Source organism: Solanum lycopersicum, chromosome 12, assembly GCF_036512215.1.
Source record: "Solanum lycopersicum chromosome 12, SLM_r2.1".
Taxonomy (NCBI): Eukaryota; Viridiplantae; Streptophyta; class Magnoliopsida; order Solanales; family Solanaceae; genus Solanum; species Solanum lycopersicum.
Window position 1 is genome coordinate 59,750,308 of NC_090811.1, and position 72,089 is coordinate 59,822,396.

Sequence of the window (72,089 nt, forward strand, 5' to 3'; positions counted from 1 at the left end):
CCTTGTACTTTGATAGAAGAATCATATATACCCCTAAATAATTTTTTTAAAAAAATTAGAAGTAACAAATATAAATTTAAAACTAATTTTTTAACTTGCGTTAAATGAAGGGTATATGTGAGCCATTTTGTAACGGCAAGGATATATGTGAGCTGTTTGTATAACGGTAAGGGCATATATGAGCTACTTTTATAACGAGGGGTATATCAGCTCTAAATGACAAAATTGAGAGGTATATCAGACCCTTTTCCCAACAATATAAGTCATACAGTTAATCCTCAAATTATTTTTGGTTCTCATTGTTTGCCCATTTCAACCATGAACACTTTATGGTTTCTAAATGCGTAGAAATCATGTCTTACAAGATTTTCTTTGAAGCGGCTTATACTTTATACGTACATAGGTGATTCATGAATATGTTATCCATACGTATATTATTTGATATATAATGGCGGATCAAGAATTCGATGATCATAGGTGCTAAATTCTTTTTACATTTACTAGCAAAAAGTAACAATTTCTAGAAGTTTACTACTATATTTTTATAATTTTATTAATAAATGAAATACAAAAACAAGAAAGTGGATAACAAAAAGAAATAAAAGCAAAATTTTGAAAAAGAAGTTTATGTTGGCCTTATTTCAACAAAAAGATAGCTATTGTCACAAGGGCTCAAACCCTCGATGATGGGCACCAACGCTCCAAGAATTCAACTTCAGAACCACAACGCCCATGCAACATTTTGTTTAATGGGTGCTCAAGCAAATTTCATATAAATCTCTCAGTATTTTCTATATACATATATAAAGTAAATTCCGCCGGGATCGATGTGTGCTCGAGTACAGAAAACTCTACATGTGGGTTCGCCCCAGCCTGGTATCAAACTTACAAATCATTAAAAGGTGTTAATGTCTTAACCTTGTTACGGAACATTATCGTCTTATCACGAGAATGAACCATAAAATTTATTTTGATAATGTTGAACCGTCATCAATGACTTTATTTGATATTCTTAAACCTAGATATTGAGATCTCCAAACTTCTAGGCATGATGATTTTTCTGAGGTTTTCTTATTTCCTTCGATGATCTTTGAACTACCTCTCTAGTTAAGCTTTTTGTAAATGGATTCAACACATTATTTCTTGACTATACATAATAAATTCTGATAGTTCTACTGAGAGTAGTTTACTAACGATACCATATCACGAAAAATGGACCATAAAATTTATTTTGACAATGTTGAACTATCATCAATGACTTTGTTTGGTCTAATTGAAATTAGATCTTGAGATCTCTAGTATTCTAGGTAGAGTTACGCCACGATGATTTTTCCCGAATCTTAGTCTTATTCCCTTCGATGATGTTTGAACTACCTCTCTAGTTAAGCCTTTTGTAAGAGAATTCAACACATAATCTCTTGACTTTTACATAGTAAATTGTGATAATTTCACTAGTTGTCTAACGATATCATGCCTTGGTCAAATGTGAAGAGATATTTTGTTATGCATAATGCTCCCTGCCCATCCTATTGTTGTGTGACTATTATAATGTACGCATATAGGAGTCATTGATTTAGGCTAGAATGGAATGTCCTCCAAGAAATTTCTGTAACGACCTGATCTATCATTGTTCAGAGGCACCTCGTGCGGAATCTCAAAAATTCGGTGTCAAATTTATAATTTAAGGCACACAACAAAAGTTCTAAAATTTGAATTGAGCCGGGCAAATGTCAGCTTGCCATGATGGGAGGCGACGCTGCTATACTGCATGTATAACCGCTAAGTTTACTGTCCAAATCAGACCCTAGATAAAATAATGTCTTTTATTTTTATACAACTTTGGGAATCTGAAAATTAGGCGAGGATTGTCCAAAAACTCTCTTAATCCACCCGTAGCTTGGGAACAATGAAAGAGAGGGGTTTCAGTGAAAGGAAGATTAAAATCCAGTGATTTTTTTTCTACATTCATTGGGATTCACCTCAACTGAGCCGGAATCATGTATTCAACATTCTTCAAGTGCTTCGCGTCTAGGTATGCTAGATTTTCTTAACTTAAATAGCTACACTTACTTTCTATTTCATAATATTTTTGTAAACTGACAGGAGATTCCATCCATAGGCTTACAGGCACAGAGTCTAGATGGTTTAATTATTGCTTGAGTTATGGTTTAGGCCAACAATGGACTGACTATTTATGGTTGACTGTATGAAATAGATGGGTCTTGTCTTCGGGAAGGAAATCGTGGTGATTTCTATTATGCTTAGGAGTTTAAGAATCCTTAGAGTAAGTGGTGATTGTTTGTTTTCCAAGTTATGTGATTTGTGCATGTTAATTATTTTATAATGCTACTTGCGCAATGCATGTGAAGAAAACTAAAATGCTAATGTGAAATGATGTCATGTTAATAATCTCATGTAATAAGCATGTTTATTTATTCATGGTTGTTGTTCATTGTTATTGTGCATGTCATTTGTGGTTGTTGGTTTGCTCAAGTATAATATAGATGTGGATACTAAAGGTTGGCTCAAATACCACCAATGGTTTAAAATACTAATGGTCGGCTTGAGTACCACGTAGGTACACTAATAGTTTGTTTGTTAGTTCTATGAGAGAACCAGATTTACTTTTTGTACTGTGATTGGTAAATGTTGATTCCATGAGTGGGCCAGATTTATTTAGTATGTTGTATTTATCACATATAGATACCTGAGTGGCTGGGTTGTGTGTTTAAACGTTGGAATAGTTCGGGCGTAGGTCGAGAGATTATGGTAAACATTGTACACTATGCCTTAGATGATCTTTGGGTGTTACTCGAAGGGCGAGTTGGACTCAGGAATGGACTTGTATATGATCATATGTGACATATTTTATGTGTTTGCTTAGGTTCGATTGACGGTCGAGAGTCTTTTTATTGGTTGATCTATTTAGATTGAGTGTGTTTGTTAAGTGTTTTAGGGTATATCTGACCAAGTTAGCCTTGGGAAGCCTTCCAGTGGCGAGAGGGCCAAGTGTTTAATGGAAGAGTTGGTAGTAGAATGAGTTAGTAAGTTGGGATCAAGGTGTAATTGATAAGGAATAAACAAGGAAAGAAACAAAGAAATAAAGGAGATGTGGATTAATACTCAAGCTACTGAAATTATGAGCAACAAGTGAATAAAATACTCACCTCCCAATTGACTTCAACAACCTAAATTCAATCCAAGGAAGAATAATCAAATGAAACAAAAAATCACAAAGGGGCAACACTTTGATTAATCAAACTCAAGAAGTTAACTAAAAATCCCAAGACTTATCCCGAATTACTCACTAATTACTCAATGAGAAGATACTATAATTTGAGAGTCAATATTCAATATAGTCAAGTCTGGCCAATGATGAAAGATTAGTATTTATACAAACGAAATAAAGAAGACACTTCTTTGACAATTTTATTCTTAATGAGATAGGGGTCTTGTTTGGTTGCCTTCTCCTGTGAATTCTTGAATTCAAGAAATGACAATTTGCACACATGATCTCCTTCCTTCTTCCTTCTCATTTTGATGTACATTACACACATTGTATGCCCTTATTTGGTGACCTTCAAGCTCCTTTAATGCTTCCCTTTTCATGAACATTGCTTGTAAGCCTTGGAGATCATTTGCTTGACTCTGTGTGAATGGTCTTGAGGGGTACATGCCACTTATGTTAGTGTCATCCATGCTGCCCATATAATCAGTAATAGCTTACAGAAAAAGACTTGCGTGGTGTAATATTCATTGCATGTTTTCTTGTGAATGCTTACCTTATATTAGATGGTGGATTTGGATCGATCGATGATGTATATATGTACGTGTTGTTTGTACTGATACTACTCTAGCTATGCCACTAGGCATAGTCTGATTAGAGGATCATTGATGTTTCTTAGGTAAAGACGATGATGATCTCCAACAACTTCTACTCCTTCTTTCCTCTTGGTGGGAGTCATGTCTCAGTTTTATTTATATTATATCCTCTAAGTATCTCTTGTACAATGAATATCTGCTCATAATGGGGTCCAATATTTTGGGCTATAGATCATATATAGGCGTATATATGTAGGTGACAATTGCATGTGTTATTTTGTGTATGTATGTATGTCTATTGCTTTGTAGTATCATTTCTGCAAAGCATGGTAGAGAGGCATCAGAAATGATATCATGTAAGTAATCACATGTAATGAACTTGTGATTGTGACTTGTGGTCTTGCTATTTTGCTATTTGATTGTTTGTGATTGTTTATTGGATCGAATATTATGTTGGTACATGATATATAATTGGATCGGATAATCATACCTTGTATGATTTTGACTCGAATACCACACCTTTGGTATGACGGTAACAATTTTGAATTGGGTTAAGTGACAATTTTGATCGAATAATTATGATTCCATGAGAGGATTTGATATTTGCTTGTGATCATGTGGCATATATATTTTGTTCATCATTTGACTCTAGTGTTGTTGTTCCATGATATTGTGACTTTGAGTCTATGTATTTGTGATTGTTGTTACATTTGATTATAGTGTTGTGGGTTGTGTATATAAATTCAAGGTCGGGATGTAGAGCCGGGATAATGTGTTACTTGTGATAGTTGAGATGTATTAAGTGTTTATTGAATCTTTATGGATTATTTAGCATAACTATTTTAATCATTGGGTTAAATTTGTGGGGAATCGATGTTTTAGTTATTTCTAAATTATGTTTCTATTTATCATGATTGTAATTAATTTATCAAAAGAGTAGTTGTTAAATTAGACCGATGACGGAAGAGACTAATACATAGTTTAAGTTTTATGACTTGTTATAGTTATTTGGTGTTTAAAACATATCTGATAAGGAAAATTGAGTTAAGATGATGGAGTTGACCTATGGCACCAATTTCAGGTGCTATTATGAAAGGGACAAGATAATAAGTTGGTTAATCGAATTAAGAGTATATTTGTATTCATTGGTATTAATGTGATAGCAAAATTATACTATGATGTGATTTGAGGTGGGCATCATAAGCTTTGGGAAGCCTTAAGGTGACTTAATATAGGGGCATGAGAATTAAGGTGCATAATCATGGTAATTATCTGAACATGATAAGAGTATGTAAATAAAGAAGTAGGGTGGTGTAACTTCATATTGCATATTTTTTTCTGAATGTTTACTTTATATTATGGGGTAGATTTAGATTGATTGATGATATCTATCGGTATATGTTATTTTTATTGATATTATTTTTAATATGTCACTTGACATAGTCTGATTGCAGAAATTTAATGATGTTTCACAAGTGAAGATGAAGATGATCTACGATAACTTCTGCTCCTTTTTTTTTTATGGTGGAAACTGTGTGTTAGAATGTTTCCTTGTAAAATAATTCGGAGGTTTTAAAACAATTAAAGATATTCCTATTTATAATATAGGGTGGTAAACGATGTATTTATTTTCCAATGTTTTAGCTGGTTTGAGTGGGAAAGGTTCTCCTATCTAGGTGTTAGAGTAGGTGCTCTTATGGTCAGATGGGTTGGTTCGCGATATCTTATGATTTAGAATTTGTTTGAATATTTGTATAGCTATAAATAATTTTCTTATCGATAAAGAGCACATTTTAAAATAAATTATTTCAAATTATGAAGAGATGGTATATAAATTAATTTTAAATTATAAAAATATAATATTCCTTTTGAAAATTGAAGAACTAAAATGAAAAATGTATCATTTAAATCGAGACATAATTATTGTTATAATTCAAAGCTTGCATTGATAGGAAGAAAGAATCAAATGGTCAGCGGCTCGCACGAAACAGTGGCTACTTTAATAATTTTAAAATGCTCATTTAACAACACAACTTCAACCAATGACATCCAGATTATACTGTTCACGCTAAGATCAATTTTTGGAATTCTATTCATTCAAATTCACTTTCGTGAAGTCGTACGAGTTCTTTAACGCCTTATCTATCAAATTCATAATTAAATCACCTGATTGTTACCAAATTTTCCTACACCTTAATGACTTCGATTTCATCCAAATCTGAACTAGGTTGAAATATTTCAAGTTACTACCGAAAAAATTTCAGCCCAATTTTTTTTTCATTGACTCTTTTATAACGACCGAACCCGATTGTTACATCCGATTGTACTTAACAATTTAAGTTTTACATAATTTACGTATGCTTATCGTTTTAGACATTACAATTTAAGTGTTTTATCAAATTAGTTCTATACATCTTACAATCTATTTCAACGATTATATTATTACCAGTTGTATTTGGTTCTTTTTCTTATTATTTTTTTGTTATAAATGTTATGTTATTAAGTATATTTTGACTTATACGTGAAGAAAAAATAAAATCAAAATATATAATTTGTGTAATGTACTGTGTAAAATACACAAAATGATTAGCTTTGTTATTCATTTTGTTTTCTAAATTCTACTTTTAAAATCTATACACGTTATAATTCCCGGCATATAAAGGTTACTATTTTCACTTTGAATATATGATATTGATCAATTTATATGTAACGGAAAATGAAAAGTATTTTTCCTTCATTAAATAACATAATTTATTTGTCAGAAATTGGTTTAGTGTGAATAATAAGATGGATTTAATTTTGAAATTTGATCTATTTTGTGAACACCTAATTTTTTACGTGTTTATTTTACTCCTATAATATTTTAGTAAGGAATTTTATTTTTATTTGTATTTTGTGTGTTTGTTTTTATTATTTTATTGGCTCAAATGACCCAATTATATTTATTATTTTATTGGCTCAAATGAATCTCAATCTTGACCATTTCTATTGATCGGGTCAAAATCAATTGAGCCATCAGAATTGATCTAAATCAGCCCAATTTAAACAAAATTGGGTCATTTTGGCTAATAAAATAATAAAACAAACACCCAAAATACAAATAAAAATAAAATTCCTTACTAAAATATTATAGGAGTAAAATAAACACGTCAAAAATTAGGTGTTCACAGCATGCCCCTCTTTGCTTGGAAACATGAAGAGTTTTCAAGCAAAGAAAGTGAAGAAAATGGCTAATTTTTGACTGTTTCAAACTCCGATGAAGCCATTTTGGAAAATATGACTGAACCTTGCTTCAGAGGTTGCCTACATATCCTTAATTAAAAGGAAATTAGATCAGTGTAGTTCTAGAAACTTTGATAGTCGAAACTATCAGAAACGATGGCCAAAAGATTGCTTCATATTGCTTGTCATCATCTACTGCCTATAGTTACAAAGAAAAAAAGTTAGAGAACTATGTCTCTCTACATTATAAATGTTACAAGATCCCTAATTGATGTATCTACTTAGGATCTTGTCAAGATCTTTCACTTGCTCTCTGCATTATCTTTGAGATCGATCTTCATGCTGTCTTGGCGGCGGGTGAAGAATATGTTTCCTTTAGAAAAGAAGAAACATATGAGAATCTTGAACTAGGAAGTATAACCCTAGAATGAATAGGTTAAGTAAGGCGTGTTGCCTTGAGAGTTCCAAATAAGACGCATTGTCCTAAGATTGGATGTATCCCCAAAATGTGAATAGGGTGTGTATAACCTATGAATGTTGGTGCGTATTGCTCCCGATATGCATATGGTGCATATTGCCCATGAATAGAGAATTGATCTGTATTGCATGTGAATAAGGACTGGTGCACACTACACATAAATTCAGATTGATGTGTATTGTACAAAATTCAGACTGGTGCGTATTGCACATGAACACAGGATGGTGCGTATTGCCCATGAATAAATGATGTGCTCTTGTTGCACAAAATTGAGATTGGTGCGTATTGCACGAAATTCAGACAGGTGCATATTGCACATGAACAAACGATAGTGTGTATTTCCCATGAATAAAGGATGTGTGCGTTTTGCACGGAATTCATATTGATTCGTATTGCACATGAATTCCAATTGGTGTGTATTGCCCATGAATAAATGATGTGTGCTTGTTGCACGGAATTCAGATTGGTGCGTATTGCACGAAATTCAGATAGGTCTGTATTGCACATGAATAAAGGATAGTGTGTATTGCCATAAATAAAGGACGTGTGTGTATTGCACAGAATTCAGATTGGAGCGTAATTCCTGAAACTCTCGCATTGATAGGCTAAAATGTGAGTAGAATGAAATGAAACACAAAACATTTGAAGACTTTTGAGATCTTCCTTTTTGTGATGTTTCCTTTTGACTTGTAGCCCTGCATTTCTTTTTTCTTTCTGTGTTGAGCAAATGAAAGAGAAAATTGTTAGTTTAAAAGTAGTGGTTGCTTTGTGGCCTTGGTTCTCCAATGACTTGACCATACTCACGACTATTTTCTCCAACTCTACTACAACTCCTTGGTTAAGTAACCTTTGAAGCTCCCTCTTTGTTAACCAGGGGCCTTGATCTTTTGTTACTACCAAATATCATGGTGCGAGTGATGTCAAAGAATGATGACCTTTATGAATTTTTAGTGAAGATCTAAGGTGTTTTTAGTCCTTGCTCAATGACTTGTCAACTCAGATACTCAACTTTACTTTTGGAAACTCATAGTAAGTTTTGCACTCTTTACTTTATTTTGTCAAGAGATGATATCAAAAAGAGAAAAAAAATATATCAAATTTAAGAGTATGAAAGATTGGATCAAGAAGACTTTAAATTAATGAAGGATATTCCTTTACAAATGAGAGAGAAAACTTATCTGGAGGCATATGTCGACTTTGATTGAACCATGACATGTACTTGGACTTGCCCCCTGATCCGTTTGAGTTTTTTAGTTTTCAAAATCTGAGTCATCGTCAATTGATTTATGTGCCCTTTATGCAGAGGTGTCGAGAAATGATCATCTTTGCAGATTTCATTCATGGTGTTCTCTCCCTTTATCTTAAGGTGCCCGTAGGATTTTCACCTATAAGATTTTTTTTTTGTCTTATGATGCCTATGAAGGATTTCACCGGTAAGACTCTTTTTTTTTTTACTTAGTTATGGTACCCCCAAGTCGGTTGTCTGAATAAACAGAATTACAATTTGACATTATTCTATATATATATATATATATATATATATATATATATATATATATATATATATATATATATATATAAATATATAAAACTAAAACAATGCCCCAGTTTTCTGAAAATACTGGAAAATTGCTTCTTTTTTTTGCTATTTTGTTTATTTGGATAAGTTTTATGTTTGGATGCTAATTGTGTTATTTCAGCAATTCATTGTTTTGATATTATATTGTATATAAAGTATTTCTCTCACACACCCTTTGAGTCTCTGTAATTTTGTTATACACTTTGTGTGCGGTTACGCTCCATAGGAATTCTGTCTAGGATGAGTTAGTGTGAGGTTATGCTCCTGATTCTACGTTGTCACACATGTTAGGCGGGGTTGGACAACCAGTTAAGCTAGAATAGCTCTACTACCGATACGTTGACCCTCCCCGACTCGAGTTGTCCGCTCGAGTAAGCCAGTCTAGACACCTTCATAAATGTTAAACCTAGATAAAATGCCTCTGGTATGCTTTTTTTTTTTTTTGATCATGTACATTTGACCTAGCGAAATTTAAGATATGTATCCACGCTAGACCAAAATGTTCATTTTATATGCTATGTAAAAATAGTTGATTCAGAAGGTCTTGACATTGTTGACCATCTTCAAAATAACTTTGTGAGTTTAATTTTTTTTCTTTAAAAAAAGGTCAAATAAAAGGGATAGTCTTTCCAAGAAAAGTTTTTCTTTTATGAACTACGCACACCTGATTCTCACTAAAAACAGATACGTAGGCATCCCTTCTCGAGTTCGGTGTTTGTAAAAATTAGTGTTTTATTTTATTTTATTTTTTTTAAAAAAACTTTTTTTTGTACTTTTCTTTCATCACTCTATTAGAATTTGTCATAAAAACCTTTATTAGATTCTATTTAAAGGTAAAAATGGCACCATCGAACAAAGGACAAGGTTCAAAAAGGCCTAGAAGTGAAGGAATCCCAATGTTCATGATCGTAGATACTATACCAAAAGATTTATGGCAATGGTTGTCAGACCTGAGAAGTCATGAGAAAAAAAGAGTAAAGGAACACTTGGGGCATTTAATGCATCTTATGGAGATTGACCCTAGAAGGGATGTGGTCGAGACATTGATTCCTTTTTGGGATCCCAAAAATAATGTATTTTGTTTTTCCGACTGTGAGATGACACCAACTTTGAAAGTAATTGCCGGTTTCATGGAGAAGGGGTCTACTGTTCGAGGTGCTGATCTACGCAATAAAAGACCCATAATTCCGAAACCTGTTGATGCCAAAAAATTCCTAGAACTGCTCAAAATTAATCAAATAGAAAAAGAGAGTTTGAAAAATGAGTGGGTCTCATTGGACTTTCTATACCAGAGATACGGTCAAAGGGATGGATTCAAGAACAATCGAAACTAGTTAAGTAGTCAAGGGGATAAAGAGGCTTGGAAGACAAATAAATGTTTTGCTTTTATGATCGCATTTTTGGGCTCATTATTTTCCCCAAAAGGGACAAACATTTTGATATTCGTCTGGCTGGTTTTGTGAAGGCGTTGACCACAATGGAAAGTCCAACTATTATTCCTATGATCCTGGCAGATATATTTCATACATTGACTAAATATTTAAGTGGGTAAATGTACTTTGAAGGCTGTAATATTTTCCTCCAAATATGGTTTTTGGAATACCTTTATCACCATGATCGTGAGCCTAGGTTTACTCCAGATTGGTGCAACTATGTTTCCTCTCATAAGGAAAGGGAAGCCAAAATTGATTATCCAAAAGGAATCATAGCGTGTGAAAAAAAACTTACAACGTTCACATCTGATGAAATAGTGTGGAACTATTACTGGTTCCCAGCTAAGGATATCATTTGCATGACTAGTGGTATCTCATTTCTTGTATTGATTGGTCTTAGAGGTGTTCAACCATATGCCCCACTTCGGGTTATGCGCCAACTAGCCAGAGTTCAAGAAATCTCACCCAATGATGATATGAGAAGGTTTGCATATGACACTCCATCAGGTTTTGCTTTTAATAGCGAAAAGATTATGAAGATTTGGTATGGGAGTATTATTTCTAAGCTAAGTGAAATGGTTGTGGAGAAAAATAAAGGAAAGGTGGTTCCTGGGTACCTATCGTGGTTTCGTGATCCAATGACATTTGGTGACACTCCCGAAGGATTTAGCAGAAAAAGAAGAGATCAACATATTATAAGACATTTGAAAAAAGAGTCGTAGAATGCCAAATCAACCATTAGAGGGAAAGAAGTACAGGTCCAAATAGGAAAAAATCACAAGTTAGAGTTGCAAGATATGGAAGGAGAATTGAAGCATGCAGAGGTAAGATTAGCCCGTTTGGAGGAAGAAATGCATAGTAGAATCCATTTGGCACGACAGATAAAAAAGGAGCAGAGTTTTGAGATCTCTCGATTGAAGAGGGACTTAGTGGCATCCGAAGAGGTCGTGCACTATCAAAAGGGAGAACTTAGCCATAAGGAAAAATTTGAGAAAGAAAGATCGTGTTGGAAAGACAACTGATCATCGAGAGAGCAATACTTCGCCATCAACTTGAAGCAATAGAAGCGCGAGAGGCCCTCTTGAGAAATAATTTGGGTGATGATCAAGCTTTGTTAAACTACTGTCATCAAAACATGGGAACGACTAGACATCCAGTTCATCAATTAGCAGAGCAAACCTCCTATGTTATTAAAAATCAGCGTCGTATGAATGATCAAGAAGTGGCTGAGCAAGCACGAACCATTGTTCTCCATCTGCCAAAGGTGTTGCCGAATTTGTACGAGACCTTGGGAGGAAAAAAAGAAAAACCCCAAGAAAGTGATGAAGATTGAAGAGAAGTTTTATTTGTTTTTTTGTTGTTCGTTTCATTTTGTTTGTTGAAAGACTTGGTTTTCAGTTTAAGATTTGGTGTTTAAGGAAATTATGTTGATTCAGGTTGTGTTTAAACCTTTTGATTTTGTTGCTTTCTTGATGTTTTGGCGAATGAATTCCAAATTAATCTTTTGGAGTTGTTTAAATCTTTGAACTACATAATGATCTGATTCATGCAGTAACAGCCAACCTCTTAAGGGTCCGATCAGAATTTCTTTTTCAAAACTTTTTCTTTTTCCAAAAAAAAGGACAATAAGCAAAGCAAAGATGGGATGAAACAATGGCCTTCTGAACCCATGTTACTATGTTATTAATAAGTGTGTGATTGATTTATAAAATTGTCTAACCCCTAATAAGTTTGTTCATTTCACATTAACTCTAGTTAGCTCTCGGTAATTGGTTTGTGGTAAACTGGTAGAGCACCCGTTCTTTACCAGGTCTAAGGTAAGAGCGTCAATGACAATCAATACTGAAACTATGGTGAATCCAACGGATACTCCAATTGATTCAACAACAAGTGAGACAGTCACTGTTGAACATAATCGGATGTTGAGACATATTATGCCATAATTGTGGCAAGCCTGGTCCAATGGACAAGAACCACCAACGTCTATTCCTTGTTTTCCTGAGATCACTAGTATCCGATCTTCATCTTGTTAGGTTCCAATATCAGAACCTTTCTTCCCTCCAGCGTATGGTCCTTTGTATAATTGTGGGGCTGGGCCATAACAACACGTCCTCAAGGCATGCCATTCTTGAATACTCCCATTGTCACAAAAGCTGCACCGGTTTATACACTCCCACAACCGACTGTGACGCAAAGAGCAGCTCAAGAGGGAAAGTTCACCACTCATCCGGAGTAGTACTAAGTTCACCACTCATCCGGAGTACTATACTTTTGGAATAGTATTTGGGGGCCCTAACTCTGTTCAATTTGGCTCCCACATTGATGTTGAGAGGCCCACTCCAGGCTCAGAGCAAGAAGAAATGTTGAAAAAAATGAAAAGCATCGAGCAACACATGAAGAGCATGCAAGGGTTAGGAAGGCACAAAAGTGCCGCATCCAAAGACTTGTGTATGTTCCCAAATGTCTACCTTCCACCTGGGTTCAAAACCCCTAAGTTTGATAAGTATGATGGACACGGTGATCCCATAACCCACCTTAAGAGATATTGTAATCACCTTCGGCGTGCAGGGGGTAAAGAAGAATTGCTCATGACTTATTTTGGTGAGAGCCTGACTGGTGTTGCCTTAGAATGGTTTATCGTCCAAGAGATTTTCCACTGGCACATATGGGATGATATGACTCAAGATTTTGTTAGACAATTTCAGTACAATGTTGATATTATGCCAGATCGTAATACACTCTCCAATACAAGAAAAAAACAAGTGAAAACTTCAGAGAATATGCTATCAAATAAAGGGAACATGCAGCCCGAGTCAATCCCCCATTAAATGAGCAAGAATTGGTTGATATCTTCAAAGAGGCTCAAAATCCTGACTACTTCCACCACCTCACAGTCGCAATGGGAAGACCGTTTCACACAACAATCAAAATTGGGGAAATGGTCAAAAGTGGTCTCAAAGAAGGAAGGATCGTGATCGAGGCAACAATCAAAGCTACCACACAGGACATTCAAGGTGGTTCAACAAGTTTTGGAAATCGTAAAAGGAAAGAAGAAGTTATTTCACTGGCATCAAGGTCAAGTGGATCTCAGAGAAAGTCTAATTGTCCTTACACATCAGTTCAAAGACAACTTAGCTATCCTCAGCATTACTACCCTTATGCCTCTTAATATCCAGTATCTCCATCTCCGTAAACGGTCTTAAATTCTCAGTCATATGTGCATCCTCCCAATCGCCCACATTTTCGGGGCCCATCTCAAGGAAACTTTCTCCCACAACGGCCACCCTATAAGGTCCCTTACAACTCTCCTCTTATGCCGAATTATGCTCAAGATCAAGCACAAAAAAAGAAATTCACTCCAGTGGAAGAGTCGTACTCCAGCTTGTTTCAAAAGTTAAGAAATATAGGAGCGATTGAGTGTATCCCACCACATCGTCTGAATCCAAATGCTCCAGGTTTCCAAGCTAATGAAAGATATGAATACCATTCAGGAGCGCCAGGAAACAACACTGATAATTGTTGGACCTTGAAGGGAGCAATAGAGAAGCTGATCGAGCATGGAGTTGTTGTTGTGACAGATGATCAAAACACTCCCAATGTGACCAATAACCCACTTCCAGCTGAAAACAACTTAGTGGGTATGGTTTGTGATGATCAAGAGTACAAACTCTTCAGCAAAATAGGTAAGTTGTTTAGGAAGATTGGAGAAGAAGACAAGTCAATGAAGAGTTTAAAACCAGTTCCATCTCTGAGTGTGGAAGGTGTCAATCTTGACACCAAAGTCTTGTGCATCCCGGGGGTTTCAAAGGGGATTGAAGTTCGAGAAGATATGCCAAAGTTGTATGTATCAAAAGGCTTTTCATTAACACAACATGACCAAAGTGGCTTGACCAAGTTGAAAGAGCCTATTTTTGTTAAGCCCGTCCAACAGCTTCCAGTAATTGATTCAAAGGTTGTCCCTTGGAACTATAACAAAACCGCAGTGGTTTATCGAGGAAATGAGATTGTCGAAGAAGTTGATGAAGCGGGGGGTTTGACACGCTCAGGAAGATGTTATTCTCTAGAAGAATTAAGAAAAGGGAAGATGACTGAAAATATTCAAGTACCACTAAAGAAAGCAGTTACTGAAGAAGAAAATGTAGGATTTCTTAAAAAACTTAAGGTTCCAGATTACTCTGTCGTGGATCAATTGAAGAAGACGCCTGCACATATTTCACTGTTGTCTCTACTTTTGCACTCAGAAGAACATTGTCTTGTGTTGAATAAGGTTTTGAATGAAGCACATGTGCCAAAAGAGACCATAGTAAATCAGTTGGAGAAACTTTCACTAATGAGAGTTGCCCAAGGAGGGAGCTGGACACAACAAAGCTTTGCATCTTATAGTGACATGTGAAGGTTACTATGTAAAGAGGGTCATGATAGATGGAGGGTCAGGAGTAGACATATTTCCTCTTTCTACGCTTCAAAGCTTGAAAGTTAACACTGACAGAATTTGCCCCAGTAATGTATTTGTGCGAGCTTATGACGGCTCAAGGAGGGATACCATTGGTGAAATCAAGTTAAGCATGACAATTGGGACAGTAGACTTTATGATTGTGTTCCAAGTAATGGATATGGAAACATCTTATAATTTTCTACTAGGGAGGCCATGGATCCACATGGCTCGAGCTGTCCCATCAACTCCACAGCAAGTTGTCAAGTTTGAATACAACAATCAGGAAATCACTGTTCATGGGGAAGATGATTCACCTATTTACAGATATTCATCCGTCCCATACATTGAGGCGAAGGAAGGATGTGATTCTATTGTTTACTAGTCTTTGGAGATTGTATCAGTCGATCACTTTAAAGAAGGAGAATCTATCATCCAATCATGTATCTCTTCTTCTGCTTCAATGGTAGCAATGACGATGCTCAAATATGGTTATCAACCCGGTAAAGGTTTGGGAGTATATTTGCAAGGAATCGTGGATCCCATTACTCTCTTAGGAAACCAAGGCACCTCTAGCCTTGGATACAAACAAAGCAAGAGAAATGAAGATGAACCATAAAAGGATTGATTGGTCGTTTCCACAAATGATTCTCTATATTTATCATTCTTTTATCAAACCTCAGGGTCAAGAATTGAAAGATTTAATCACTATTGAAGACACTGAAGGAGTTATTGAGGATCTCAGTCAGTTGTTTTGTGAAGTAAATATGTTCCAAGTTGGTGAAGGTATAAGTCATACCAGTATGCAGCTCGTGGGCTCAGGTGTTGGGTTAAGCAATTGGGAAGCCACTCCTTTCCCTATAAGAAAGGAGTCGTGGTAGCTTGTTTTGCTACTCTTTTGTATTTTATTATTTCAGGGTTGTGGCCCGAATAGTTCAACATATTTTGTTATTGTCAACCCTATTGTCCTTGTTTGATGTCAATGAAATGAAATTTCAGTTTCATAGTAAATTATGTATTTTTTCCTCCCTTAATTCTTATTCTCTAGTTTTCAGTTCTATAAATGATGGCTTTGATAACATGACATGCATGCGAAATTCACTCCCTGATTTCAAAGAGTTATTTATTCTTGAATCACCAAGTCAAGGGGTGGAATATGATGAAGAAGAGGCTTTTAGGGAAATTAATAGGGAACTGGAACAGTTTGAGCACAAACCAAAGCCTAATCTTAGTGAAACTAAGACAATCAATTTGGGAAGTTCTGATAAAAATAAGTTTACATATCGATCAGGAAATTAGAGAGGCAATAATACAACTTTTCTTTGAATATAAAGATGTATTTGCTTGGTCTTATGATGACATGCCAGGTTTGAGTGTTGATTTAGTGGTTCATAAGTTGCCTGTTTATCCTGATTTTCCACCTGTCCAACAGAAAAGAAGAAATTTTTAATGGGATGTGAGTGAAAAAATCATGGAAGAAATAATGAAACAACTGAATGCAAAGGTGATACAAGTTATTCGTTACACTACTTGGTTGGAAAATGTTGTTCCTGTGCCGAAAAATGATGGAAAGACAAGAGGTTGTGTTAACTATCGGGATTTGAACAAGGCTAGTCCAAAAGACAACTTTCCTTGCCAAATATCCACATCCTAGTTGATAATTGTGCAAAACAGGAGATGAAATCTTTTGTGGACTGTTATGCGGGCTATCATTAAATCTTGATGGACGAAGAGGACACTGAGAAAATTGCTTTCGCCACTCCATGGGGAACTTATTCCATGATATGATGCATAAATAAATTGAAGTATACGTTGATGACGTAATCATCAAATCAAAAACACAAGTTGATCATGTGCAAGATCTGAGAAAATTCTTGGAAAGAGTGCAAAGATATTACCTCAAGATTAATCCAGCAAAATGTGCATTTGGAGTTCCATTTGGAAAACTTCTGGGTTTTATTGTCAGTAGAAGGGGAATCGAATTGGATCCCTCCAAAATAAAAGTCATTCGAGACTTTCCATCCCCAAAAAATAAGACCGAAGTCATGAGTCTACTTGAGAGGTTGAACTACATCAACAGGTTTATTGCTCAACTCGCAACCACATGTGAGCCCATTTTCAAACTTTTGAAGAAGGATGCTGCTGCCAGATGGACATAAAATTGTCAAAGAGCTTTTGAAAAAATCAAGGAGTATTTGTCCATCCCCCCCACCTCCGTGTTGGTACCGCCTGAACCTGACAGGCCTCTCTTTCTATATCTTTCAGTAACAGATAATTCCTTTGGGTGTATTCTCGGGCAACATAATGCTACAGGAAGGAAGGATTAGGCTTTTGGAAAGGACGTGTTGTGCCCTAACTTGGGTAGCTCAAAAGTTAAGGTTACTTATTGTCCTACACAACGTAACCTCATATCAAGGATGTATACTTTAAAGTACATCTTTCAGAAGCCAATGTCAACTGGCAGACTCGCGAAATGGCAAATTTTGCTCACTGAATTTGACATTATATATGTCATTCGCACTGCAATGAAAGCCCAAGCTTTGGCAGACCACTTGGCAGAGAACCCAGTCAATAGTGATTACGAACCATTGGTTACATATTTTCCAGATGAAGAGATTAACTCAATTGAGGAAGTAGGTTCAAATGGAAATCAAGCCTGGCAATTGTACTTTTATGGAGCAACCAACACAAAAGGCACAGGGATTGGGGCAATTTTAATATCCCCCACAGGGCAACATTACCCTGCAACAGCTCAACTTCGCTTCTTTTGTACAAATAACACGACTGAGTATGAATTAATTGTCAATATGGCAATAGATTTGGGTGTGCAAGAATTAATTGTGTTAGGATATTCTGATTTGCTTATCCGACAAGCTCAAGGCGAATGGAAAACTCGAGACCTCAAGATCCTTCCATGTAGACAATGTGTGGAAGATCTTAGCAAAAGGTTCATGTACATCGAGTTTAGATGCATCCCCAGGTTTCATAATGATTTGGCCGATGCCTTGGCTACTTGAGCCTCAATGCTTCCCTATCCTGGAAACACTTACATCACCCCATTAGAGATTCAAGTTCGGGACCAACATGGCTATTGTAATACAGTGGAAGAAGAACCTGATGGTGAGCCATGATAATCAGACATCAAGAATTTTTTGAATACATGGATATTGCCCGAACATGCCAACAGAATCCAAAAAGAACTATTAGACGTTTGGCTAATGGTTTCTTTTTAAGCGGGGATGTTTTGTATAAACGAACTCCAGATCTGAATTTATTGAGATGTTTGGATGTTGAAGAAGCCGAGAAAATTATGAATGAAGTGCACGCTGGGGTACGTGGACCACACATGAACGGATATGTCCTTGCAAAAAAGATAATCTGGGCGGGGTATTATTGGCTTACCATGGAAAGGGATTGCTTTCACTTTGTGAAAAAATGTCATCAATGTCAAATCCATGGAGATCTCATTCATTCACCTCATTCAGAGTTGCACCCTATGGCTGCTCCTTGGCCCTTTGTTGCATGGGGAATGGATGTAATTGGACCAATTGATCCAAAATACTCTAATGGACATCGATTCATTTTGGTTGCAATTGATTACTTCACCAAATGGGTGGAGGCGATAACTTTCAAAGCAGTCACTAAGAAAGCGGTCTTGGATTTTGTTCATTCAAACATTATTTGTCGATTTGGTATCCCAAGAGCTATCATCACAGCTAATGCTGCAAACATCAATAGTAATCTGATGAAGGAGATATGCGAGCAGTTCAAAATTGTGCACCACAATTCTACTCCATACCAACCAAAAGCCAAAGAAGTTGTGGAGGCAGCCAACAAGAATATCAAAAAGATTCTCAGAAGGATGGTTCAAGGCACTAAACAATGGCATGAGAAGCTGCCTTTTGCACTTTTAGGATATCGCACAACAGTGCGCAACTTGATTGGTGCAACTCCTTATTTACTGGTGTATGGAACTGAGGTTGTGATTCCAGCGGAAGTCAAAATTCCATCTCTTCGAATTATTATCGAGGCTGAAATTGAAGATACTGAATGGGTCAAAACCCGACTAGAGCAACTCGCATTAATAGATGAGAAACGATTGACATCTGTCTGTTTAGGTCAGCTTTATCAGCAAAGGATGGCTCGTGCATACAACAAAAAGGTGCACCCAAGACACTTTGAAGTAGGTCAAATGGTCTTAAAGCGCATTCTCCCGCAACAACAAGAAGCCAAGGGAAAGTTTACCCCAAATTTGCAAGGTCCATATCTTATCAAGGAAGTATTGTCAAAAGGAGCCCTGCACCTTACTGATGTGGAAGGAAAAATCGCGGGCATAGTTGTTAATGCAGATTCAGTCAAAAGATACTACATCTAATGCATTCTAAGGTTATGCGACAAGTTTGGGGTTGAAAGAACAAAGGCAACTCTTAAAAAAATCTCTCTTTGAAAAATTTTGAACTACGTTTGACCTGACTCCAAAAGGATACGTAGGAAAACCTTTACGGGTTCGGTCATATAAAAAAATCAGTTTTCCAGTATTTACAAAAAATTGGGGCATTGTTTATATATATATATATATAGAATAATGTCAGATTGTAATTCTGTTTATTTTGGCAACCGACTTTTTGATCAAATCTGAAAATGATATTAATCATCAAAGGCAACATCGGAAAAAAAAAAGAAAAAAAACTTATGAGTGAAAACCCTTGGGGGTACCATAAGTAAGTAAAAAAGAGAGAGAGAGTCTTATCGGTGAAAACCTTCATAGGCATCATAAGACGGAAAAAATAATAATAAAATCTTATAGGTGAAAATCCTACGGGCACCTTAAGATAAAGGGAGAGAACACCATGAATGAAATCTACAAAGATGATCATTTCTCGACACCTCTGCATAAAGGGCACATAAATCAATTGATGATGACTCAGATTTTGAGAACTAAAAAACTCAAATGGATCAGGGGGAAAGTCCAAGTGCATGTCATGGTTCAATCAAAGTCGACATATTCCTCCAGATAAGTTCTCTTTCTCATTTTTAAAGGAATATCCTTCATTAAGTTTAAAGTCTTTTTGATCCAATCTTTCATACTCTTAAGTTTGATATTTTTTTTCTCTTTTTGATATAATCTCTTGACAAAACAAAGTAAAGAGTGCAAAACTTAGGGCCCGTTTGTCCATAAATGTTGCAAGTAAAACTTTGGGAAAAACTTGGCAAATTTTGTTTGTCCATACACTTTTTTATTATTTGGCAAATTTTCCAAATTTCCAAATACTAGAAAAAACTAGTATTTGGGCCAAATTTCATTATTTGGAAAGTTTTAAAAATTTAATTTTTACCCTTAACTTTTTATTTTACAAAAATAATATATTTATTAATACCAACCAATTCAATTATCTCCCATCTGCAAACTACCTCAATTAAATTATCTCCCATTTGCCAACTACCTCAATTAAATTATCTCCCATCTGCATATACATACATGGTCTATATTTATCCAAAAAATTAGTTGAACAACCAAAAGCTTTGTGGCAGTACTCACTGGAGAAACAAATTGAAGGTAATTTGTAAAAATCTACATATTTTTTCTTATAGTGAATTTTGTTTAGATTGAACTTGCTTGAATTGATTTTTATGAATATCTTCTCTTGTCTAGGTTTAAGAGTTACGAACGATAAAAATATTTTCTCCTTGTGTTTTATTTTTTCATTCGACTGGCGCAACTAATTTTTCGGGCTTGTTTGTTAAGTTTTGTAATGTCCATTATTCCTGAAGCTAGTTTTGAGATTTCTGACGAGAACTCTATGACTTCACCTTTTCCGGTTAATAGGGTAATATACTTTCAATCGTGTTCGTAGGTCTTTCATTTTTAGTAAAGACATGCTTTCAAATTTTGTGCACTCTAAAAAAAATTAAGTTATGCATATGATGTGTTGTCATGTTGATGTTGTATTGTAGAAACGTAAAAAAATGAATAAATCACGTGGTTCAGCGGCTGATAAATGGACTGATGAAGAAACATCTATCCTTATAAGTGTCTTGTATGATGACGCGAGGAAGTCCAGATTTAAAGGTTATGCCATCAGTGGTCCACGATTAATAGAAGTTAGGAAAGAGTTTTTTGAGAAAATTGGAAATCGAGATAAGTTTGATGATGAGAGAATTAAGTAAAAGATTCAACGATTAAGGGAAGACACAAAAACCTTCAAGGATCTCCTTAGTTCTTGCTCTGGATATGGATGGAACCCTACAACTAACACAATTACATGTCCATCTCATATTTGGTCGGAGCATGTAGCGGTAAGTTTGGGAGATAACAAAAGTACTTATATTCTACCTTTACACATATCGAGCTAACATTATGTTCATTTTTTTCTCAGCAAAAGAAAAAGAAGAAAATATATATTTCCAAGTACAGATACCATGGTCTTAAAGATTATGACACACTGGATGAAATTTTTGGAAACTCATTTGCTACCGGGGACCATGTCATGTATAGTACAAATCCTAATCTTCCACCAAAGTCAAATGAAGTTATTGTTGAGGAGTATGAACCTTTTGATGGTGATGATGAGCATGTTGCTACTGTAAACACATGTCAACCTATGTCTCGAAATACTGGTAGTGGTTCTGGTAGTGTAAAGAGAACTTTAGAACCTTCTGAGGGTGGAACATCTACGCGTCGTAAAAAAAGGTCGTGCTACAAATTTTAACCAATCCCATGATTACTTTAGAGAACACTTGGAGTGGAAAAGAAACAAAGCAGAAGCAAAAGAAAGAAGAAAGCAGGAAGAGGAACAAGAACGAGCAGCAAAAGAAAATGAAATTGATGTCTACTCTGAGGCAGCTGTCACCGTTCACTTACAATTTATTTTGGAAAAACATGATTTAGTTAACAAAAGTTTTTCACCAGCTGTGACTTACTTGCTTAACCCCAGCTTTCGCAAGATATTTGTTCACATGACTGAAAAAAATCAAGTTGAATGGTTTAAAGACTTGCAAAAAGATTAAGCCTTGCGTTATTTTCATGGTGTTATATTATAGTCTAATGCGTAAATTAAAACATCAAAGTTAATTATTTCTGTTGCACTTCGTTGTGATGTAGACATGAATATTTGTGTAATGACTTCTTATGTGTTATTAACTTTCTTTTTAATGAATGAGTTTTCAAAAAAATTTATGAGATGTACATATGTTATCTTCTATGTATGTTTAGTTTCATTTATTAAAATCTTCTTAATTCTAGAACATCTTTTTTTCAGTGTATCTTTGTCTTTTATACATCTTCTCACATATGTTTTTGTGGTTTTCTCAGGTTTAAGTGTTGATCAGTAGATCAACCTTTTGAAGAGTTACGACATATTAAGGGATACTCATGATTCATATTTGATTTTCAAGTGTTAGTGACCCATCCTTTCAAGTGTAATATTAAGTTGAAAAATTATGAGCATTTCCAGTAGTGATACCACTAGTTCAGACAGTGACAGTGACGATTACATTATGTTTTGTGCTATAGTTGATCATACTGAACAGGTTGTACGAGAAAGTAGGCTATTATCTCGCCAACCGCAGCATACATCTAGACCTGGTATGGCATGGGTTGTTGATCTACTTCGGGGACATCGTATGCGTATGTATGAATCTATGCGTTTTTATCCTGAAACATTTGAGCATCTTATCAAAGTAATAAGACAAAATAATTTGTTATCATCTGATGGTAGAACCACACATGTTCTATTAATGGAGTCTGTAGCTATTTTCCTAACTGTTGTTGCACGTAATGATAGTCAACGATCAGTAAGTGAATGTTTTCAACATTTACTCGAGACAATTAACCGCCATGTTAGAAGAGTTGCTGAAGCACTTTGTCAGTTGGCGCCAACATATGTATATCTAAAAAATATGATCGGTGTACATGCAAAAATTCGCCACAACAATCGCTTTTGGCCTTGGTTCAAGGTAAACTGACTTTTCGAACATTCTTTTCAACTAAAAATATAAAATTAGGAGTGTATTCTCTAATGGTGTTGTTGCTACAGTTGATAATATTTATGTTTGCCTTTTGATAGGATTGTATTGGTGCAATTGATGGAACATATATTCAAGGGGAAGTCCCAAGAAATAAGCAACAAGCATATCGTAATCGTAAAGGAAATACTTCACAAAATGTTTTATGTGCATGCGATTTTGACATGAGGTTCACCTTTATCGCAGCAGGCTGGGAGGGTACTGCCCATGATAGTAAAGTGCTTGAGAATGCAATTCTTGACTCATCGGCCAACTTTCCATTTCCATCACATGGTATATAAATTAGTAGCTCTATTTTTACTCAATATAAGAAAATTTACTCAATATTTTATTTTGGTAGATAAATATTACGTTGTTGATGCTGGTCTATGGAACACAAGAGGATTTTTAGCTCCATTCAAAGGAATGCACTATCATTTGCAGGACTACCGAGAAAGTGAAAGAGAGCCTAAGAATGGAAAAGAGCTATTTAACTATAGACATGCTTCTCTGCGCAATGTAATTGAAAGAACTTTTGGTGCGTGGAAAAGTAGATTCAGAATACTAAGACAAGGCATGAACAATTATGAATGTGACATGCAAGTGAAAATAGTAATTGTTTGCGCTGTATTGCATAATTTTTTACATGAACACCAAAGTAGTGATGGAATATTCAATGAATATGAAAATGATGATATGGTTGTTGATGAAAGTGACGAACTATTGGCTCAGGGAAACAACATCGCTTCATCTTCTCGATCATCTGATTCGGAAATGCAAGCTCATCGAGAAGAGATTGTTCATAAAATGTGGGAAGATTATATTAAAGAATAGGTTGAACTCTTTCAGAGAGAAAGTATAGGTTCTTCAGTGATTGCAATATTTATTTCCTTTTGTTTTCTTCTCTTTTTTTTCCCGAATTTATATTAGTTGTATTTTCATTATCATGATTAGTACCAAGACCTTTTCACTATACGAATATTTACTGTAATGATTCTTGTTAATTTGTTGCGGAAGTCATAAATATTGTTACATGAGACTTCTATTATGCTATGTAATACAAATTTATGGTTAGTTTGATAGTTTTAAAAACTTATGGGTATAAATCATATTTCTTAAAAAAATGAAATATGTTTCTCAAATTCTATGGCCAAACCCATGGTAAAATTTCACCCAAATTTTCATCCAAATAATATTTGCCAAAAATATTTGAATATCTATGGCCAAACACTAGCTTACTACGGGTTTCCAAAAGTAAAGCTGAGTATCTGAGTTGTCAAGCCATTGAGCAAGGACGAAAAACACCTCAGAACTTCACTAAAAATTCATAAAGGTCATCATTCTTTGGACATCACTCGCACCATGATATTTGGTAGTACCAAAAGATCAAGGCCTTTGGTTAATAAAGAGGGAGCTTCAAAGGTGCTTAACCAAGGAGTTGTAGTAGAGTTGGAGAAATTGGTCGTGAGTATGGTCAAGTCGTTGGAGAACCAAGGACACAACCAACCACCACTTTAAACATCACGAAAAGGAAGATCTCCAAAGTCTTCAAATTTTTTGTGTTTCATTTCATTCTACTCGCATTTTTGCCTATTAATGCGAGAGTTTCGGGAATTACGCTCCAATCTGAATTCCGTGAAATATGCACATGTCCTTCATTCATGGGCAATACGCACCATTCTTTGTTCATATGCAATACGCACTTGTCTGAATTTCGTGCAATACGCACCAATCTGAATTCCGTGCAACAAGCACACATCCTTTAATTATGGGCAATACGCACCAATTGGAATTCATGTGCAATACGCATCAATATGAATTTCGTGCAAAACACACACATCCTTTATTCATGGGAAATACACACCATCTTTTGTTCATGTGCAATACACACCTGTCTAAATTTCGTGCAATACGCACCAATCTCAATTTCGTGCAACAAGCACACATCATTTATTCATGGGCAATACGCACCATCCTGTGTTCATGTTCAATACGCACCAGACTGAATTTATGTGTAGTGCGCACCAGTCCTTATTCACATGCAATACATATCAATTCTCTATTCATGGGCAATACGCACCAGATGCATATCTGGAGCAATACGCACCAACATTCATAGGTTATACTCACCCTATTCACATTTTGGGGCTTTATCCAATCTTAGGACAATGCGTCTTATTTGGAACTCTCAGGGCAACACGCCTCACTTAACCTATTCATTCTAGGATTATACTTCCTAGTTCAAGATTCTCATATGTTTCATTTATTCTAAAGGAAACATATTCTTCATGGGTTCTTCATTTTGTGATCTTGAGTTTTGAGTTTCAACAACCAACTCAAGTTAAAACATGAACTTAAGAATGATTCACCAGCCGCCAAGACAACATGAAGATCGATCTTAAAGATAATGCAGAGAGAAAGTGAAAGATCTAGACAAGATCCTAAGAAGATACATCAATTAGGGATCTTGTAACATTTATAATGTAGAGAGACATAGTTCTCTAACTTTTTTTCTTTGTAACTATAGGTAGTAGATGATGACAAGCAATATGAAGCAATCTTTTGGCTATTGTTTCTGATAGTTTCGGCTATCAAAGTTTCTAGAACTACACTGATCTGATTTCCTTTTAATTAAGGATATGTAGGCAATCTCTGAAGAAGGTTCGGTCATCTTTTTCAAAATGGCTTCATCGGAGTTTGAAACAGTCAAAAATTAGCCACTTCGTTCACTTTCTTTGCTCGAAAACTCTTCATGTTTCCAAGCAAAGAGGGGCATGCTGTGAACACCTAACTTTTGACGTGTTTATTTTACTCCTATAATATTTTAGTAAGGAATTTTATTTTTATTTGTATTTTGGGTGTTTGTTTTTATTATTTTATTGGCTAAAATGACCAATTTTGTTTAAATTGGATTGATTTAGATCAATTTTGATGGCCCAATTGATTTTGACCCGATCAATAGAAATGGTCAAGATTGAATCTCAACCATTCATGATATTTTGATCCAAGGCCTATTATTGGACCCAAACACAAATACAAAACTCCAAAAAAATAGCATTTTTTTATTTTTTTTATATTTTTCTTCTTCCCCTTACTACCATGCTACCGGCCAACCACCGCTGTCACCATCACAGCACGGTGGCCACCACCTTTTTGGCCGAAAAAATCTTTAAAATTTTACATCTTTTCCTTTCACCCTCCTCTACCTAAATCTACAAACCTTTCATCCATATCTATAGCCAAACTCCGTAGATCCAAGGAAAACCAAACATTAATTTTTACTTTTTTCCTTTGATTTATAAAGTTCCGGTCATTCTCATCCCAAACCCTTTACATAAATGTGTAGAGCTCTTCAAGGGCTATCATTTGATATAAATTTTAAGTTCAAAATCCGTCAAATAATTTTCGGGCAAAGTTTTCCGACGACCTTTATTTACCCAGAAATTATGTCAATCTTTCCTCCCCCCCCCCCCCCCTCCTCTCAATCTTTATCCAAATTCATCATTATCTTTTTTCGTTTGACCATATAAGTCGTTTGATGTCGAATTTGTATTATTAATGTTCTTTAAGTTTATCATGTTGATAATTTGCTTGAAGTATTATTATTATTATTTTTTTTATTATTTTATTCATTTTATGTTTATTATTTTTTATTTATTTTTTCTGCATTATTTTGTTATGTTTGATCTTTAAAATTGTTTAGATATTTAGATTTTGTGTTAGTGGATCAATTTGTTTGGGTCTTCATGAAATGGGTCAACATTTGGGCCTATTTTAGATTTTTTCAGATGACCCATCAGCTATTATTCAAACAATGAATAAAAGAAATGGGTCATCTACATGACATTTGGGCCTTTTATTTTCAGATGACCCATTAACTATTATTCAAACAATGAATAAAAGTAAGGAAAATTGTATATAATAGCAAACTAATAAAATTAAATGGAATAGCTAGGGTTTGATTTAATTGTGCTCCATAGCAAACGTTGACAAAAATTTGTCAGGCGTCTCTCTTCCAAAAGTCTTGCTCGCCACTCTCCAATTCTCGACTCTCTCGCTTTATACACAGAAGTGTATAATTTCTGTTTTGTATAAAGCGAGAGAAAATTGTATATACACATGCAAAAATGTATATCTTCGTGTTATACACTTAATTATATAATTTACAAACATTTTACTTCAAATATTGCAGAGAAAAAGGCCAAAGAATCATACAACTGCAGTGAAGTACAATTTTTTCTAGCTTTATACAACAGAAGTGTATATATTGTGTTTCTGTTTTTGTATAAAGCGAGAAAAACATATATCTTCTTGCTATACACTTATAATTATGCAATATACATACATTTTAATTCGATTCAACTGTATGCAAAGCTAATTATACAATTGCAGCGACATAGGCCAGCGAATTATACAATTTTAGGCCAGCGAATTATACACTTGTATATGTATAGCGAATTATACAGTTTTTATGTTTGCTATAGAGCGCAATTATGCAAAGTTTGTTATAGCATACAAATATGAATTTTTTGTTTGCTATATGTGAAAGTTGCCCTAAAAGTAATGGGTCATCTAAATGATATTTGGGCCTATTGTTTTCTGATGACCCATATAACTATATTCAATTAATGAAAAAAGTAAAAGGGTAATCTCAAAAGGGCAAATGAATCATTCAATTAATCTGATTTTTCTTAAAACAAAAATTAAAAAAAAATAAAAAATTCATTGGTCATCTTGAGTGGCACCTTGAGAAAACAAAGAGTTCAATGCATGCATTGGCTCTTAAATTTTCAAGAAAAGTAGAAGGTTTAATGTTGAACACCTATTTAAACTCCCTTCTTTTTCCAAAAGATAGGAGGAGGAGAAGGAAAAGAGAAAAAGATAGAAAGAAAATTGCAAGGAAAAAAACTTTAAAAAGAATTTCTTCTTCTTAAAAAAAAAAAGGAAGATATTTCTCTTGGGTTGTCTTGGAAATTCAATTGAATTTGCTTCTATTATTTGTTTGTCATCAACTCTAGGTATTTCTTCTTACATTTCAATGTAATCTTGAATTAATGTTTATGTTCTTTTTATGTTTTTTTTTTAGAAAAAATGTTGATTTTTTTGCTAAGTTTATTATGATTCTCGTAGAATTATGTTTATCTTTATGTTATTTAGTTTGTATATTTTTATTAATTTATTTTATTGTGTTTCTCATATGATTGTGTTTGTTATGATGTACATACATATTATTAATCATATTTAGTTTAAATGTTAGCTTTAGTAAGTAAAAAAAAAGGTAAAAATAAAATAAAATAAAATATAACAATCGCAATTTTTTAGTTTTTGGTAACTTTCTTTTTGAAAAACGAACTTAAGAAAAAAAAAGAAAAAAAAATGTAAAACTAGTCATTTTTGCAAAAGGGTTTAATTTGGTCATTTTTGTAACAAAAGAAAAATGCAAATCTAGCTATTTTTGCAAATATATATATATATATATATATATATATATATATATATATATATATATGATCTTTTTTTAAAAAAAAAATCTCTTATATAAATATTTGATTTGACTATCAAAGTAAAAATACAAATTCGACTAATTTGACTTGATAATGTAACAAGTAGAAAATTTGTTATTTTGCAATCTTCTATCAAATAAGTCAAGATAGTCATTTTATATATAAAAAAAAATTACCAAATTGATCATTTCTTAAATTTTCATCAATATAAAAAAAATTAGAACTAGTATATATTTGGTTTAAAAGAGTGTTTAATTGTAATTTTGTAAAAGTTTTTTCTTTTTTTTTTCTTCTTTTGTTGTCATTGTCTAGTAGTAAAACTTATTTTTTTTTTCTTTTGGTAAAACAATAAATATAAATGCTAGAAATTTTTTAATAATAATAAATAAATAAATACTAATTATTTCTTGATCTATATGTTGCACCATTTTCTTTCATGCATTTTTATCATTATTTTTTTTTATAAAAAAAAGAGTAATTAATTATTGTGTTTTTTTTTAAAAAAATAAAATAAAATTTCAAATACCATCATGTGTTCAGTTACATCCTTGGTGTGTATTCTTTTCTAAAAAGAAGAGTCTTGTGTGCGGTTACGCTCTTAGGCCAACAAAAAATAATTTAAATAGTAATTAATACAATTTTCCACTTTTATCTAAAATAAATAAATAAATTATCTTAGCCAAATATAAGTTAATAAAGCGAGCGTGCTAGAAGCACGGGACTCGGGGGTGCCTCATACCTTTCCTCCGGTCAATAGAATTCCTTACCCAATCTCTGTTTTTCGTAGACCAAAACAAAAAAAAGAGTTTTTATTTTATTTTAAACTAAGAACTATCTGGTGACTTAGAACACCTAAAAACCTCAATTTCAAGTGGCGACTCTACCAAAAAAAATATTTTTTAAAACCCGTCATATCCTCAATAATTGTAAAAAAAAATAAAAGATGTGTGACATATTTAATTGAAATTGAACTCAAAACTATTTTATATTCAAATAAGGCAAAATGGTCTGGTAGACCCCTGTACTTGTATGCGTTTGTATTATAAACCCTTCTACTTAACTATTTACCAAGTAAACCCTTAAACTCAATCAAACGAATATTTTCAAAGCATTCTCGTTATGTGTGTAATTCACTAGCCTTGAATCAATAACATGTCATATTCATGTTACATAAATTAATTACATGTCATAAATATCTTTATTATTTATTTTTAAAATTATCAAAAAAAGTTTTATTAAATAAAACATAAAATAATAGATTTTAAATTTATTAAATTTTGGGACTCCACACCTATTCAACAGTGTAAATCTAAATTCACCGGCAAAGTCATTGCCGCCACTGTTTTTCTTGCCGGCAAGACCTGCAGGTCTCCATCTCCGTTGCTAACTTCACTAGTTTCCTTTTCTCTTTCTCCAATCTCCACAAAATTAGTAATCCTAAGACAAAACATCACTGGCGACTCCTGCGACCCACCATGGACCGTCTCTCTTCTTCGTCCTCTCCGTTGTAACCAATAAATCCCCTCGCCGCCTCCCGATCTAGTGAAAAAGGATCAGTGTCGCCTTTCTCTTACTCCACTTTGAATTAGTAGACTCTGATGAGGCGAAGAGCATCCCCATAAAATCAACGTCGCTTTCTCCCTTCAGTAATAACAACTTGTATGTGACGACAATGAGATGTCAATATACTGCTAAAGTTGATAAGAAATGTATAGAAGAAGGAAAAATGAATAGGGCAAGAACGAAGATGGCGGCTGGAGTTAAAGGAAGAGGATGACCTTTTCTAAAATTCATTTTTTCTTTTTTTTGATTTATTATTTTAGTTTTTAATTTTTTTCATTTGAATATTATACTTTAAAATATTTTTAAAATTTAAAATGCAGTTCACCCGCCTTCTCATGCGTGTAGCCACTCTCTTATGTCAACTCAACCATTTAAATGCTATATAAGTCTGATTAGTGGTGGTCAGAGGGGTTCGATATATTGTATTTTATTGAGTTTAAGGATTTAGTTGATAAACTATTAAGTAAAAGGATTCACAATATAAACTCATACAAGTACAACTGTTCACCAGACCATTCCGCCTTCAAATAATAAAGGGAAAAGGAACAGATATACCCCTGTACTCTAATAAATGATGCATCTATACCCTCTTATATACTTTGCGTCTATACCCTCTCTTATACTTTGCATCCACATAAGTCCCTGTCATTCAATTATACGTACACATATACCTCTCATTTTTACACGTGTCTTAATCCTACTGAACTATCCGTTTGATTCCTTTTTTTAACTCATAAACCAACCATCCGCGCTAAATAAAAACCCAAATTAATTATAGCTTAGCCAATATAATTCCTCCACGAATGGCAGTAGCGACTTCCTTCTAGCACTTAACACCCAAATCAATAATGGCGGAGCTAGGATTTTCATAAACAATGTCCAAGTGTTAAAGTGAATCTGTTCTTCTTAAAAAGTGGGAAAAAATTGCTACTAGTGAAAGTCGAACACACAAACACTTTAAATTTGTGTATCTTTACTCTTTTAAGACGCCTGAAACCACTAGAGTACATCATAGTATTGTATCAAATGTGTCTAAAATATATTATTTAGCCACTTAATTTAATATTTTACTCGTATATTTGGTATAATATTTCGATGAATGGTGTCTAATTGAACACCCTGATACAATTGTGGCTACGCCACTGCAAACCAACGTGACCATTATCGTCACCTACAACAACAAACGCCTTGAATCTGGTTCTCTGTTCGGCACGGGTGTGCTTTTGAACCGGCATGATTTTCATCACCTCATCCTTGAGAGATGGTTGCCCCTGGTAATATTTTTGTTTGAACATCTGGATCAAATGCACCAAGATTCAAATTACACACAGTAGCACCCAAATTAATTAGGATTCATGGATTAGTTTGGGTCTAATTAATTCCTTTTAGAGGAAATTGGTTGGGTTAGTGGATTGTGGGGCGGATGGTTGGTTTATGGGTTAAAAAAGGAGTCAAACGGGTAGTTCAATAGGATTAAGACACGTGTAAAAAATGAAGGGTCCGTTAGTGAGGGGTATATGTGCACCTATTATTGGATAACAGGGACTTATGTGGACGCAAAGTATAACGGAGGATATAGACGTACCGTTTATTAAAATTCGAGGATAAACCTATCCATTATCACAGTAATAATACGTGAAAAAATTAATTATACCTTTGATGCAATATTTCATGATGGTGCGTGGTGTAGCCGGCCAAATAACTTAATTTAATTATTCAAGTATGTTAATAGCACACTATTAGTTACTAATTATGAATTTAATTAAAATTAAGGAGTATAAATTAAGTGTTTTATTTCTCGATTATTAATTAATTTAAAAATTGTAACTGATTTTTATAACAAAGAAGAAATAATTATAAATAGCATAACCTAGATATTTAGTAAATTTTGCCCCGAAAATCCCATCTTTTAGTTAACTTACTATCATTATCCCTTATAAGTTTTACAAATTTCCAAAATTTCTCATTTTTTCCCATCATATTAATGTATCTCGCGCATCACATTAGTGTATCTTACGCATCATATTAGTATATCTCGTGCATCAAATTAGTATATCTAGCGCATCAGATTAGTGTATCATGTACAAAATGTATCTCGCGCATCAGATTAGTGTATCTCACGTGTTAGATTAATGTATCAACGTTTATATTATTGTATCAATTTTAAATAATTTTTATAATTATAAACTTTTAAAAAATAGATTATAATTTGCCTTAAAAATATATAATTTCTGTAATTTGCTCTTTAATTATTTACCGTCAATTTCACAATTCAAGAAATAAAAGCCCACATACAGTATATCTGGTATAATTCATTATCAAAGTCCCAAATTTAGTTTTGATTAGATGTGATTGATCGAATAATTTGATACGCACCACGCCCTTATATTCGCTCTAGTGTTTCATTAAACGAGTTTATCCATATATTTAATTTTGATATTTTTATGAGGTTACTAAGACCCTTAAATATTAATAGAAAACATTTGTCCCTGAAACTTGAGTTACAGAATGAGATACATGTCTTTTTCTTAAAATTTAAATAACAAATAAAATAAACTATGAAATACCATTGTTAATAAATATTCAAACAAGTTATAAAAGCTCAACAGATTGAACAACATAAAATAAAATATTCAAAAGAACCCCCCATTTGTTCACTTATTGGTTTTTATTATTATTATTATTATTATTATTATTATTATTATTATTATTGTAATCAGCCTTATTTCATGACAAACATGGCATATCAAGGATTTGTGCCTCTATATTTGTGTTTGACAAACAACAATTAGGGGAAAAGATTGAGTAAATTTAAGGACATTTAGGCCCTCCCTTAGAGTTTTTCTTGTCCCTATAGCAAGGACACTCATCTTTGTTTCCACTTGTTCCAGAAGGAACACAATGACACTCTGCACAACATATTCCACAATACTTTAAGCATCTGTCCTGTCGTCCTGCCTTTGAACACCTAAAGTTGCACTTTGAATCACAAAACTCTACGAGCAAAAACATAACCACTTCTTATTAAGATAAGAACACGAAAAACTAAACATACATAGTGTATGGTCCTCCTTATATGTCCAAGAAAATATTGAAAATAAGGGGTAATCTAATGTAGTCTCTTCCTTAAATATGTAATTGATAATTATATGCTATCTTGGAAGAGTGAGTGTACAATAATTTTTCTAAAAATTAATGTGTGCATTCTTGAATTTCAAAAATAAAGAATATTTTGGCTATAGATCAAAAATATTAGTAAAAGATAAGATGGTTTGTAAATGTAAAGGCGGAGCTACAAATTTAATTTTATGGATTTCAAATTGAAAAGTAACAATTATAAGTGATTATAACTGAATTCAAAATTATGAGTTCGATCAAAATCAATAATTTTTTACTGAAATAAGGTATTTATATCAAGAGTTTTATTGAATATATATAAATTACCTGAACCAGCAATAGTGGCTGGAATGAGGAAAGAAGTAAGAACAAGTGCCACCAAAAGCAAAGTTGAAAACTTTAGCTTCATCATTCAATGAAGGATTTTATTTTTTAAGTGAATAAACTTCAAGTCTAGATATGGTACTTATTTATAGGGGAGAAAGGTTGGTAACTAAATGTGTGTTTGGTAAGAAGGACAATGTTTTGTTGAAAAATTAATGGGTCTTTCACTTATTTTTTAGTGTTTCTTCATCAAGTAAAAAAAATTTAATCAAGACCGTTTATATGTAATCTAGCAAAATACTATGTGGATGGTATGAGAGTACGAAGCGGATGTTCAAGGGTGGAATCGGAGATGTTGACGCGGTGGAGAGGAGACAGTGATGTTAAAAACATAGAATGTGTTAAGGAATGACAAAAGTCTCACATCGGTGATTAATGAGATGGGTAGACTCTTTATAAGGCTTGGACAATCCTCCTCCCTTTGAGCTAGTTTTTGGGGTGTGAGTTAGGCCTAAGACCTAATTTCACATGGTATCAGAGCAGGGCCCGTCTCACCCGATGTTGGGGTCCCCAAAATTAAAATTGCCCACGCACCATATGCTAAGCACTGAGCGTGAGGTGGGGTGTTAAGGAATGACAAAAGTCCCACATCGGTGATTAATGAGATGAGTGGACTCTTTATAAGGCTTAGGCAATCCTCCTCCCTTTGAGCTAGCTTTTGGGGTGTGAGTTAGGCCTAAGACCTAATTTCACAGAATTTCACTCACAAAATTTGTTTTACCAGCTTTTATTAGAAAAGTCATTTTCTTCATTTATAAGGAATTTGATTTTTAAAATATCTAACCAATCAAATAATCGAAAATCGAAAAATATTTTTCTCCATATACCAAACTCACTCTTGGGAGGAAAGTGATGTCTAACCATATATAGAGTCCAGGCTGTAAATCTGGTGTTTTTTGCGTAGACGTAGTGTTAATTGACCTCATATCCAAATGTGACAGCTTTCATTTCACCACATCCCTAAAATGTTTAGATAAAGTTTATTGAAAAGTAGATGCTTCATTTATGTAATTACTTACCATCATGTTTGGGGTTAAATCTTTTTCTTAAATAAGGTAATAATTTAAATAGTACTATTTAAAAAAAATATTGGCTAAAAACATCATTTAACTATATTTCAAATTTAAGTTACATCATTAAAGTATTATTCTCAGCAGGAAACATCCTTCAAATATTTAAAAGTGAGCAATTTCCATTATTATGTTAGATATCGTCAGAAAAGGAATCCTACAAAAATATGAACAGTCACGTGAATATTAACAAAAGTTTTTTTCTGCATAATTTCATTACTTTCTATATATGAAGTTTCTGGAAAAAAAATATTTAAAATCTTAGACATTATTGCTTACGGAAATTAAAAAATGTTTGCAAGGTGTGAGGACACATTGCTATTTTCTCATTTAGGAACTGAGAGAAGTTGGAGCTTGATTATTTTTACCTTTTTCATAGCCAACCTGTATTTAGATCAATACAATTTTTGGGTCAATCTGATATTGAAATGATCAAATTATTGATTATTTCTCGCATTTGAGTTTCTTTCTACATTATTAGAAGTAAAAGTCTCCAACTAACGCCGCTTCTAGCATATTCAATTGAGAAAAAACATATTTCAACTAATAGTATTTTTAATATCAAATTCATAAAAAATTGTCAAATTAAAAGATTTTGCATAATGTTAAACTCAATTACCAAAAAAACTCACGATAATATTTTTGGCATATCTAAGAATAATAATTAGGAAAGAATGACTTGATTTTTGTGGGATTTTTTAGTTTTTTAAGGATGAAAATTGTTCACTTTAAAATACTTGAAGGATGTTTTCCACTAAAAATGATACTTCAAGTATGTAGCTTAAGTTTGGGGTATAGTTTAAAGATGATTTTGGCCAACAACTCTATTTTAAAAGGCAGAGTTGGGACTCACTTTGGGGCGGGCTCTAGCAAAACGCCTTGAATTAATTCTATGAAACTTACGTCCTAAGCACATTCAATGTCCAACGTTTGGAGTTCGCCTAACAAATCTTACTCAAATTGTGTTAAATTTTTTAAGTTAACATCATTAACCCTCATAATTTTTTAATAAATGAATGTTACTTGATAGTTTTTTCTTTAAAAAAATGAGAATAACTTAAATAACAAGTTGCAAATAATTATAATATCAATTATATATTACATAATATTTCTTTTAAAACTTCATATCTAAAGTTATTTCTTCACTTATCCAAATATGAATAACAACTTTCACTTCACCTAAAATCTTTAGTAAGTTAATTGAAGAGCAAATGTTTTCATTTATTTAATTACTTCCAATCATGGGTGGGTTCAAGTATTTTTCTTAAATTGAACACGTTATATTGTTTCTTGAAAAAAAAAGTAATAATTATTAAGATCCAAATTCAGAACTATTGAATTGAATTATGCAACCATTTCTTAAAAGAGTAAGACATTTATAAGGAAGGGACATTTCTATATATAGTTATTTCATTACTTCTCAATCATTGTTTTGAAAAAATTGAATACCAGATAAATTAAAGTAAATAAATGCATTTCCTATAATATAAAAACAATAAATTCAGATTATATACATTTATATGTTACTTATGGGTGTCCATGGATAAAAATCGTTCAAATCAAAAAATTAAATCAAACTGATAAAATAAATAGATTTAATTTGGATTTTGATTTGATTTGGTTTTAGATTGTTGAGAACTGATAGTGTTAGATTTGATTATGATTTTGTTTGGAAAAAAATCGAAGAAATAACCGAACCAACAAGTTATACACATAAATTTTATTATTATACATACATAATATTTATATTCATAAACAATTTTAAAGATTTTATATATATTTCATCAAAACTTGTACATAATTTACTTATGAAAAAAAATGTCTTAGGTGAGAACATTTTACTTATTGGTTTCATATATATGAGTGTTTATCGAAATTCTTTGTGGGAGTAAAAATGTCATTGTCTCTTCCTTCTAATGCCAAAATAGTGAATTTTAAAGTTTTATTTGGTAAATTTAATGATCGAAAGTTCTGTAATTGAATTCATTCTAACAATTTTTTTTTGTTTGAATGGATTTTTGTCACTTTTTTCACGTTTTGAATGAATTGTTATTTTTATTTTTATGTAAGATTAATAACCAAATAACCGAACCAAACCAAATCAAAACCGAAAATAACCAAACTGATAAATGTATATTATATTATATTTGATTTGGTTTAATTTTAATAATTTTAAAATCGATTAAATTGATTTGATTTTGATTTTGATCTAACCGACCCAAACCAAACCGTGAACACCCCTAATGGTACTAGTTTTTACCAATCAATGTTATAATCTTTTCTAGATTACTTATAACTAATTTCTAGTAATTTAAAGGTGTAAGAAGTTTATCAAGACTCACTGCATCAGTAAGTAAAAGTGTGCAATGTAGCTTCCTATGGACAGCTAGCCATTAATGGTGATTAACGAAGAATGAGAAGAAGAGAAGAAGAGAAGAAGGGAATGTTTGTGAATTCTGCCAGGCCAAAAACTACCCTTCCATACATCAACAATACACTATATACATGTGATTGAGAATCATCTAGAAAGGAATCAAAAATGTAACTAACTAAATAACTAACTGGTGTAACTAACTAACAGAATTTGTTAATACACTATTAAGCTAGTGTTAACATAGATAATTAGTTGTAATTCTCAATACCCCTCCTCAAGTTGGTGGTAATGATCTTACAGCCAACTTGTTCAAGATTGCAGCATGCTTGACACCATTGAGAGACTTAGTAAAGATATCTGCCAATTGTTCATTTGAAGGCACATGTTGGATCGAGATCAGCCCCTCCTGCAGCTTGTCTCGTACAAAATGGCAATCCACTTCAATGTGTTTGGTTCTTTCATGGAAGACAGGATTATGTGCTATGTGAATGACAGCTTGGCTATCACAATACACAGCAATAGGAGAAGTATGAGGAATAGTTAACTCAATGATCAGTCTTTGTAACCAAACCAATTCACCTACCACTTTCCTAAGTGATCTGTATTCAGCTTCTGCAGATGATAATGAAATTGTTTCTTGCTTCTTAGACTTCCAACTAATAGGGCTGTCTCCAAGTAATACTAAGTAACCACTTACAGACCTTCTGGAATCTGGACATGTAGCCCAATCTGAATCACAATATGCTCTCATGTTACAATCAGAATTTCTTGACAAATAAACTCCCAATGTAGGATCCTGTTTTATATATCTTAGTAAGTGAAAAGTTGCATGTAAGTGAGGAAGTCTAGGATCCTGCATGAACTGGTTCAGCTGTTGGACACTGAAGGCTATATCCATTCTTGTGTTGGTGAGGAAATTCAACTTCCCCACAAGTTTCCTGTAATAAGTAGGATCAGGGAGAGGAGCTCCTTCCTTAGCCCTGAGTTTAACATTTGGATCAAGAAGGGATGATAAAGATGTGTAGTTTGGAACACTCATACTCCTTCAGTAAGTCCAATACAAATTTCCTTTGTGAAATAAGGACCCCTCCTGCAGTATCAAGTATTTCCATGCCCAAGAAATAGTGAAGTCTACCAAGGTCCTTGATTTTGAATGTCTTATCCAAGTACATTTTCAGTTGATTGATCTCGATTGTGTCTGTTCCTGTCAAAACTATGTCATCAACATAAACTGCCACAAACACCACCAGTGAATTAGATTTCTTGTGGAACAAAGAATGATCATAATGTGAGTGTGTATAGCCTCTAAAAGACAATGCCTCAGTCAATTTAGCATACCACTGTCTGCTGGCTTGTTTAAGGCCATATAAGGACTTGTTAAGTTTGCAAACTAGACCTGGCTCACCTACATCAAGACCTTGAGGCACTGACATATATACTTCTTCATGCAAATCACCATGTAGAAAAGCATTGTTGATATCAAGTTGAAACAACTCCCAGCCCTTTTTCACAGCACATGCTATCAATGTTCTCACAGTAGTCATTTTGACAACAGGTGAATATGTCTCAGTGTAATCTATCCCAGCCTTTTGAGTGTATCCCTTAACCACCAATCTGGCCTTGAACCTTTCTATGCTACCATCAGCTTTATGTTTCACCTTATAAACCCATTTGCATCCAATAGCTTGTTTACCTATAGGTAGTTTAACTAGATCCCAAGTTTCATTTGCATGTAGAGCATCAAATTCCTGTTCCATTGCCTTTTGCCATGCAGGATTGTTTGCAGCTTCTTCCTAGGAACATGGTTCACTGTCACAACAAATGCTTTCAACCAATACTTGACTTTTAGAAGCAATGACTTCAGGGCTTATGTAATGGTGGTTGTTAAGGAATGTATTAGAGGCCAGGTTACTCTTGGAAATGGTGTTGATGTTGGAAAGAGAATTTGAGTTGGTTTTTAGCTTAGGAAGTGACAGAATGTAGTCTTTTAAATGATGAGGTGTCTTAACTACTCTGTTGGATTTCCTTTGTGGTATAGATGGATTTGATAACTCAGTTTGTGTAGTTGGTGAGGAGTATGGTGATGTAGGATTAAGAGACAGAGTTGTATGATCATCAATTACATCCAAATGGTTGTTCAACAGTGTATCACAAGGTTCACAAAAATCAGTAGAACAAGATTTTGAAGTAGAGGGAAAAATGCTGTTTTCTGAAGACAAAACAAATGGAAAAATTTTCTCATGAAAAATCACATCTCTTGAGATTTGTATCTTCCTTGTGGCAAGACTCATTACCTTGTACCCTTTGATTCCAGAGGAATATCCTAAAAAGATATGAGGGGTGGTTCTTGGTTCTAATTTGTCTCTATGAACTTTAGGTAGTGTGGGATAACATAGACATCCAAATGACCTTAATTGACTATACTTTGGTTTTTCTTTATAGACATCTCATAGGGACACCATTTTTGAAGGAATGTGGAAGGAAGCCTATTAATAATGTAGGTGGATGTAAGAATACAATCACCCCAGTATTTGGTAGGTAATTTAGACTGAAAGAGGAGAGCTCTAGCTGTTTCAAGTAGGTATCTGTGCTTTCTCTCTACTATGTTGTTTTGTTGTGGTGTATAGGGACAGCTTCTCTGATGTGTGATACCTTTAGTTTGGAAGAATTTGATTGTTTCATTATTGTTGAATTCTAAACCATTATCTGACCTGATGCACTTTATAGTTGTTTGGAACTGGTTCTCTATCATGTTAACAAAGGTTTGAAGGACTTGTATAGCATTGCTTTTGGTGCTTAACAAATATGTCCATGTAGCTCTACTGTAGTCATCCACCAAGGTAATGAAATATTTGTAATTGTCATATGTAGGGACATGATAGGGACCCCATAAGTCAATATGAAGTAGTTCAAAAGGGTTCTTAGAATGTGTTGTGCTTGGGGTGAATGGTAACCTGACTTGTTTTGCCATTGGACATATGGTGCATGTGAAAGGATGTTTAGCAGAAAACTTAATAGGAATAGTAGGTATATTTCTCATTTTCACAAAAGGTACATGGCCAAGTCTATTATGCCATAGTAAATCCACACCATCTTTCAGAGATTCAGGAGATGTACAATTGTTCAATACATCTGTATTATTAGTAGAAGGATTATCAAAGATTACAGGAACCTTTCTAGATTGTTTAACAGATGATTTGTTACAAGATGAAGCTGGAAATGAAGAACACCTACAACTATGGGATATGCAATTACAAACAGAATCAGATGTATGAGTAGTGTCATTCAAGCATCTCCCCACACATGTAGTAAATGCCATCCTTGCTACTACCAATTTCCTGAGGCCTCTTCATTGAAGGGGCCTGTAATAGACAAGTTGTATTAGTAAATGAAAGTATGCATTTCATTGAAGAGACTAGAGACTGGACTGAAATGAGATTATATTTGAAAGAAGGAACATGTAAAACTTTGTTTAAAACCATTTTAGATGAAATATGTACATCACCATACTCTGTCACTTTAACTTTGTAACCATTAGGGAGTGAAACAAGTATAAGATAGGGTAATGTTTGGATGTTTGTTAGTGAAGATTTGTTATATGTCATATGGTTTGAAGCTCCTGAGTCAATGATCCATAAATCAATACTTGATCTAGAACATTTGCATGAAGTAATACCAAAGTCAATAGAGGAAGTGCACAGTATTGTACCTGCAAACTTGCTAGGCTCAGTATTACCTTTAGAATCCTGTCCTGAGCTATCAGTTTGGAACTGCTGCAACAAACTCATGATATGACTATACTGTTCTTGTGTAATGACAGCATTTGAATTACTGTTTTCTTGTGAGCACTCTTCCCCATGTGCATTGGCTACAATCCTTCTTCCTTTGAAGTTCTGATTGTCATTTTGCCTGTGTTGTTGTTGTGCATTGTTTGTTCTATTGTTAAAAGCATTATTCCTTAGAGGATATCCATGCAGCTTGTAACACTTCTTCTTAATGTGACCTTGTTTCTTACAAAAATCACAGATCATGGTGCTCCTGTTGCTGTTGATGTTGGAATCATTATTGCTTGAAAAATTTGTTCTATAACCTCTACCACCTTGTGATCCTCTACCAGCATTCACATTCAATGAAATCGATTCCATAGGTGTACGACTAGCAGGTCTGTATTCTCTTTGTTTTTCCTCTTGTATCAACAAAGAGAAAGCTTGTGCAGTGGAAGGAAGAGGGTTCATCATGAGTATATTCCCTCTAATCACAGTGTAAACCTCATTTAATCCCATGAGGAATTGTATTAGGCGTCTGTCCTGTTCAGATTTGTGTACACTATCCTTGGCACCACAAGTACATGTACAAGTGCATATGCTCTTTGCATTCAAGGTGTTCAACTCTTCCCAGAGCTTCTTCAGCCTTGTGTAATAGACAGTAATGTCTAAAGTTCCTTGAGTCAGATCATCAATTTCTTTCTGAATTTGATACAACTTCGCACCATTTGTTTGGTCATACCTGTCTTCTAGTTCCTTCCAAAGTTCAGAGGAATTGTTGACATATTCAACACTGTCTGCAATCTCTTTTGTAAGAGAGTTCAAAATCCACGAAGTAACCATATCATCACATCTCTGCCATTGACGAGATTGAGAGGGATCAACTGGCTTCACACAGCTTCCATCAATGAAGACTAGCTTGTTCTTCACAAATAGAGCTCGCAGTATGCCTCTTCCCCAAGATCTGTATCCAACTCCATCAAATTGAGTTGGAACAAGTGATATTCCTGGATTATCTGAAGGGTGGACATAGAAAACACTGCTTGTATCAATTCTAGTAGCAGTTCCTTGAGTAGTGGCTTCAGTCATGATGGATCAACGAATTGACAAACAACAAAAATAGATCGAAAATAGACCTTGATGATGAAGAAACGAGAGAAATTAACCTCGCTCTGATACCATATCAAGACTCACTGCATCAGTGAGTAAAAGTGTGCAATGCAGCTTCCTATGGACAGCTAGCCATTAATGGTGATTAATGAAGAATGAGAAGAAGAGAAGAAGAGAAGAAGAGAAGAAGGGAATGTTTATGAATTCTGCCAGGCCAAAAACTACCCTTCCATACATTAACAATACACTATATACATGTGATTGAGAATCATCTAGAAAGGAATAAAAAATGTAACTAACTAAATAACTAACTAGTGTAACTAACTAACAGAATTTGTTAATACACTATTAAGCTACTGTTAACATAGATAATTAGTTGTAATTCTCAATAAAGTTATTTGACATTATAAACATACAAATGGTGAAAATCATTTATAATCTGATGACGTTCAAATTCACTATTTAAAGAGAGTGTACACCGATGTTACAATATAATTAGTGTCAAATTTTACAGGAAACAATATGATAAGACAATTAAACTAGTTATGGAATTGTCACCAAATAACTTTTAAACAATTGACTTTATTTAAAAACTAATAAGATAAAAATTTGAACTCATAATGATCCAATGCAATGCTAGCACGTTAAACCACCACTAATTATACTAAATAAATTGTTTTTAATTTCAATTTCCACTAATGTCTCTCAACTAATTTAGATTTTAGTGAATTTGTTTTAGTTAGTTTTTTCGAATCAAACTAAGAAACACTAATTACATTATGATTTTAGGCTATTATGATGACTGGCCATATCATCATTACGCATCATGTGACACAAAATTATCCATATAAGCTCACATAGAAAGAAGATCAGTTCCTAGTAGAATATTCTAGAAACATATAGAGATTTTCTCTTGAAAGATTTTAAAATTTTATGAATTTGTGTGGAAGGTCTTTGAAACATTCTAGTGATGTATAGAATATTAAAATAGAGTCTTGTACACAATTTTTATTTACAAATTAATCGTAGGGTGAATAGTAAAAATGGCGGGACATGCATTCGTTAATAAATGCATCAATCAAAATTTTTAAGCGTTGAGCAATATAAGAGTTTTCTTTTGCATTTCTCTTGAATTATTTTGTAATGCAATATTTTTTTAGTGAACTAATATTAAAAAATTGTTTGAGCTTGCAAAATCATAAAAAAATAATGAACAAGTTATCAAGAGTAGCATAATATACCTAATGAAAATCTAATTATGTTACACCACACAATAGTTCTTCTTAAGTTAAATCTTTTAGATGAGATTTAATGCTTCAAATCATGCTAATTAAGTAACTAACTCAATCCTTATTTGCTTTCTCAAGGCAAAATCAAAATAAATATTTTACTCCTAGAATAAGCCAATCATTTTGAAAACATACAACAACTTCATTTCTTCGTAAACAATGATAAATAAAATTTGACATAAGCACGTCAAATGCAAATACTATTAGACAAGTCTTACAATTTTAATTTGTTGTCCAAAATCATTAATATTGTTTATCTTTATTGATTCAGACAAATCTTAATACTTTAATTTGTTATCCAAAATCATTAAGATAGTTTATCGGTTGAAAATATGGTATATGATCTTTTGATTTTTTGATGATAAGTGGATATATAATAATTTATATTGTTCATCCACATCACCTTATTTATTTAACGATTTTCTTTTTATAATATTAAGTGTTATCTTATAATAGTGTATACTGCGTATGTGACTTGATATACACTTATAACATATGTGAAAAATTAGTTTCAATATAAATATGAAAATGATAGTGTTTCCTTGAACTAAAAATATACTGGTAGTTAAATGAAACCATAATCATATTTTTCTATTGGCTCTTTCACCGACTCGTTAACTAAATTATTTCTTAGTTGATTTCTCGAATAGTCACTCAACAGAATAAAACGACGGTCATGTTTTGCCCTTGGCTCTTTCACCACACAACTTGTTAATTGGATTATATTTCTTAATTTATTTCTTATATAGTCACTCAATAATTATTTTAGAAAGACAATTCTTTTTGCTGATAAAACTTTTGAATCAAGAAAAAAGTTAATATTATGAGATAATAACCTGAAAAACCAAACTCTTATATCTCCAAGCTAAACAATCAATGTATCGCACTTCTTTTCTAAGCAAATTATTAAGATTAGCTAGTTAACTACAAGTTAAACTTAATTATTTATAGAAGACTAGAAGTGAGAGATTTATATGAACTTAAATAAACCATGTTCTTTGTGTTTAATTTGCTATTTGGAATATTTGAAAACTTGAAGCAAAAAATGCTACACTTTACAGCAAAGGTAAGATATAAGTTACATAAAACAAAAAAAAAACTTATGAGAGGTGATTGGAGTACTCGTTAGGATAAAGTTACATCTTGCTTAAAGTGAATCCTGCAGAAAATGAATAAGAATAAGAGTTCCAAACGTAAAGAAATGCATGATGAATATAGCCATTTAACTTTGGGAAAAAACAAAATATAACTCCCTAAGCTAATATAATCAGGTATGTTTTGTTGAAAATAAGAAAATGTTAAATTTATTTTTGTTAGAGAAAATAATAGGAAATATAATTGAGGAAGATAGCTTTGAGGCGTGTAGCTACTTTCTTTAAATATAAACAATTCTCTTGGATACAACAAAGCCCTTTGTTTAAACATGTAGATTTTTTTTTGGCTACTTCTAGAGAGTTTTTATATTTATAAAACTTAAGAGATGATTCTTTATAAGAGTCGTGTTCTTTTATGAAGACGTGATATTTCCACTAGTTGGAAATATTTCTCATAATATTATGCATACCAGTGGGTAGCTTATAATAGATTTGAAATTTTCGTTAGTGCAAATTCTTTAAAGTTCTGACAAAGTAATTAATATCTTAAAAGATTTGAACCACAAGTCTATGTATCAAAATCGAAAATATCACACACATAATATTATTTATAACTTAGGAACCCAGGTATTTGCTTTAGCACATTCATGGTCATGTGATCATCCTAATTTCATGAATATTTACAAGATCAACCCTTTAGATCTTTGTTGAAGCGGCATCATTTCAATATGCATATAGGTGAAATTAGTTACGATGTCCCTGTTAGGATCGATAAGCAGGTGTAAACGCGGAAACTAACAAAGCAAACCTCAAAAGATCACGAGTAAGAAGACAACGAGAAATATACCAAAAGACACAAAAATTTACGTGGTTCAGTCAATCGACCTATATTCACGAAGGAAATGAGCAATCCACTATAAATATGAGAGTACAAAATACAGAGAGAAACAACATCAACCAATTCACTCGGAATACATGGGTGGTTCACACAAGTGATAACATATCAAGCTTGTGACCCATAAATTTCCCCCCTAACCAAAACTCTCAAAGTCTTTAAGACTACATTGTGAATGTTGATTAAGTTAGAAGGAACATACCTCTATTTATAGAGTCCTAAACCTTTTTCTACCAGAAAAAGGATTAGTCAATCCAAAATCTTTTCCTAAAAGGAAAATCGATTTATGATAAGAAATTTTAGGCAAATAAAATCCAACAGTCCCTGCTACTGTACATATTTACTAATTTCATCAAAATTAATTCAACCTCCCTGTAACAGTGTGCGCTATGGAGTTTGTCACTATGCCCTTATTATTTCAAACATTTAACAAAGTCATCAGCTTCTCACGTAACAGTATGCAGTGCACTTGAATCAAGGCTCTATAAAGAGAAGACTTGTGATTTAGTAACACAAAGTAACTTGTTATTACCCGTTGAACTTGTATTATTAGAGTGTATACTAACTCAAAGTTGGTTTCCCATCACTTGTGTTTTAGTTTAAGGATTTTTGTCATATTGATTCACACATTTATCATACTACATCTTTAGAAGCTAAAATTTACGAGATTAATAAAAATCATAAACAAATCTTTAACATAAGCATATCAGAGATATCATCATTATCACAATAGTTTCGAATGGTTGCATCAGTAGTGACCACGACATCTCAAAATCATATCTCTAACCATTTAATTTCATTTCAAACATTTATATGCTAAATATATTCTTATTCCATTATGAAAAAAAACCTATTTTGATGCAAAACTTATGGCACTTCTGCACATGTTACAAATTCAACTTATATAGATTGTTATCACTGTCATTACAAGATTAGCCACTTATAGACCAACATACTAATTCATCTATGTATGAATGGTCATGTCTATACAAAAGTTATCTTACGACATATAGTTTTTCATGGAAAGTCACAACATTTCAAATAACGCTACTTCATAAAATTACATAATATTTTTTTTTATGAAGGCTTATAGCATAACCATCACATTAGCAGTTGAAGCAACTAATCATCGCTACGATTGTCAATTTATAAATACAAACTACCATGTCAAGTACATTAAAGATATATCTTGTGGGTCTTGAAAAAATAATTCATGTCTTAAACTTCTTTAATTATTATTGACATAATCCAAATCACCCCACACTTTAAATGTTTCAAATGTCCTTTTCATAATTTGTGTGGACATCTAATCAACATTAGTAAACCATCTTAATGTCAAATTTATAGTGTCCCGCTACTATAACACATGGACATTTAATTAACACCAAGAGTCATAGCGCAATTACTTCTAAAATTAATACTAAGCTAGGACTTTAAAAAAAAAGGAAAATTATATATAATAGCAAACTATTAATTCAAATTAAATGTGATAAACATAATTTGATTTAATTGTTCCCCATACCAAATTGTTGTTATTTCGCCTCTCTCCTGGTGAATCTCGTTCTCTCCCTCGCCTCTCTAGCTTTTATACAAACGCAAATGTATAAAATCTTTGTGTTTGTATAAAGCAAGAAAAGATTGTATATAAACATATATTTTCGTCCCCCTCTCTCTCTTCTCCTAGATCTCGCTCGCTACTCTCTCAGGTCTCGCTCGCCTTTCTCTCCCTCGCCTCTCTTGCTTATACAAACAAAAATGTATAAATTGTGTTTCTGTTTCTATAAAGCATGAAAATTGTATATACACATGCAAATACATATATTTTCGTCCTATACACTTATAATTATACAATACAAATATTCCCTGCACAGTTTTCTTTTGTCTTTCTCTTCTTTTCGCTTTATACAAACACAGATTATACAATTGATTTTTTGTATGTGTATACCGAAATAGACACAAATTATATAACTACTTTCTTTTGTATATGTATAGCGAAATATACATATTTATGTTTGCTATGAAACGTAATTATGCAAACTATAGTTATATCATACAAATATGAATTTTGTGTTTGCTATATGTGAAAGTTGTTAAAAAAAAATACTTAGAGTGCAACAAAAATGACTTGTTTTTAATTGGAAAAAAGGTCTGAAAAATACTCCAACTTTGGCTGAAACTGATGTTACGATACCAAACTTTATGAAGGACCTCTTACCCCTGAAATATTTAATATTGTATTTTAAAATCTATATATACCAACGTGGACACATTACTATTTATAATTATGCAATATTTTTTATGGTCACGTGAGTACATATATACCTTTAAAATAAACCATTACATAATATAGGGGTAAAATATCATTTTCAAAGTTTAATATTTTAACAATAATTTCGATCAAAAGTTTGAATATATTTTAGACCTTTTCCCTTTTCAGTTTAATTATTAAGAGAAGAATTCTAGACCGTAACATCAATATGAAACAGCTAGCTCATAACTCTAAAAGCATCTTAGCTAGTAATTTTCCTATTTCTAATTAGATTTCATTAATCAAGTAGTATTAAAAATTAATTTTTTAATATGCTCAATTTCATATTACTTGTTAAATACTCAATTTAATTTATATTTTTTCAAGTGAGAATGGAAAAATATATGAAAATGGTTTAATCTAGTGTTTGCAATCATCAATTTGATAAATAAGAATATAAACAAGTACATAATCATAATCTAAATAATAATAAGCAAGACAAATTAATATTCAATCATATTAACACCATAAGAGTTTACAATATCCCAACTATAGAATTTAGATATTCATACGGATACGAGCACAGTTAGCACAATCCATGCTAGATCTATACCTAAATTAGTGATGGGTAGGTTTCCATTGTTGATTTGTAACATCTTAACTTGAATTAAGTGAGATTGCTCATTTGTGGATTCAATTGAGGTATTCCTTTTAGTATTCAAGTTTCTCTTCTTCCTTGATTTAATTGAAATCAATTAAACCCTTCTTTTTTCACTTCTCATTCCCTATTTCTCATTTATGTTACTTTTCTATTATATGAATTCTGCATTCCATCTCGATTGGATTTATCCCCAATTGGAATCTTATCACATACTAAATATGAAAATAAAGATAAAAAAGGAAATGAAAAACATCATAAAGACATAGGAACTAACAAAATAAGAATTGTAAGACTGAAACTGTAATACCATAAAAATTTCAACTCAAATCAGATCTTGAAACAATTCTTTTAGACTGGTGCCGCGGAAGCATAGAAGCATCTATGACCTATAGAAGTATCTATTAGGATCGGAAATAAGCAGGTGTAAACGCGGAAGCTAGCAATGCAAACATCGAAAGACCACGAGTAAGAAGACAACGAGAAATATACCAAAAGACACAAAGATTTAACGTGGTTCGGTCAATCGACCTACGTCCACAAAGGAGATGAGCAATCCACTATAAATATGAGAGTACAAAATACAGAGGGAAACAACCTTAACCAAATTCACTCGGAATACATGCGAGGTTCACACAAGGGATAACGTATCAAACTTGTGACCCACAAATTCTCCCCCTAACCAAAACTCTCAAAGCCCTTAAGACTACATTGTGAATGTTGATTAAGTTAGAAGGAACATTCCTCTATTTATAGAGTCCTAAACTTTTTCTTAAAAGGAAAACCTATTTATGGTAAGAAATCAGGGCAAATAAAACCCAACAAATTTCCCCCTTTGCCCTGATTTCTTATCATAAATAGGTTTTCCTTTTAGGAAAAGGTTTTGGATTGACTAATCCTTTTTCTGGTAGGAAAAGGTTTAGGACTCTATAAATAGAGGAATGTTCCTTCTAACTTAATCAGCATTCACAATGTAGTCTTAAGGGCTTTGAGAGTTTTGATTAGGGGGAGAATTTATGGGTCACAAGCTTGATACGTTAAAGCTTGTGTGAACCTCCCATGTATTCCGAGTGAATTGGTTGAGGTTGTTTCTCTGTGTATTTTGTACTCTCATATTTATAGTGGATTGCTCATCTCCTTTGTGGACTTAGGTTGATTGACCGAACCACGTTAAATCTTTGTGTCTTTTGGTATATTTCTCATTGTCTTCTTACTCGTGGTCTTTCGATGTTTGGTTTGCTAGCTTCTGCGTTTACACCTGCTTATTTCCGATCCTAACAGTATCTACCAACCTTAGGTGGGTTCATGGAACCAAAATCTAAAAAATTGTTCTTATGTCCAAATTTCAAGGACTGAACTATGGCTCGTAGAACCTTTCAGGGTCCGTAGAAGGGCCTTCTTAACTTCAAGTCATGAAACACTCAGTAAGCAAAATTGCTCGTCAAAATTCCTACGGCCTAAAGAAAGGATCCGTAGACCTCAAATTCAGAAATCTAGAACCCAAGATGGTTTCTACAAAAAGGCCTATGGTCCGTTAACTTTTGTACAAACCATAGATGCCCTTCTTAGATGACTTCCGTCAGTTTTTAAGAGGGGTTAAGTTTGGATTTTTTCCACCCTTTCTAACCCTATACGTTAGCATTTTTACACCTAATTAAGGTTGTAAGAAATCTTTAGCACATAGTTGAGTTTGAAGATTCCTCACTGATTAAATTATATCAGAATATAATGCATAAGGTGATCCATGACCTATCAAATTAAATATACATGATTCCTCTTTCAAAGGCCACTAAGTTTGCCTCACTACAAATTTGGATTAAAATGTTATTACTTTTTAGTAAATCCTTGTCAAGCAATTGAAGCACTATGGATGACAACTACGGAAGCTGGAATATTCCACGAACCGTAGAGCTTTCGTGAAGGCTTGCTACAATATTTTTCTAGCAACTTCCTACACGTTTTTAGGGTTATTTTGATCTTTTCAATCATATTCTAAGTCATTTTTAGTGTTTTACCTGAGTATATCATTCAAATAACTCATTTGCCTCTAAAACATCAATCCAATCATTTAAGTATCCTTAGATTCTCTCATAACTTACCTAGAGTTCCTCTTCTCCATCAAGAACTCTAAAACATCCATGTCAAAAATTCAAGATACAAAGATAGGAAGAGAAACTTTCTATCCAAACTCAAGCACTACTAAAAAAAGGGGCAAAAGAGGGAGAAAAGAAACCTCAATGGTCGGTCACTAAAATGCAGGTCACTTTTTTGTAGACACCTCACGAGGTTGCCGAACAGAGACCTCACGAGGTCACCAATAAATTGTTAGATTTTTTTAAAAAGAGACCTCATGAGGTCACTATTTTATTATTTGATTTAATTTTATATTTTTTATAAAGAGACCTCATGAGGTCACTATTTTATTATTTTATTTTATTTTATATTTTAATAAAGAGACCTCATGAGGTCGCTAAGATATTATTTAATTTAATTTAATATTTTAAAAAAGAGACCCCATGAGGTCACTATTATATTATTTAACATTTTTCATATTTTAAGAAAGAGACCTCATGAGGTCACTACTATATTATTTAATTTAATTTTATATTTTAAAGGAGAGACCTCATAAGGTCTCTTTTCTACATTTATTTTATAGCAACCTCATGAGGTATCTATAATGAAATTTACGGAAAATATAATGCAAAAAAAAGACCTCATGAGGTCTCTTTTCTGCATTTATAAAATATAAAATGTTAAATAGAGACTTTATGAGGTCTCTATAAAGAAATATCTGGAAAAATTAATGCAAAAAACAAACCTCGTGAGGTCTCTTTTTCTGGAAAAAATTGGCAGCTAATTATTATTTCTGTGGCTTCTCATCACGTGTCATTTTAATTCAATACCCAAATCAAGCTCAAAGAGCTTCTAAAAAGCAATTGAAGCAATACATTTACTAAATATTTACTTATCAACTCAATCGCAACTCACCTTCAACATAATTATATATTAAACAAAAACCATGAAATCCATAAGTTATATAATATATTGCAATGTTATTATAAATTCACAAAACAAATAATTCCCTCACAAAATTATAAAGTTAACAAAATTATCCATAAGTTAACTTAGATTATCTATCACAAGTCAAAACTTCACTAATATGGTAGTGTGTTTGCCGCATAATCATCACTTTCTTCATCACTACTAGACTCATGTGTCATATTTCTTTCTTGACCATACATTGGATGTTGAGTAGGTTGAGATTGAGGAGGCCGAGGAGGGAAAGTGACACCACCGGAACAAGGGGGAATTCCACATGAAGCAAGTAATACATCGAATGGAGCCTTAAGACCCGCAAACTGTAATTCTAACCGCCTTTCCCTAGCCCGTGATTCGTCAGCTTGGCTAGGTAGCTCAACAATCTTTTGCGCATAGCCAAATTTTTTTTCATCGATTCATCATCATATGAACTATTTAGGCCTTCAAACTCAGAAGAAAATTCACGAAAGGTTTGATGCGACATTCCATATGCATACTCATATCTACTCGGCCCACAAGTCAAGTCTAACCAAACTCTCTCAACCTATTCTTGAGTAAGTAACATAACTCGATTTTCTTCCAATAGAGTTTGTTGTAAATCCTCCAAAGCTTGAAGATATCGATTCTAAATTGAATGTTATTACATGATAATATAAATTTAGAAAATAAGTAATTATTTTTTAAAATTAGAGGCTTACATAGGTCACTTCAGCTCGCGGTTCAACCCACACATCTGGATCTTTAGGATTTTTCTTCTTTCTAATGTGTGTGCCTTAGATGCCTCAACATGAGTTACCGGTCTTCCTAGTTCCTTTTTCTACATATAAAAATAATAAATTTATAATCTAGAGTAATTAAATATTAATATAAAATATATAAACAAATACAGTTAACAAATTTCTAAGTTTAATTTATTTAGTTTAACTTAGTTCTAACACAATAGTCACAAATTTAACTTATTAACCAACTTAACAAATTTCTAAGTCTAATTAGTCTAGTTTTAACTTAATTCTAATTATAGTAACAAGTTTAAATTATTAACAAACTTAACAAATTTCTAAGTCTAATTAGTTTAGTTTTAATTCTAACACTATACTCACAAATTTAACTTATTACCCAACTTAACAAATTTCTAAGTGTAATTAGTCTAGTTTTAACTAAATTCTAATACAATAGTAACAAGTTTAACTTATTGATCAACTTAACAAATTTCTAAGTCTAACTAGTTTAGTTTTAACTTAATTCTAACACTATAGTCACAAATCTAACTTATTAACCAACTTAATAAATTTCTAAGTCTAATTAGTCTAGTTTTAACTAAACTCTAATACTATTGTAACAAGTTTAACTTATTGACCAACTCAACAAATTTCTAAGTCTAATTAGTTTAGTTTTAACTTAATTCTAACACTATAGTCACAAGTTTAACTTATTGACCAACTTAACAAATTCCTAAGTCTAATTAGTCTAGTTTTAACTTAATTCTATAGTAATAAGTTTAACTTATTGAGCAACTTAACATATTTCTAAGTGTAGTTAGTTTAGTTTTAACTTAATTCTAACACTATAGTCACAAATTTAACTTATCAACCAACATAACAAATTTCTAAGTCTAATTAGTCTAGTTTTAACTAAATTCTAATACTATATTAACAAGTTTAACTTATTGACCAACTTAACAAATTTCTAAGTATAATTAGTTTAGCTTTAACTTAATTCTAACACTATAGTAACAAGTTTAACTTATTGACCAACTTAACAAATTTCTAAGTCTAATTAGTTTAGTTTTAACTTAATTCTAACACTATAGTCACAAATTTAACTTATTAACCAAATTAACAAATTTCTAAGTCTAATTAGTCTAGTTTTAACTAAATTCTAATACTATAGTAACTAGTTTAACTTATTGACCAACTTAATAAATTTCTAAATCTAATTAGTTTATTTTAACTTAATTCTAACACTATAGTCACAAATTTAACTTATTAACCAACTTAACAAATTTCCAAGTCTAATTAGTTTAGTTTTGACTTAATTCCAACACTATAGTCACCAATGTAACTTATTAACCAATTTAACAACTTTATACTATAGTAACAAGTTTAACTTACCAAACAACTTAACAAATTTCTAAGTCTAATTTAGTTTAGTTTTGACTTAATTCCAACACTATAGTCACCAATGTAACTTATTAACCAACTTAACAACTTTCTAAGTCTAACTAGTTTATTTTTAACTTAATTTCTTATACTATAGTAACAAGTTTAACTTACCAAACAACTTAACAAATTTCTAAGTTCAATTAGTTTAGTTTTACCTTAATACTAACACGATAGTGACAATTTTTCATCAATAGTATCAACTAGTGTTGGTATGTATGCTTAACAATTATATTAAATCTAAATTTAACGCTAAGTATCAACACTAGATGGACACAAACTGATTTTCAAAGAAAATGAATTTTGTCATCACTAGGATCAACTAGTGTTGGTACTTATGCTTAACAAATAATTATTTTTAAAATTTAAAGCTAAGTGTCAACACTAGATGGACACAAATTGATTTTCAAAGGATCAACTAGTGTTGGTAATTATGCTTAACAAATATATTATTTCTAAATTTAAAGGTAAGTGTCAACTAGTGTTGGTACTTAAGCTTAACAAATAATTGTTTCTAAATTTAAAGCTAAGTGTCAACACATATTTAAAGCTAAGTATCAATACTAGATGGGTACAAAACATATTATAGAAAATAATTTTACTTCAACTTTATTAAATTTAGAATTACCATACCTTATCTCCTACTTTGATTAAAGAAGAAGTATAATCTTGTATCAACTTTTTTAGATGTTGAGCTTCCTTAGTGGCCTAGCAAGAATAGAGGAAAAAAAGTTAACACTAGAAAAATAGAGTTTGAACTCCAATTGTGAAAATTAAGTATTTGATCCCATGTACTAACTTATTTTCAATGAAAATCATGTGCCCTAATAATAGTTTATGTTTATTGGCAGTGGAATCAAAATCGAAGAGGTAATTACTAATTATATTGATTGGGAAACTTTTTCAATATCTATTTGACACAAATTCTTTTAAAAGTTTCAAAGATAATCACATTGGGAATGATCGAATTACTAATACAACAGGGTATCTACTAACTACTTTTTAATTATTTTAAGCACTTAGAATTACGAAAACCAACTAGTTTGTTCAAAAAGTTCACCTGGAGTCAAAGGGATGAGAAGCCTACCCACTGATGCTGTTGCAAGACCCGGCAGAGATGGAGGCGACGCGACCTCCAGCTGCTGATCTGCAGATGGCGCGCGAAGATGGAGGCTGTCGACTTTCTCGTTAGGCAGAGATGGAGGCTAAGGTCCGACTTCGCGTCTGAAGATGGAGAAGATGAAGGTGGAGAGAGGACGATGAAGGCGGAGAGAGGATGACTTCACATCTGGTTAAAGGAGAGAGGACGATGAGAGAGAGAGAGAGAGAGAGAAGTAAGAGAGAAATAAATTTGACTAGGGTTTTCATATTTTTGTTTAAGAGACCTCACGAGGTCTCTCCTATTTTAACTCTTTAATTAAATAAAATTATTATTTTTAATTTAACAAGTACAGACCTCGTGAGGTCTCTAATTTTATGGAATCAGATTAAAATTTTAAAAAATTGAAATAAGTCACTTATAGGAAAAAATAAATTCATGAAATTGACCTCACGAGGTCTCTCCTACTTTAAAAAAAATAAAAAATTATTAATACAAATAGCGACCTCATGAGGTCTTTTATTATAAACCTATTTTTGAGGTCTCCTTTTCTAGGTCTCTTTTTGCCTTTTTTTTAGTAGTGAAGGATTCCTCCAAGAAAGCTAATGTTCTTCCTCAAGCTCAAGATAAGTCATGTCTCCACCAAAGTTTTTAGTCTAAAAGTTTTATAATTAGGTATGTAAGGCTAATTATAGTGTCGGACTAGTTTGTTCTCTCTCGCTACATCTCAATTCAGTAAGTAAGAGTTCAGTTTATTGGTTTACCCACTGCTCACATGAAATTCTAGATAAGAATTGAGTTCCTTATTCCGTATTCGAAGTTTTTATTTATGAGATTTTAATATTTTATGCATTGAGATTTTGAGGTTGTTATTCATACTTTTATTTCACATGAACCCTAAGTGATGATATTTTGTTGAAAGCCTTTGTGCAATTATTTTTCTTACATTATTTTTGGAATTTCAAAGTAAGTCCAATCATAGTTTAAAGCATTATTTTGAGAAGAGTTTAAGGGGAACGTTAATGACCCCAAATTTATTATTTTTACATTGAGAAAGAAAGTATTATTTCAAGAAAAGTACAAAAAAATTAGAAGCATTTTAATCGGATAAACAAAAGTTTTATTATCCTTGAAGTGGGCATTATTTTCACATTGAAAAGAAAGCACTATTTTCTGGAAGGTATACCGAGTTTTTCAGCATTTTCAAAAATATTGAGTACATAATAGTTACCTCTTAAAGAGGTTCTTTTGAGATCTCATCTCAATCAGAGGATAGTTTTACTTGAGCATTGAGTTTTATATGAGTTCAGACAACTCACATTTTCCATAGACCACATAGCTAGCATAAAATAGGATCACTCCAACTTTCAGATGACTCCTCAATGTTGTCTTTGAGCAGAGCTTTTAGTAGATCCATGAATCGAGTTTGTACTATACCCCAAAAAGTATAGGGCATTTCTGGCAGCATGGGCGAGACATTATATCATCATGAGGCTCACAGTGATGGTTATCCATTAGAGAAACTACCAATGCAGTAAAGTAAAGTACATACTTCATTTAAGTATTTTTATTATTACATCCTTACCGTAAGAGATTAAATGTTTTTCATCATGACTTATGCTTTAAGTTAAATTACCTTCATAATTTCAAATTACTTTCAGATTTTGAGCTCAATTATGCGTTATTTAACTATATTACATACTCGTACGTTCAATGTATTGATGTCATTCGACCTGCATCTTTTGTTGATGTAGATTCAGGTACTTAGGATCCTCAACATGAGTTCGATCGAGATGACTACCCCATTCGTCAGTTTTTTAGTGAGGCCTCCTTACTTTCGGAGGACTCCAATTTTTATGAGTTCTTTGTAGTAGCATTTTGAGGTGTCATGGGTCTTCTCTCGACACTTGTGTTTTTACAGTAGAGGCTTCATAGATTAGACAATTTTGTAGAGTCTTTCAGTTTCAGGGGTTTTATTTAAAATTTATTTTTCATACTCAGTATATTTAAAGAGTATTGAGATTCAGTAAATTGTTAGTAAACGTTTATTTTAGTTTGATACTTGTGTATTCTTGTATTAATCTTCCGCTTGTATTCATCCAGAATGATAGTCCACTAAAAAATCAACAATGGTTCTCGAGTGTCGATTACATCCAAAATATAGGCTCAGAGTCATGGCAAAAAACTTCAAATCCTTCCAAATTCAGATATGGTTGCTCTTCTTAGCTCAAAAGGTACAAAGGTGACTTAGGACAATTTTTTATTTCTATTTTTATAGTCATTCAAAAAGCATGACAGAAACATCCTTACGCTCAATTACTTATAGCTAAGTTGTGTGGGTGAGCTAGTGGGTGATTGGTGTTGTTGATCCACTTGGTCCATTAAAAATTCTTCTAATTTTCTCAAGTATTTTAAAACTATTCTCAATTGATCCTTAAGCTTTCCAAAGGCTCCAAATATGAAATTATACCATGTAAATCATTGTCGGACCATTAATCACACAATGAGGGATAAACTTATCATTTAAAGTAGAAAAAGTATTTTAAAAAGTCAACTTATCACAATGTTTGAATACAAGCCTTTCGTCAAGCACACTGAAGATAGTAATTACATAGTTAGAAGAAAAATTAAATTGACTACAATCAGAGGGAATGTATTAATATATATAATTAAGTTATTAGTAGCGTGACACACATCTTAGTATTAATGACGTGAAGATCATGTACTCTTGATAGGATCTAATCCATTAAAATTGAAACTTTAAACATTGTTTGAGATATACTCTACTCTACTTTTTGAAACTATGTTTTTTGGGAATTGCAGAGTTGGGAGGCCTATTGGTCTCTAAATTGTTGCCATAGTTGGCTAATACAACTACATTACCAAAACATGCTAACTTATTACAAGATGTCCTTAATAATCTTTAGTATATATTGCTCCTTGTCGATCATCCTTGATAAGAGACAAAGTACAATTTGGAGCAGTGGATACGAACGGTGTTAGCTTGGTACCTAGTCTTGAAAAAATGTTTGCTACCTTGTTTGCTTGTCGAAAGTTATGGCTGACCGGTGGATTCCCCAACCTCTTCATAAGCAACCTGTAACAATTAATTGTAGTTTCCTAAATAGGCTGAGTATCTTCTAATGCTTCAATTTCCTCAATGGAGTCAAGTTCGATTTCAATTGGAGCAATGGACTATTCTGCAGCTATTTTCAAGTTGTCGAGAAGAGCTTCTAATTTAGCCCTGGTATGATTTTGAGCATTGATGCTATGATAGAATCCCATTACCGAGTGGCCCTTATGGTCTCTAATAACACCTCCAGTTCCTTCTTTTCTGTGATCCTTGGAAAAAAGAGTCATCAGTATTAAGTTTAAAAGTTCCTGTACGAGGGGAAAACCACTTAACACTCATAAGGTCGGAGGCTTGCGAGTTATGTTCACAATTTGAGTAACGTCTATATTCCAAGGTTTTGTTCCTCACTACAGAGGGTAGCAGTGAGGAGCTTTTGTTGTTGTAGGTGTTATTATTTCTATTTGTCCACAAATTCCAAAGGTCGAAAGGGAAGATGTTTAGCCAACTAGAGAGGTTGATGCCCTGAGGCAAAGAGATATTCTTTAAAACTTTGAGCCAATGTGTTTGGGGGGAAATTTGTGGTATGGAAATACCAAGTCAAGCCAGAATTTTTTGCTATAATAGTGAAGGAATATGTGCATATCAGATTCATCTCCTTGTTTACAAATTTTGAATATAGATTCAGAGACCACACCGATGTTGTGCAAGTAGTAATTGATAGGCAGTCTATTGAGAGCACACAACCAAAGGATGAATTTGATGTTATTCGGAGTTCTTATATTCCAAATACAATTATGCTGGAAGTTGTTGAGAGTAGGCTGCTTTGGAATGTGAAGAACAAATTTGGTAGTGAATAAACCCATCCCGTAAGGTTGGTCATTTATCGAAGTGTTGGAGTTTAGGGTAATGAGGTTTGCTTTACCCATAATATCTGACGGAATGTGAAGGTTAAGTTTGTCCCAGTTCCAGTTAGAATTAATCCATAGGGTGGAAATAGTAGATTCTCCATCTTACGTAGTAATGGGGCCTTGGACTAGTTATCTTAAGGGGGGAGAGGTATTCGGAATCCATATATGGTACCAAAGGCTTATAGATTTTTCATTGTTTGGGGAACAAGCAGGGTTGTTGGTACAAAGATTTCCTGGTGAGAATATTTTTCCAAATAAAGGATTGGTTAGGAATAGTTTTTTAATTGTATTTAATGATTAAAGTTGGAGCCCAAAGATTGGTGGGTTTCATAAAGAGTCTTCACGCGAGACTAGTGAGAAGGATTTTGTTTTTTGTGTGGGCTGATTGGAGGCCAAGACCACCATGCTCCTTTGGAGAGGTGACGTTATCCCAAGCTATGTAGTGGATTTTCCTTTTATGCATGGTGGATCCCTAGATAAATCTCTTTGAGTTTTGTCAATAGAGTTATAGATTCTTTTAGGGAGGTACAAGTATCGCATAGAATGGGTCGGGATAGCGTGAGCAAGGACTAGTCGGCCAGCTGGAGTGAGGAAATTAATCTTCCAAGAGGAAAACTTTTTCTTCATATTATCTATAATATGTTGAAAATCAGAAGGCCTAGGTTGGTTATTTAGAATGCGGAACCCAAGGTACTCGCCAAAGTGAATAGCCGGGGAAATATTGAAATGTTTGCTTAATTAATAGCTTGGCATTGCTGCTAACAAATTTAGAAAAGATAACTTTGGATTTAATAGAGTTTATTCTTTGTCCTGACATGCGAGAGAAAATATTCATACATTTAGCCATAGTGTAGATGGAGTTATTGTCTGCTCGAGCAATGAGCATGAGATTGTCTGCAAAGAAAAGATGTGATAAAAGAGGTTCATTCTTGCTAACTGTAATAGGTTTCCACAATAAGATATCAACTTCATAGATAATGTACGAGGATAGGAGTTCCATTCAAAGGATAAAAATATATGAGGACATTGTATCACCTTGTTCTCTAGAAGGGGAGAAAAAGTTTGTACGAGTGTCATTAATCAAGACTACAATGTTAAGGCTGGATATGTAATTCATAATATGCCTAGAGATGTTAGGAGGAAATTTAAAGTGATGGAGGGCTTGTTGCACAAAGGACCATTCGAGCCTATTGAAAGCTTTTTTGCTTTTAGTTCTATTGATATGGGTCAAAAGTTCTTGAACTAAGATAGCATTATCGCAGGCTCTAGAACCTTTTAGAAAGATGGTTTGATGGAGACTAATCAGCTCATTTAGAAAAGGTTTGATACGATTGACGATAATTTAGTAAGTACTTTGTACATGTTGCATAACCCTATTTGTCCGAAATTCTTAAGGTGGTTAGCATTTTTAAACTTAGGGATAAGGCAGAGAAATGTCTGATTAGGTCAGTAGGGATTTTTTGGGTACTGAAAATTTCATGGCAACACTTAAAGGACAGAAATTTTAAAAGTATGCCAGTGTTTTTGAAAGAATTAAGGATGAAAACTATCTTTGTTCGGAGCTTTAAGGGTTTTGAAGGAGAAAAGAGCCTAGACAATGTCAAAATCAACTAGGGGTCTGTCTATTGGGGAGATATCCAATTTGTGAAAGCTAGGAGTGGAATTGTGAATGTCCTTTCAGTACGTAGCAAAATGGTCAGTAGTGAAACACGATTCGTAGTAGGAAAGTGCATGCTCTACGAATCCAATTATCATTCTCATCTTTGAAGAAAGACATATTATTCCGTCTTCTCCGATTACTGATAGAAAGATGGTAAAACCTAGTACTGGCATCACCGTCTCTAATCCAATTTATTCTAGAACGGAACTTCCAACAGTCTTCTTCTAGTTTAAGGGTATCGTTGTACTCTTTAAGGAGAATACTTTGAGGTTTTAAAGAAAATGACTCGTCGGGTATGAAAGAAAATATAGGATCTAGCAAGGATACTTCTCTTCTTTTAAAAGTTATTGCCAAAGGTTTCTTTACTCCAAATATGGGTCTCATTCCTAAATAAAGAAATATCAGTGTTAAGATCATTATTAATCCATCACCTTTCTACCAAGTTCTTAAAATCTAGATTCTCTAGCCACAATTTTTCAAGTCTAAAAGGCTTAGGCAAGTTTCCAAAATTAGGTTTGAAAAGAGAAATGAGTAAATGGTTGTGGTCCGAATGTGTCTAAGGAAGATACGTTACTTGAGCATTCGGATACTTAACTAGACAGTCATTATTAGCAAAGACACGATGTAGTCTCTCGAGAATGAGATCTGTTCTTCCACGCCTGTGATTCGACCAAGTATATTTGAACCCCTTAAATTCAAGATCAATGATCTTACAATTATATCGACAACTCCAAAATTTTGAGCTACGACTCGAATTAATTTTTCTTCCCCTCATTTATCCTGTTATCCAAGAATTTCGTTAAAATCGTCCACAACTAACCAAGGGCCAGGGAAGCAAGAGCTAAGGTTTTCTAAATTATTCGATAAAACATTCCTTTTATAACTATCAATACTTGCATAGATCGCTGAAAAACACCAAGAAAAATGATGCGGAAATACCTGGATCGTGGCATGGAGTTCCTGATCATCCATTCTTTTCAGAGCAACATTAACCATGTTAGTGAGCCACATCAAAACCATACCTCCAGCTCTTCCTTGTGCAGGGACCTCAAGGTAGTCATCAAAGTTAAATTCATTTTTTAGGTTAAAGTGATCATCCATCTTAGTTTCTAAAAGAGCCACAAAGCAAGGGTTATGATTATGGATGAGTTCCTTAAAATTTCTTTTAAAGTTATCATTATTTACTCCCACAGTGTTCCACACCATAAAGCTAGTTTGTTGAGTCATTGGATTGTGGGTTATCTGTGGGTTCAGGATTTCCCCGTCTTCCTCAGATGGAATTTGGGATGTCCTCACAGTTGGGGCCATGATTACCACATGCTTCGCTAGGTCCTTATTCAGTGCAGGCCTTAGGTCGAAGGAGCAGGCTTTCAAAGCTAGTGGAAAATTGTGAATATATTTTTTGTCCTCGTTCTCTGGAAACACCATAAGGGATGAGTTTCTGAGACTTGATATTTCTGTGAACGAGGTTCTCCTCCTTAGAAATTCATTAGGTTCTTGAGGGACCATAGCTGGGGGAGGAGTAGAGTTCATAGGTAACATTCCTTGTGTCGTCATAGGAACAAACACTAGACGCCCTTGTTGGACTGGCATGGGCTGCCAAGGGCAGAGAAGAGGGTTCGCATTGATCATTTCCGGAGGGGTGAAGAATGGAGTTTGCACTAGGTTGTGCATGTTTGGGTATGGGGATAGGTGGTGAGGTAGATTCCATAGTGTTTGTATTGTTTGCACGAAGCCTTGAGCAAGGTGGGGAGCAAGGGGGTCTAGCATATTTGTCATCCACATGTGGTTGACAAGATGTTGCGTTGCTATTTTCATTCCCTCTGTTATTAGTTGTGCTAGAAAGTTGTGGTTTTGGAGTATGATTCCCATTGATATCCATTGAGAATATGGCTGCATGATTTTGCAGTGCAGTTTCCAACCATGATCGGGACTGATGCAAGGGGTGAACAGGTTCGGTCGCAAAGATCAGAGGATGTTGAGCCATGTAGCTCGGAATCTGTGGAATGTTGTTCATTGTGACACCCTTGGTGATTGTAGGAGTGGAGAGAGTTTGATCTTTTGGTGGAAGGGAATGTATTGTTTTAAACATTATGAGGAGTAAAGTTGTTCATTTATATATAGTGTTAGAAATAACTATTTTGAACAATAATGTGTTGCTACAATTATGGCCGAGGGCAATTAATTATAAGCCACCTACAAAAGCTTCTCTTCTTTTTTAATCAAATTGTACTAGTACCAATTTTGGATGGTTCAAAGATAATTTTGAAATTTTTTTTAGAATAAATGTGACTCTTTGACAACTGCATTTTGTTTTTAAGTACATACAAATACAAAGAGAGAGAAATAAAACTTTATACCCAAAAAACAAAAGAAGAAATCAAATAATGATTTCAGAACAATATATATATATATATATATATTCTAAGAAGAAGAAAAACAATGTGTTCCATATTAAGAAAAATATATAAAGTGTTCAGCCAGGTCCAAGAAAAAATATGAAGTGTTCAATTTAGGCAAACATATAATTTATTCAGTTTTAAGAAAAACTATAATGTCTTTGATTTGAAGAAAATATATGATATGTTCAATTTAAGAAAAACTATAATGTGTTTAATTTTAAGAAAAATATAATGTGTTCAATTTAAGAAGAAATACAATGTGTTGAAGTCTGAGAAAAAAAAAGTATAATGTGTTGAAAATTTGCTCAGTTTTTATTAAAATACAATATGTTAAATTTCAGGAAAAAATGTGGTCAATTTAAGGAAAAAAATATGTAAGATGTTTAATTTAAGAAAAAAATATAATGTGTTCAATTTAAGAAAAAAATATAATGTGTTTAATTTTGATCCAAGGTGTTAAACAATTACCAATTTTCCTCCCCCCTATAAATATGTATTATATTCAGCCTTGAAGTTTATTTACTAATAATGCAATTCTACTTTTGAATGTTGAAGCTAAGTTTTGCAACCCTGCTTTTGGTGACACTTGTTCTTACTTCTTTCTTCATTCCACCCACTATAGCTGGTTCAGGTAATATATGTGACAATTTCTTGATCATCTACTAATCATGTTTATCTATTACTAATAATATTTTTTTATTTAAATTTTATTTTACACTTTAAATTAATGAGATGAGATTGTGTTTTTCGCAAAAAAAATTATGCGATTCAAAGTAACATTAGGCGTTCCAAAAGTAGAACGATAAAACAGATACTTAAAATACTGTGTGAGGAGTGTTATCGCGTTCCTTCTAGAACTTATGGGCACAAAGATGAGTGCCCTTGCTATAGGGACAAGAAGGACTCTAAAGGAGGGCCTAAATGCTCTTGACTTTACTTGCTCCAATTTTTGTTTGTCAAAAACGATCCTTTTTAATAATTTTTCGTTGACTAATTCGTAACTGTATCTATTATTAAAATGATAATAATTTTTTACTCAAAATTCGGATTGACGCAAAATTGGTGGCATTGAAAGAAGATTCAAATATCTTTAATAGGTTATGGGTCACCTAACTCTTTATATTCTGAGAGATATGATCATTTGAAGTTAATTTAAGCAGAATCTAACATCATCAAAACTTAATTGATATACAAGTTTTCAACTCATCTTTGTGCTATGGAAATATAGTAGCTTTAATTTATATCCAAATTCATTCTCACACTAAAGAATTGCCCTTTACACATATGAGCAATTTAAAAATCACCTAATACAAGCTTACATGTAAATAAAGAATGATTTAGGTCTTAGCTTAGAATTTTTTTGGGATGTAATACTAGGATCTAATCATTCAAATTTTAAACTCTAACACTGTTTGAAATATACATTGCTTTATTTTTTATAAATTGAATGAGGTGGTTATATTTTTTGTACAATAACATGTTGGGTATAATCATGATCAAACCCAATTCCCCTCCCCTGGATGGTTCATTTACATGAAGGGATGATTGATCAAGGGTGACTAATTATAAGCCACCTAGCTTTATCCCAATCAAAAAAAAAATTCTTTTATCGAATTGTATCTGCTCATACTTATTTTGATTATTTCAAAGATAATTTTAGCTTTTTGTTTTCAGAATAAGTGTAACTTGTTCAATATCTAAGTTTTGTATTAAAGTACCTATAAACATAGGTGGACTCACATGTATAGGTATCGCTGCATGTACACTCTTTAACTTTACAAAAATATATATCTTGAGAAACTAATTGAAAAAAGAATATACTTCCTCTGTTTCTAAAAGAAATAACATTCTTTCCTCTTTAGTTTGTTTGAAAAAGAAAAACCTCTTTTTTTATATAATATTTTAATTTCAGTTTTCCACGTGACATGTTTAAGACTATAAGATCAAAGGACAAATTTGTACATTTGACCTAATTTTAATTTAGGACCACAAGATTTAAAAGTCTTTTTATTGTATTAAATTCCGTGTCAAGTCAAACCAGATTATTCTTTGTGAAACAGAGGAGAAATAAAAAAATGCACTTTTAGGGTGTGTTTGGTATGGAAAAAAATGTTTTCCATGGAAAATGTTTTCCTAGAAAACAAGTAGATTTTGGACTTATTTTCTCATGTTTGTTTGGTGAGTAGAAAATATTTTCTTGAAATGATTTTGTGTTTGATTTATGAATGAAAAATATTTTTGAGAGACATCTTTTATTTTTACTAGAGTAAAAAATAATTTATGACATTGAAAATATTTTTCAAAATCAAATATATTATTTTTTTGGATGGTGGTGGTGGTGGGTGGGGTGGGGGAGGGGGAGAGGGAGGGGGGCGGGGGGAGGGGAGGGGATAGGAGTGAAAAAATAAAAATTTGAAGTTGATAGTATTTTTTAAAAAACAAAATTAATTTTTTTGGGGATTGGGGTGGGTGGGGGCTGGTAGGGGGGCTGGCCGGGAGGGGGGGAGGGGTAGGAGTTTAAAAATAAAAATTTGAAATTGAAAATATTTTTGAAAAGCAAAATTAATTTTTTGGGGAGGGGTTGGGGGGGGGGCTGGCCGGTGGGGGTAGGATCAAGGATCAGGTGAAAAAATAAAACTTTAAAATTGAAAATATTTATTTAAATTGATGTTTTTCCCAAAAAAAAAAGTAATTTGAAATTGGAGGAGAGTTATGGAAAATGTTTTCCTTAATTTTTTAAGGGAAGTCATTTTCCTTAATTTTGAGGAAAAATGAGTTGATTCAGAGTAAAATTTTTGTACCAACCAAACATGGAAAAATTATAAAACATTTTCGAGAAAATATTTTTCTTCGTACCAAACACACTCTTAAATACCATAGAATTTCTTTTGGTTTTCGGTAGAAATGGGGAGATTTCTCGTGTGGACCTGTTCAATCTTGGCTAACTACTCATTTTTATAAACCCTTTTTATTACGAGGTTTATTTATAACATCAAAATTTCTAAATAGGGGAATACAAATTCGTAACCATTCAATAGTTATTAAAGACTAATCGAATAGGCATTATCCACTAATCATAATTGAAAATTTTTCTTTGCTAATGCTTAAATATATTTTGTGCATTCAAACCCTTCAAATTTTAAATTTGTCTTCTCTATAAAAACAACTTTATACATAAAAAAATTGTAACGACCTGTTTAGTCGTTTTGAGCAGTTGAGTATTTTCTGGTAATAACTGTCTGAGTCGACGGATCCCACGACGGACCGTCATGGGCACGACGGACCGTCGAGGGTGTCTCGTTCCAAAACACTTAGAATTCTGAAATTTGGGTACTGAGATCGACTCTCTGAACTTCGCGACGAAATGGCAGGACGGACCGTCACAAGGTCTTAAATAAAAAGTGAGTCTCTGAACTCTGTGGCGACTCAGCAGGACGGACCGTTGCAGGCACGACGGCCCGTCACAGGCTACGTAACCCTGACTGGGTCGGATTTCTGTTAAATGTTTTAAGGGGCGTTTTGGACTATTCCTGCTTATAATTATAAAGTTAGTGGGTAATACTAATAATTCAATTACTTGGGGGTTAAAGGAGATAACCTTGAATTAATTAGTGGGTTACTTTTGTCATCTTTTATACTTAATTATATGCTAATTAGGGTAAAAGAAAAAGGGTTTGAATAAGAAAAATAGAAAGAACATAGAGAGAGAGAAACGATCGATCAAGAGGAGAGAACGAAGAGGAAAGCAAAGCATTGAAAAGTAGATTCTTGATCACGAATTCTTCGGTGGAGGTAGGTTATGGTTTTTATGCTATTCGTAGTAAACTCTTAATAGCGAATGATATGTATTGGGTAGTGTTGTAAACCCTTCTATATGCTTAATTGTATGCTTGCATGAATGTGATTATATAATTGTGATAAAATAAGCATGATGAAGCTATTGAATCCTAAATCTTGAAAAACCCTAATCTACTTTGTTAATGATGATGCCTTGGTATAAAAGAAGGCTTGATGAACGAAAGTAGTGAGATTAGGGGATCGGGTGCCACGTTCCGGTATCAAGATAGTATGATGAGGATCGGGTGTCACGTTCCGGCACCAGGATAGTATTATGAGGATCGGAGTGTCACGTTCCGACACCAGGATAGTATATGGATCGGGTGCCACGTTCCGGTACCAGGATAGTATGATGAGGATCGGGTGCCACGTTCCGGCACCAGGATAGTATGATGAGGATCGAGTGTCACGTTCCGGCACCAGGATAGTATGATGAGGATCGGAGTGTCACGTTCCGACACCAGGATAGTATATGGATCGGGTGCCACATTTCGGTACCAGGATAGTATGATGAGGATCGGGTGCCACGTTCCGGCACCAAGATAGTATGATGAGGATCGGAGTGTCACGTTCCGACACCAGGATAGTATATGGATCGGGTGTCACGTTTCGGCACCAGGATAGTATATGGAGCGGAGTGTCACGTACCGACACGAGAGAAATAAAGATAATGAATCTTGAAAGATGTTAATATACTCAATTTAATGAACCTAATTCCCAAATGAGTATGATGGGGAGGCGTGAGTCCTCATTGATGTGCTTGGTGTTGTGACCAAGGGTTATGGTAATTGTAAATGCCGCATGTTGAGTATTGTAGTTGATTTTATGATATTATCTGATATATATTGTTTTCTATTTTGAGTTGGCCGATGATATCTACTCAGTACTTGTGTTTGTACTGACCCCTACTTGTATGTTTCTTTCTTTGTTATTTGTGGGGTACAGCGAACGTACCGTCGTCTTCAACTCAACCGCAACTCTAGCCAGTCTTCATTACACCGGATTTCAGTGGGAGCTAACGCTTCTAGCTTGGACTGGATCTTCTTCTTCATGTCTTGATGCCTTGAAGTTCTGGCATGGACTATCATTTTAGTTATTTTAGTTTCGTAGATACTTTTAGACTTAGTAATTTGAGGATAGATGTTCTTGTTATGATGACTTCCAGATTTTGGGGATAATGATAAGTTTGAGTTTTAGAAGTTGATTATTGATTTCGTTAATGAGTTTTAAGTCTTCCGCATTATTATTATGTTATTTATGGTTGAAATGTTGGGGTTTAGATTGGTTGGTTCGCTCACATAGTAGGATAAGTGTGGGTGCCACTCGCGGACTGCTTTGGGTCGTGACAAACTTGGTATCAGAGCATTAGGTTCGTTGGTCTCATCACACAAGAACGAGTCTAGTAGAGTCTTAAGGAACGGTAGGGGACGTCTTTACTTTTCTTTGAGGGGCTATAAGACTTTAGGAAAATTCCATTATTTCTTTCTTTCGTGCTATTACTTAGATCCAATTGGTATCTAGGTGATACAAATTGGTATCTGACCATCTTCACTCTATTTCGCAGATGGTTAGAACTAGAGCCACAACTGTGCTAACATCAACCCCGGCAAGTCAAGATGCGTCTGAGCCAGCCACTGGGGCTGTAGCCCGAAGAGGAACAGTGGCAAGAGGCCGTGGTAGAGGTCGTGGGAGGACGTCCTCTAGAGGAAGAGGACAAACACCTGTCCCATCTACTACTAGGGCGGTGACTCCTCCACCGACTGAGGAAGTAGTAAGAGAGGGTGAGGAAGGGGAAAATGAGCAAGTACAGAATGAGGAATTACCACCCCAACCTACCACAAAGATGATCAATTAGGTTCTTGCCTATCTTAGCGGATTATCTGATCAAGGCCAGACACCTCCAGTGTTTTCTGCACCAGCACCCCAGGTTCCAGAGGTACAACCTGCAGCTACTGTGGCTCCCCGCATGAATGCCTCATTGGAAATAGGCACGTTTCCTCGTTTGACTACAGGGCCTATAATGACAAGCGATCAGCATGAACTTTTCAGTAAGTTCTTGAAATTGAAACCTCCAGTCTTCAAGGGTGCCGAATATGAGGATGCCTACGATTTTCTGGTTGATTGTCATGAGTTACTACATAAAATGGGCATAGTGGAACGATTTGGCGTTGAGTTTGTAACCTATCAGTTTCAGGGAAATGCCAAAATGTGGTGGCGGTCACATGTTGAGTGTCAACCCGCACAGGCACCACCTATGACGGGCATCGTTCTCTAACTTATTTATGGAGAAGTATATCCCCTGGACCTTGAGGGATAGGAGGAGAGATGAGTTCTTGAGCCTAGAGCAAGGCAAGATGTCGGTGACTGCGTATGAGGCTAAGTTCCGTGCATTATCCAGGTATGCCACCCAGCTTTGCTTCAGTCCACAAGAGCGGATTCGCCGTTTTTTGAAGGGGTTGAGGTCAGATTTGCGGATTTCAACCTTACAGGTAGCGGCTACAGCAAAATCCTTTCAGGAAGTGGTAGACTTCGTGATAGAGGTGGAGGGAGTGAAGCCAGATGACTTCACCATGGCATCGACATCTAAAAGGTTTCGTAAGGGAGGTGAGTTTAATGGTTCTTACTCCAGAGGGCAGGGTTCACGAGGTTATCCAGCCCGACCTATTCAGTCTTCACTACAGACTGTAGTTGGGGGTCCACCGCAGACCGGTCAACACTTCTATGAGTTTGAAGGTTATCCCCAGACTTCGTCATTCTCACAGAGATCTATGCTTGAATCCAGAGAGTGTTATGGATGTGGGGAGACTGGACACATTAAGAGTTATTGTCCAAAACAGAGTTACAAACCTCAACTAGTCAGAGGTAGAGGTGGTCATGGAAGAGGCCGTCATTCTGGAGGGCGTGGTGGCCGAGGTAATGGTGGTCACCAAAACTGTCGGGGTGACGGACAAATAGGAACTACTGCAGCGCAACCTAGTAGAGGCAACGGGCAGACAGGTGATAGGGCCCATTGTTACGCTTTCCCTGGGCGGTCGAAAGCGGAGGCATCAGATGTTGTTATCACAGGTAATCTTTTGGTTTGTGATTGCATGGCTTCCGTATTATTTGATCCTGGATCCACATTTTCATATGTATCTTCTTCATTTGCTACTGGTCTTAATTTACATTGTGAATTGCTTGACATGCCTATTCATGTTTCTACTCCGGTGGGTGAGTCTGTGATAGTTGAAAAGGTGTATAGGTCTTGTCTTGTAACGTTTGTGGGGAGCAATACTCATGTAGACTTGGTTATCTTAGAAATGATTGATTTCGATGTAATTCTGGGTATGACTTGGCTTTCTCCAAACTTTGCAATCCTAGATTGTAATGCTAAAACTGTGACGTTAGTCAAGGCTGGAACAGATCCGTTAGTGTGGGAGGGTGACTACACTTTCAATCCGGTTCGTATCATCTCCTTTCTTCGTGCTAAGAAAATGGTTAGAAAGGGTTGTTTAACTTTCTTGGCACACCTCAGGGATGATACTACCCAAGTACCCTCCATTGAGTCGGTTCCGGTAGTCCGTGAGTTTCTGGATGTGTTTCCTGCAGACCTTCCTGGTATGCCACCGGATAGAGATATTGACTTTTGCATTAATCTGGAGCCGGGTACTCGCCCCATTTCCATACCTCCTTATAGAATGGCTCCAGCGGAGTTAAGGGAGTTAAAGGCCCAACTTCAAGAGTTGATAAGTAAAGGTTTCATTAGACCAAGTGCATCCTCTTGGGGTGCTCCGGTGTTATTTGTGAAGAAGAAGGATGGGAGCTTTCGGATGTGCATAGACTACCGGCAGTTGAACAAGGTAACTATTAAGAACAAGTATCCCATTCCTCGCATTGATGACTTGTTCGATCAGTTACAAGGTGCTTATGTCTTCTCTAAGATTGACTTGAGATCCGGTTATCATCAATTGAAAATACGGGCAACGGATGTGCCAAAGACTTCTTTTCGAACCAGGTATGGGCATTACGAATTTGTAGTAATATCTTTTGGTCTTACGAATGCCCCGGCTGCTTTTATGAGCTTGATGAACGGGATTTTTAAGCCATATCTGGATCTCTTTGTGATCGTATTTATTGATGATATACTGATATACTCCAAGAGTAAGAAGGAACATGAGGAGCATTTGAGAATTGTGTTGGAAGTGTTAAGGGAGAAAAGGCTTTATGCCAAATTCTCCAAGTGTGAGTTTTGGCTAGATTCAGTGTCCTTTTTTGGGCACGTGGTTTCTAAGGATGGGGTGATGGTGGATCCTTCTAAGATTGAAACAGTGAGAAATTGGGTAAGACCTACTAATGTGTCAGAAATAAGGAGCTTTGTTGGTTTAGCCATCTACTACCGTCGATTTGTCAAGGGATTTTCTTCTATTGCTTCCCAATTGACAAACTTGACTAAGCAGGATGTTCCATTTGTATTGTCGGATGAATGTGAAGAAAGCTTTCAGAAACTCAAAACTTTGTTGACTACTGCACCTATCCTTACCTTGCCGGTAGAGGGTAAGAACTTCATTGTTTATTGTGATGCATCCTATTCTGGTTTGGGTGCAGTGCTAATGCAAGAGAAGAATGTAATTTCTTATGCTTCGAGGCAATTAAAGGTGCATGAACGTAACTATCCGACCCACGATTTGGAATTGGCCGCAGTTGTGTTTGCATTAAAACAATGGAGACATTATCTATATGGGGTCAAGTGTGAAGTCTATACGGATCATCGTAGCCTACAGTATGTCTTTACTCAGAGAGATTTGAATCTGAGACAGAGGAGGTGGATGGAACTACTGAAGGATTATGATGTTACCATCTTGTATCACCCAGGAAAGGCTAATGTTGTGGCAGACGCCTTAAGTAGAAAAGCAGGGAGCATGGGTAGCTTAGCCCACTTACAAGTTTCTAGACGCCCATTGGCTAGAGAGGTTCAGACTCTGGCTAACGACTTTATAAGGTTAGAAGTAAATGAGAATGGAGGATTTTTGGCCAGTGTGGAGACGAGATCTTCTTTTCTTGACAAGATCAAGGGAAAACAGTTTGATGATGGGAAACTAAGCCGAATTCGGGATATGGTGTTGCGAGGAGAGGCTAAAGAAGCAATAATGGATGAGGAAGGTGTTTTGAGAATTAAGGGAAGGGTATGTGTGCCCCGTGTTGATGATTTGATCCACACTATTAGGCTCATAGTTCCGGATATTCTATACATCCTGGTGCAACCAAGATGTACCGTGACCTAAAGCAACACTTTTGGTGGAGTAGAATGAAGCGCGACATTGGTGATTTTGTTGCCAAATGTCCAAATTGTCAGCAAGTAAAGTATGAACACCAGAGGCACGGAGGAACACTTCAGAGAATGCCCATTACTGAATGGAAGTGGGAGAGAATTGCAATGGACTTCGTGGTTGGTCTTCCAAAGACATTGGGGAAGTTTGACTCCATTTGGGTAATTGTGGATAGGTTGACTAAGTCTGCTCACTTCATTCTGGTCAAGGTGACTAAGTCTGCTCACTTCATTCTGGTCAAGGTGACTTACAATGCAGAGAAGTTAGCCAGACTCTACATCTAAGAAATTGTTCGATTGCATGGAGTTCCACTTTCCATCATATCAGATAGAGGTAAGCAGTTTACTTCTAAGTTTTGGAGAACACTGCATGCTGAATTAGGTACTAGGTTGGACCTTAGTACTGCATTTCACCCTCAGACCGATGGTCAGTCGGAGCGAACGATTCAAGTGTTAGAGGATATGCTTCGTGCATGTGTGATAGAATTTGGTGGCCATTGGGACAACTTCTTACCCTTAGCAGAGTTTTCATACAATAATAGGTATCACTCAAGTATTGATATGTCC

The 72,089-nt window shown here is 34.0% G+C and overlaps 4 protein-coding genes across 4 annotated transcripts; 3 read left to right on the forward strand and 1 right to left on the reverse strand.

Moving 5' to 3' along the window:
- The first annotated feature begins 13,433 nt into the window (after positions 1–13,433).
- On the forward strand, positions 13,434–14,927 carry LOC101245629 (uncharacterized). Its single transcript, XM_010316137.1, has 2 exons — positions 13,434–13,652; positions 13,746–14,927. Exons 1-2 carry the CDS (start codon positions 13,434–13,436, stop codon positions 14,925–14,927), a joined length of 1,401 nt encoding a protein of 466 aa, XP_010314439.1.
- Positions 14,928–17,416: 2,489 nt separating this feature from the next.
- Positions 17,417–17,983, forward strand: LOC109119086 (uncharacterized). The gene has a single exon (XM_019211406.1). It carries the CDS (start codon positions 17,417–17,419, stop codon positions 17,981–17,983), a length of 567 nt encoding a protein of 188 aa, XP_019066951.1.
- A 2,518-nt stretch (positions 17,984–20,501) lies between these two features.
- Positions 20,502–23,943, forward strand: LOC101246516 (protein ANTAGONIST OF LIKE HETEROCHROMATIN PROTEIN 1-like). The gene is made up of 4 exons (XM_026028754.2): positions 20,502–21,263; positions 21,344–22,922; positions 23,033–23,264; positions 23,332–23,943. Exons 2-4 carry the CDS (start codon positions 22,407–22,409, stop codon positions 23,802–23,804), a joined length of 1,221 nt encoding a protein of 406 aa, XP_025884539.2. The 5' UTR covers positions 20,502–21,263; positions 21,344–22,406; the 3' UTR covers positions 23,805–23,943.
- An 8,646-nt stretch (positions 23,944–32,589) lies between these two features.
- On the reverse strand, positions 32,590–33,641 carry LOC101254978 (peamaclein-like). The gene is made up of 2 exons (XM_004252248.5): positions 33,482–33,641; positions 32,590–33,033 (listed from the first exon to the last, which is right to left on the reverse strand). The coding sequence occupies exons 1-2, from the start codon at positions 33,564–33,566 to the stop codon at positions 32,849–32,851; spliced, it is 270 nt and encodes an 89-aa protein (XP_004252296.1). The 5' UTR covers positions 33,567–33,641; the 3' UTR covers positions 32,590–32,848.
- Between the last annotated feature and the right edge of the window lie 38,448 nt (positions 33,642–72,089).

Bases quoted from the DNA above. Each gene is read 5' to 3' on its own strand.
- LOC101245629 (XM_010316137.1), top strand. From the start codon at position 13,434: ATGGGAAGACCGTTTCACACAACAATCAAAATTGGGGAAATGGTCAAA. The intron at 13,653-13,745 runs GTTCAAAGACAA...TTAAATTCTCAG, and splicing joins CTAATTGTCCTTACACATCA to TCATATGTGCATCCTCCCAA.
- LOC109119086 (XM_019211406.1), top strand. From the start codon at position 17,417: ATGTCAACTGGCAGACTCGCGAAATGGCAAATTTTGCTCACTGAATTT.
- LOC101246516 (XM_026028754.2), top strand. From the start codon at position 22,407: ATGAGCATTTCCAGTAGTGATACCACTAGTTCAGACAGTGACAGTGAC. The intron at 22,923-23,032 runs GTAAACTGACTT...GCCTTTTGATAG, and splicing joins GCTTTTGGCCTTGGTTCAAG to GATTGTATTGGTGCAATTGA. The intron at 23,265-23,331 runs GTATATAAATTA...TTATTTTGGTAG, and splicing joins CTTTCCATTTCCATCACATG to ATAAATATTACGTTGTTGAT.
- LOC101254978 (XM_004252248.5), bottom strand. From the start codon at position 33,566: ATGATGAAGCTAAAGTTTTCAACTTTGCTTTTGGTGGCACTTGTTCTT. The intron at 33,034-33,481 runs GTAATTTATATA...TTTTGCTCGTAG, and splicing joins AGCCACTATTGCTGGTTCAG to AGTTTTGTGATTCAAAGTGC.